The 72089-nt window shown below is 30.4% G+C and overlaps 2 protein-coding genes and 1 long non-coding RNA gene across 7 annotated transcripts; 1 reads left to right on the top strand and 2 right to left on the bottom strand.

The window, feature by feature from the left end:
* Window positions 1-36575: 36575 nt before the first annotated feature.
* Window positions 36576-38889, bottom strand: LOC145318508 (uncharacterized). The gene is made up of 3 exons (XR_013879362.1): window positions 38832-38889; window positions 37613-38303; window positions 36576-37227 (listed from the first exon to the last, which is right to left on the bottom strand). It is a non-coding gene; the product is annotated as an uncharacterized LOC145318508 (long non-coding RNA).
* Window positions 38890-40636: 1747 nt separating this feature from the next.
* On the bottom strand, window positions 40637-43232 carry LOC145318505 (uncharacterized). Its single transcript, XM_080159794.1, has 2 exons — window positions 43176-43232; window positions 40637-42529 (listed from the first exon to the last, which is right to left on the bottom strand). Exon 2 carries the CDS (start codon window positions 42502-42504, stop codon window positions 41635-41637), a length of 870 nt encoding a protein of 289 aa, XP_080015920.1. The 5' UTR covers window positions 42505-42529; window positions 43176-43232; the 3' UTR covers window positions 40637-41634.
* A 1631-nt stretch (window positions 43233-44863) lies between these two features.
* Window positions 44864-67799, top strand: LOC145318482 (uncharacterized). Of its 5 annotated transcripts, none has more exons than XR_013879359.1 (11): window positions 46293-46430; window positions 46536-46668; window positions 57135-57200; window positions 57909-57974; window positions 58390-58958; window positions 59435-59510; window positions 60044-60100; window positions 61610-61686; window positions 62379-62462; window positions 63557-63669; window positions 67744-67799. XR_013879359.1 is itself a non-coding variant. In XM_080159752.1 (11 exons), the coding sequence occupies exons 2-11, from the start codon at window positions 46654-46656 to the stop codon at window positions 67761-67763; spliced, it is 1071 nt and encodes a 356-aa protein (XP_080015878.1). In that variant the 5' UTR covers window positions 46293-46430; window positions 46536-46653; the 3' UTR covers window positions 67764-67799. The 5 variants fall into 5 exon arrangements, 4 of the variants coding, with proteins under 4 accessions (XP_080015898.1, XP_080015907.1, XP_080015878.1 ...); XM_080159752.1 differs by having other exon boundaries at window positions 63629-63669; XM_080159760.1 differs by lacking the exons at window positions 46293-46430; window positions 46536-46668 and adding an exon at window positions 50506-50655 and having other exon boundaries at window positions 63629-63669.
* Window positions 67800-72089: the final 4290 nt, after the last annotated feature.

The raw sequence follows: 72089 nt of genomic DNA, 5'->3' as shown, positions 1-72089 counted from the left end.
CCAGAGATATGAAAATGAAAAAAAAATAATTCTTCCGCCCACAAAAAAAATACATTTTTTTAATTGGAGGTTTATATTATTTTTTTCTCCCGTAACCTGTCACTGTATTGAGGGTTATTAGAAAATGGGAAATAGAATTAGGGATAATTCTTTTCTTTTTACTGAAGCTTTAGAATAATTGACCTTCTTTTTAGATTTTTAAGATTTTCCTCATTTACTTTTCCACATTATTTACGAGTTTGAAAAAAGATTTTCAGATAAAAAAATCTATCTCAAAATACAGGATAACAAAATCTTGATCATAGAGATGCTACGCCATTTCAAAAATAAAGTAATTCGGATGATTTCATTATTATTGAATTGCTGCACTTCTCAAGTTGTACTTAACTGATACAATAATCTTCATTCCAAGCAATAGAAATAGAAGAATAGAAGCATATTCTGAACCCCTTTTTCGTCAAATCTAAGAAGGAACATTTCTAGCAGACAAAAGTATTGTTTACTTTCGACTCAAGCTGATGTGGATTCTTAAAAAATTATAGACTCGCTACTCGATAGTGAGGCAAAATTATTTTTGTGAAAAATCAACCAAAAGCACATTAAAAATCTACAAAAATTAAACAAAATCATATGTTAATAACCCTTTAATATTTTATTTAATTTTTGTAAATTTTTTTATTCGATTTTGGAGGATTTTTCACAAAAATAATTTTGCCTCACCAGCGAGTAGCCAGCCTAACTTGTTTTTTAAGAATCCACCTCGTTTCGAAGCTTTCAAATTTAAACGAAATTTTTAGGCAATTAATCCTGATTCCGCAAAGCTTTCTACTAAGAAAATATACTGTTTACAGCTGACTTTTAACTCTGTATGAAATGAAAAAAAACATGCATTCGTATCAAGATGTGTACAAAATTTCAACCAATGAAATTAAATGTATGTACCGATGCGATTCTCCTATTGGCTCAATCAGACATTCCCTCTCTTTCTTAGTACCTTTATTTTCCAAGCTCATAATCGATAGGACAATTCTAAACTGCGTAAAATATCCCTACAGTTGTGACGGACCAACCATAATTATACAAAAGCTCCAAATATAAAAATGCTAGCTTTAATTGCAATATTCATATTTGGTTCTATATTAAACCAGAAAGACATGGATAAGTTAATTAAGAATAATAAATATCAAAGATTGTTTTTAGATACTCATCATCTCTGTAAGTATCCTCTTCCTTCACTGAGTGACTGTAAGATTTTTTCAATAAAGTAGTTGTATTTATGTTTTTACATTGGTTCTACATCATAGGTGATTCCTTTTCTGTTCTAATTTACTTCTAAATATTTTATTTATCTTTTTGTTTATTTGCAGAGCCCCCCGAAATATATTTTTTTAAATAAAAATATATTGAGGGGGAAGGGGAAGGGACTGGTTAATGTTGAAGAAATGGTGTGACCGGGAAAAAAGACCAAAACACTTTCATGAAATTTTAATTTTATTAATTTCAACAACCCTTCTTCTTTCATCCCAAAATTACATTTTACCAAAGATAATTCTACATGTAAGTTTTCAGTAGGGAGATAAATTTATCTTCCATTAACCTATCCCTGTATTCTATGGTTTTATATCAGAGTATATTTAGTTTCATACAAGTGGGTGGATAGATATGTGTTCTATTCTTCAGGGTAAAGAAAAAAGTAAATTGTTTTAAGATGGATGAATGGGGTGGATTTGCATTGCCCCAAACTGTTAGATCACTCTTGGAAATTCTTTATAGGTCCAGAGAACAGCTACTGACATTGGATTATCTACGAATACCAACGTTTGTTTGCACGCCCTTCGTCTATAAGTCTTAAATATATTTTGTATACCTATGTAATGTCATGTGCCTATTATGAGTAAGGTAGTCATAAGTCTGATATAGTAGCAGCAGGTTTTAATTCAAATGTTTGAAAATTAACCAGGTTCAGCAGGACTCGAACACAATAAACTACCCTAAATTTTATATTCTAGACTAAACTAGCAGACCAAATAATTATTTTTATTGTGTATCCATTTATCTATGGATATTAACAAAGGGTGGACTTTATTTCATTGCAAACTAGACTAAGAACAGGAAATTTATGACAGACAATGATAGATTAATTGATTTTTATAAAAAAAAATTGCATATTTCATGTACCTCATGAAATATCTTTGTTAAAGTTTACCCTTTTTTCTAACACCTATCCCTTCATCCCTGACTAGAATGGGTCAGAATGACTTTCAGTTCAATATTTAATGAGTTGTCAAACAAAGCAGTAAAGATTTCAAATATGTAAATGCCCAAATCCAAATTATTCACGTTAAATTCGATTGTGCTGTTATGGCATCAAAATATTGGTCTTCTTAGTAAAGTATGATTGTGTCAAAAATATGCCAGCTTTGAACACTTTTATATAAGGAAATAAGGTTTTCACTGATTAAGTTATTGGTTCTTTTAATCAATACATTATCATAACATGTATAAACAAATAAAGTAACTTGTCATTTCTAAGGCCCAACCATGGGTTATAAGGGTTAATCACGTCTTGTTCCATCATAAAAAAGCTATAGCTTAATTTGATTTTATGTTTATATCAAAGTATTATTAATTTTGCTTTCATTTAAGTTAGTCTTTATTGGACAAACATATCTATAGTAAACTCATTAATGGTCAAAAGTATTTATTACAGAGTAGGTCATAAATACATTCTAAATAAATGCACATTAGGGAACCTCAGAATTAGGAAGTGTTCGATTTATTGATATCAAGGGTGCACGATTTCAAAAAGGAAAATTCAGTATTATGCTGCATTTTTACATTGAACAATTTCCCTACTTAAAATTTCTTAAAATGTCTTGTATAAATTTAAAATTGTATATATCGATGAAATGTCTTAATTTGTTTTAGGTTTGAATAATCCTTTTAAGAATAAGTTAAAAGCTCTGCAATTGCATTTCAAATTCTGCCTTTTTCAAATATCTTATAGTTGATTTTTGATTTAAAGTTCTAAGTAAAGAGGGAGTCATAGATCTGAATGATTTTTGGACTTCAAAGTTTGGTCAATTTTTGCTTTATCAATCAAGTTTTATGCTCTGGTTTCTGTACTCTAGCATGGCCTAATTCTCTGCTGCACATGCATTTCATTAATTGCTAATCAGAGGACTATTTGATATTAACTTTATGTAGAAATAAACTTGTAATGCCATACCAGGTATTAACTTTAATATTGTTTGAAATTTTGCTCATATGTTTTTAGTTGATACAGACAAAATGAACTTAATAATAAATGTCCATTAAAACCTTATATCTAAACAAATGTATCTGAAATATGCGAATCTGCACACACAAATTTTTATTATTTTAAAAACAAACTTTGAGCTAGACATACTAAATCAGAACAACCCCTAAAAAATCTGCATCTTGAAACATTAATTATTATTCTGAAAAACAAATTGATGAACAAAGTCCCAAAATAGTTTTTTATTTATTATAAATAAGTCAAATAAGATATGATAATGTAAGTATAACAAATAGCACATTCCTCGTTGTTTGGCAGGTAATATATTCAAATCTCGGCCCAACACAGCGTTATAACGAAAGACGACTCAAATGGTCCAACTGCTGCGATGTCAGACAAATAGGGAACTTATATTAGGTAGCGTCACTATTACTAAATACAATAAAAGTTTAATCAGTTACAAAATGTTAGTTTATTTTGTATTTTTATATAATTACATATATAATCTACCTCGTCTTGTTTGTTGATATATCTGTCCATGTCCCTGCAAGATTATTATCTATATTATATTTGTGTCTGGTTATTTTTTATTGCTTACGCATTTATAGTATGCACATCTGTGCGTCATTTACATTTGAAGCGTAACTACTCCATCTATAGTTTTATTTCGCTTTTGCATACAGGTCAAAACTAGAGACTTTAACGGAACATAAAACATTGCAGTTAATTTTAAATATTAACTCTAGATATATACATATGTCCGTCTTTCTTGCACTTTGATTGTATGAACTTTGTCTGCAAGTACTTTTTTTCTCTCTATTGTTTGTCGTTTTAATTAATTGAATTGTAAAAATATGTTTTGTTTGTTACGCTACAATTGTCCTTGTCATTCTTGTAGATCTTTGAATACGCATAAATTAATTGTAAAACAGCTACTTTAGCAGTTGTAAAAAATACATAGAAAACAAGAATAATAAAGATAATAGTAAATAACACAAACAATAACATTACCATTCACCCCTAGCCTCAAGAGGCTTGCTTTAAAAGAGGTAATAAGGTAAGTTTCAATAGAGGCTAGGGGCGAAAACTATATGTGTCCCTCCGTGTTTTTGTATTGGTCTGATCAGGGCTTAGGCTATTATTTGAAATAAAATGGATTAGAACAAATAAGAAATATCCCCCCTCCCCCCTAAAAAAATCATTTTACTTCTTACTCGCAAAGTCGTGGAAAATTTATTAAGTCCTGAATTTAGAAATATATATCAGAAAAGAATTAATTTGATTTTAATGTTCAGATAAGCCATCAAATATCAAATCAGTTCAATTTAAAGACATTTAAGGAGAAAACTAGATTTTTGGGTGCTTTCGCACTTAGTATCCTGTTGAGCACTGATAACTTACCACCCCCCCCCCTCTCCTAATTTTGAAATAAGTTAAAAATAAGGTGAGGGGATTTTTCGTTTGTTTGTTTATTACTTTAGGCCAGGTTGTACTGCCTGGTTCCTTGTTTATTACTTTGTAAAGTTAGGTCAGGTTTTATTGGGTACTTGGTAGCCCCACATGGTTATGGCACTGCAAATAGCGCTTCTCCTCCCCCCTAATTATTTTAAATTCATTTAACCACCCCTTCCTCTATTCAAAAATTGAGGGGGGTTTTCAGTGCACAACCGTCTCTTTATGCGAAATCCCCGATTTTTGTTTACAACTTATATACACTATATAATATATACATATATATGTATATAACCAGTTGAAATAAGCTCAACGGTTTTCCTTTGCTTCAATAAATTTGTTTTTTTATACTTTATGGCTATATACTTGGGCCGGTATATCCGAAACGAATAATTCTGGCCGTAATTTAGGCATGTTATAATTGTTCAATCGATTTAAAACCTTGCAGTACCAGTAAGGTATCATCTGTACAATATAAGAATCTATCATACAATATAATCATTACCAATAACATATATATAGCATTGCAATCTATTTAATTGTGGCTTTAAATTTTGGGTATATCCATATTCAATTCCCACATAGCCTAAACATTTACTAACAATGCTTTAAAAATAAAGTGAAATTTTATTTAACTGGTATAATTTTATAAAAGTTTGATTTTCATATGTTTAGAAAAAGATGGATCTTGTGTTATTTACGTAGCAGATACTCTAGACTTTATTAGCTTTTTCTTAGATATCAAAAGCGAAGATTTCTATAATTAGGGTCGGTCCGTACGTCCGTCCGTACGTCCGTCACAAACGGATAGCTTTTTTCGTTAATTTAAGCAGGTTAGAATTGTCCTATCGATTCCAAATTTTGCATGATGATTCCTGTAGTAGTTAGGTACAATTTAGAAAGCGTAGCAACTCTATAATCATTACAAGAATGTCCGTACGTCCATTTTAAACATGTTGATTTTTTTACTTTTTTAACAACAAATTTTTATGTGATCTAATCATCCGATTGATCTGATTTTTGATACGTTGATTTCTGGAACAACAAAATATAATGTTATAAGCGAAGCAACTCTATAATCAAGTCCTAAAAATGTAAGTATGTCCATAAACATCATCCTGTATCAAGCAGTTTTTCAACAAATTTTCTCACAATTTTGCTTCGACTCTTATACATTTATATTCTAATTATTCAGTTCTAACACTATATAAGTGTTAATGTCCGTTTGTCCTACCGTTTCAGTGCTTCGCTTTTATGGATGTTGTCATCCTTGTTTTTTTATATTTATTGAGGGGGAGGGGGGTATCTTTGCAACAAACTACTTTATAATTTAGAGAATAACAAGCCTATAATTTGCATTAAAATGTTTTTTTTTTGGAAGAAAAAATATACTTTTTTTGATACCTTTTTAATATCTCCAGCCAAGAAAAAAATATTTTCACGCCTAATAATTTTACATTTGAAAGTTAAATATATAAAAATTAATCTGCGAGGGATGTTTTCGACAAGAAAAATTATATTCATAGAAAACTTTAAACAATATGAAAATAAATCTCAGAAAATGGAAGATTGTCACTTAATACAGGAAATTATATTTCATTATTGAATTAAGGGCTCGGCATCTGTGCTTAAACTTGGTGTTCTCGTCTGCCAAGCTTCATTTATAAAGAAATTTAAAGGTGTCTGTAAGATTGTTATTGATGACAGAATAATTGATCCATCCATACATACAGCAGTCTCACTAAAATTACCCTAAGAGGTTGGTAAAAATCGTATCCAAAGGCCATCCTACTACAAATCTGTTCCTTTAAATGTAAATATAAGATAAGAAAACCACGCACAAACATAAATTAAATAAATGCTACACGCTTACAATAAAAACTAGGCTTGGCATGGCAGAGGTAAAATTATCAACAGATGAGCAAACTAGGAATCAACAAAGTTTTAATCGGGGATAGAAATAATTATTCTGAAATGTTGATTGTATATCTTATTCCTGTATTTATATAGCATGATAGCATGATATAGAATAGGTAAATAACTTGGATTAGCGTGTTTACGGGAGGGGGTGGGGGAATACACGATTTTGATGATTAGTTCCTAGATTTGAATCGACTAAAATATCTGGTGATTTCCCTGAAAGTGCACAGTGGAGCATTTTAAAAATTTATTAAGATAAGAAGGGGGGGGGGAAGTTCATCGTTTATTTTTTTTACTTATTTTAATGCTATGTTAAATTAGTACAAGGCTGCCCCTCAGGGTTAGGGCACTGTATGTATAACCCCACAAGGTACCGATCGTCATCAATACTTTTTTCTTGTATTATGTATCCCTTTCTTTCATTTGCCTATGATTCATATAGCATGACAGAGGTAAGTGAATCAGGATGTTTTTATATAATTTTTTTAGGTGCGTAACCTTTAAGGGGGTAGGGGGGAATATAAACCCAATATTTAGAATATTAAATGTGATAAGTTTACCTGATTTTTAAACACTTTAATCCATAAAGCGATCTGCAAAAGAAACTCTTTGGTTGGGCTATAGAGTTTTTTTGGGTGGCCAGGGAGGGGGTAAAAAATAACCCAAAACTTAAGTGATCTAAGGTTTTTCAATTGTTTTCTTTAGATAAAAAAAACAGAAAGCAAATAGTTTTAAAGAGAAATTATCAGAAATTATTTATCCCTCCTTATATCCAATATAATGAAGATTTCTAATTTAATTTTGGGATTGTCCCAATTTAAAATGACTATTAATTTTAATTTATTTAATGAATGTTATTATCTACACCCAAAAGCATAATACAAGGACGACAAATTTACGAGATTGTAACTTATAAACAATATTGCACTATTTTTTTTATTTATTATGGAGTTGCGACAATTGCAGTATTAGAGTAAAACACTGGAGTGGAATGGAGTTAAATAACTGTATTTCCCCTTCCCGAGGACCCTGTGCTGAATTCAATTGGGTTGAAAATCAACTAATATCGTCGGGAATATTAACACAGCTAAGTCGCTACAAGAGAACAGAAAGCAATTTGCTAGCAGACAAAAAAGGTCCTTAACAGGGCTGGGGGGATCCACATAATTGTCTGGTTATACATCTATATTCTTTCTATACAATACATTTATTATTGCTATATCAAATGTAGTAATAAAATACGGAGCTAATCTATAGTTCCAAATATCCGTATTTCTTCTTGTAGGTTGTCCTTCAGAAACGCATAGTAGGAAACATGTTGGATATTAAATGATTTCCCTGATTAATAAATATCTACTATGTAGCTCACTATATCCGTTGTACTGTTTTATTTCTTAAATTTGTTTTTGTTTCTGTTCCTCTATATTTTTGGATGTCAATACTCAATATTGTCTTTACATTAGTCTACCGTTTATCTGGTTGTTTAACAAAAAGACGTTTCAGCATTTATTTTGTGGAGATAGGTGAGGGTGGTTAAAAACCAACATTTTGGTGTGAAATGTTAAAAATTTATTTCATTTTTGAAAACCAAGAGCTCTGAATCAGGGGGCGAAGGTCAAAACTGTTTTTTGAGGGGTTACTGAGATTTTTTAGAGGAGGGTAATACTCTCCCCCTCCTCCCTTAGATGTTCTTTCTTTAACCATTAGGTTTTATCAACAAAGGCAATTTTCAACTGTTTCTTCTAGTTAGGCCCGAGACATAACAGTAGGTGTTATTTTTAAAGTCTTCATAATTATGCGTTGGGAGACATATTCAAACTGGAACTCAATGGCAATATGAGAATGTGCCACATTGCGTTAGTTATTAACCTTACTGGTCTATTTTCTCAAATTTCGAATTTCTGTAGGACATTTTATCCAGAACATGGAAAGAAAACGAAGTAGCAGGTTTCGTCTTATTTTCACAGTAGCTTTTCTCCTATTTCTAGCCACTGCTGGGAATTCTAACCCTGCAGGGCAACCAATTTATTTATCTTACCTAAAATAACCTTAAATGCTACTGTGAAAATACTTTTGAGCTAATATAAGAGAAGCACGGAAGCTTTACAGGGGTCTGAGTAGCGTGGGTGAAATAGCATGTGTGATGTCAACAAAGATACAATATTTTCTTATTTTCAAAGGGTGCTTCAAATTATATTAGATGCTTTCAATTAATATATCATTTTTCTTTAAAGTATTGGGAAATCTTTCTATTAACAGCTTTTGTCCCTACATCAAAATTTGATAAACTGTCAGAAAATGAGCTAAGTTTTTAAAAGTACAATTCGATTCAATTCAAATATAAAAGTTACTGAATAGAAACTTTATAGAAAATCATGTTCCTTTTATGACAATTTTTCATTCAAATGACATCATGTAATATAGTAAATTAATTTTGTACCTTTATTGACCTATCCTTGGTTAATAGTAACCCCTAGACACGTGACTCATACATAAACTTCCATAGACTTACTGATAATACATTAAAGCTCATAAACACATGACCATCAACTTTTAAACGGAGTATTTTTGATGCTAATTATAATATCTTCCATTGACCTATTCATGGTTGCTATACATACAACCTTAAAACACGTGACTCTGCATCTTACATAAAATTGCACATATGCTGCTGCCTAGATTTTAGAATCCACACCCTTTTACCTTAACAGTGGTCTTACAAAATAACATTAAAAAATCTAAACAGCAAAGTTCATCCAAATGCATATGATAAACCTGTGCTTCAAATATTTTGGGACACAATGGTATACCCTATGATGGATTGATAATATGGATTTTGCTCATTCACAAGACTTTACGGTCGGTAATGCACGTAATATGTTATGTAGAACGTTGCCTTAATTTACCTCTCTGATTTTTCCATAGTTCCTTTTATTAGTACCGCGCCGTAGTCAATCTGTCCTAACTATGTAAGTCCGTCACTAACCCTAAACAATAATTGCAATTAACATTTTTATTAATTTTACCACCGTTGCTACTTTTTGGACATACTTATCCACGTTATACTATTAAAATGCTTTCTTTTTTTGCTGTTTTGTATTGTTACTACTTTTTACCCCCACACATTCATGTTGGAGACAATACTATAAATCTTACAACTTTTACCTAGGTTAACGTGTTTCAAAAACAATTTCTTCTTTGGAAAACCCAAAAATGATTAACTTCTGCTGATATGTCAGATGTTTGAAATTGATTATAAGAGCAGAGCAAATAAATTGGCTTATGTCAATAATATGCAGTTAAGACTTCTAGAAAAAGACTATGCCATTAAAGGGCTTGTGGCCCCCCCTAACAAGATTTATTGTATTTTCCACACAAACTTACAACAAATATAGATATTTGAATACCTTCGCTTCAAACCAATGATGTGTCTACTACATATTTAAAATATTAAGTATTCCAAACCCTAAACGTATCGTATTTCGAGAAAAATCAAAAGGGAATTTAGAGACATGATAATATTGAAATTGGGGAATATTAATTAACGTCGCCAAGAATTCTATTTCAAAAATATGATATATATTCCCCTCTCCGTTCGTTCACAAATAGCTCCCTATTTATATTTTTCTAAATATTCAAATTTCTTAATATTTATTTACGAAGTGCTTCGTAAATAAATACTAGATTTTGAAAAATAATAAATTTTTACGTTGTATATTTCTATTTCTGAAATAAATCACGCAATCTATATTTGACTTTCAAAAGTTAAGTTCGTTAAATATTAAAATTTAAAACAATTCCGATATAAAATTTACCAAATATTAGACTTTTAGGTTTTTTAACACTTCAAATTATGAAATTTGTTTTATTAAGATTATATATGATAGATGCCTATTGAGTATAGGACCTGTCAAAACATAAATACAAGGATATTTCAATTGGTTGGTTAAAACTAGCAGTGTCTTAACTTTTCAACCAAGTGATGATTTTAAATATTATCATTGGGTATATCTAACATTGTCTCAAATAAAGGTAAAAGTTAATTTTTGTTTCTATAAATGCTCATATTTAAACTTCCTATTGTAAAGGATTATAGGGGGTGCGGTGTTCACAGGGATTTTACCCCCCCCCCCCATATTCGATTGAATATGATTTACTTTACAGTTTACTACCATTCTCTGACAAAATAATAAAAAAGGTGAAACAAGGCCAATAAAATCTAAAATATTACATTTATATAGTTCATAGAAGCGAAGCTCCTCTATAATTAGGTTTAGCCAGTTAATCATTAAACAGCTTCCTTAAAATTAAGTTATCCATCTTAGGTAAGCTTCATATAGGTCCCCGTATAGTTTAAGGGAAACCATAAGGGATAAGACAATGAGCGATAAATTTATTTACATCCCCAAAGATTGATGCTCAACTTAATGAACAAACCATTAAAGTCCCCAAAGTTGTTAAGCCAATGAATAAGTAAACGTTATCATAAAACTTTGAATTGACAAAATTGTCCTATAGGAAGAATTATTAGGGGGGGGGGATGTATGAAGTGAGAGAGAGTGAGTGTTTATTTAACTCCTCCCCCCCCCCCCCCCAAGAAATGCTAAGATTGCATTCCTAAGATACAGGGATAGAGCAATAATTCAGACCAGAAAATTGTAGACTGATCATTAATGATATTGTCTTCCTATTGAAAACTTCGGATCATGTAACTTGTAGATGCAGCGCTGCACTTACAAGTAACATGTTGTTAAGCCATCAAATAAGAAAATATTATAAAACTTTTGGGATTAGTGTAATAAACATCCCATTGTCCCCTATCTCTTTGAACTTTGAAAAGTATATTTGATGAAAATCTTCGTAAAAAAATCCGACATAAATCTTTAATAGTAACCTTTTTATAGACGAATGTTAGGAGTTATACATTATAGAATTGTAGAATAGCTTTGCTATTAAAAAGTTAAGTAGTATGTAGTTGAAATATTGAGAAGATAAATAATATCAATGGTCAGGTTTTAAGCTAGTTTCTCTATAAAATATAAGATATCCCTAGGAACATGGGACGAAGCTACTAGTAAGTTAGAAAGTTTCCCCTCCTTCCCCTAACAAATTTTAGTTACAAGAAACAAAATCCTTTTAAGTTTTGCTCACTAATTGTTTTCCCCTTTTTTAGTGGCACAGCTGCTCTATAACTAGGTTAGGTCAGTCTAAAAGTCAAAATATCTTGCAATCAATATTAAGAAAAATCAGGGTTCTTAAGAGATAAGACAATGGCCAATAAATTGATGTACATCCTCAACAATGATACACAAAATTACCTTCTATGAATATGTCACTCTCTAGATTAAATAACTTAAACTACAATACACAAATAATCTTGTTGTATGTATTTCTATCAATGATTTTGGATCTAGTCAACCTTGTTTTTATTATTGCATGAAAGGATGGGGGAGGGGAGGGGAGGTCATGTTATAATTATCAAATTACAATATGACGTCTATTTGGGGGGGGGGGGAATGACATGTATACACGGGTCATTTAATGTGATTTAGATGTACACTTGTACATTTAAATTATGCTTATTTTGATATTCCGACCATAAACACCAAAAATAGAAAGACAGAAGGACATTTCAAAATATAGGGTAGCTTCGAAAGTTTGGAAAGTCAACTCCTAAGTCTAACCCAGAAGAATGAAGGGATAATAAATAAAAGTAAAAGTTTTCCTCCCCCACAATCTACAATACAAAGTAGAATGATGTCTGTCTGTCTGTCCCTTAAGATCTTTGTAACTGCTGGATTCTACTCTTCAGGGAATATACCTACTGGTCCTGTGGTGGTTATAGGCTATTTGTATTGTGTGGGGGGGGGACACCATCAACAACCCCCAAAACCTATGTGATATTTTGTTAGCAGAACTAATCAGGGCAAGTTCCAACCTTCTCCCAATCACACCTAACACATGTTTTTGTAGTTTTACAATATACATATACTAGCGGTTACGCCCCTAGAAGCCTCTAGGGGTACTTAAGGTAGAAGGGGAAAAAGTCGACCTCATCCCATTTTAATATTAAGTTTTGAAAGAGTAAAAAAATAATATTTTGGGGGGGAAGTTTAAAACCTTCCCAGGACCTGTAAGAAGCTTTACTGTAAAAGAGAACAATACCGGTTCAGCGGTTAGCGAGATCCTTCGGGACAGACAAAAACGCTTACTACTTTATATAATAGGATAATTAAAAATACTGCTCCCCCCCCTCCAATTATTTATCATTACTTTTTACACTATCTACTTTGAGAAAATTACAAGGATAACAACATCCATAAAAGCGAAGCTCTAAAATGGAATGACTGATATTAACTTTTGTAGAGTGTCAGAACAAATTAAGCATAATATTTTTGGATTATTTTTGACAAAATTATACGTTATTTTTTTTGTAAAACTGTTAAATACAGAATAATGTTAAAAGGACAGACCTACCGACCCTAAGTATAGAAAAGCCCTGCTTTATAAAAAGTAAGGTTGGACCCCTTGCTCATATCAAAACCTCAACTTCCTGTTGTTGTATTAGTAAAGAAATATGGGAGGGATATTAAATTAATCTAATGATTTTATAAGTTTAAATTTTTAAAAGCGAAGCTTTTCTATAATTAGGGTTGAACCGTACGTCCGTCCGTCCGTACGTCTGAGATGGATAGCTTTTTTCATTAATCAAAATCAGAAATCAAAATACCAAAAATCAGATCAATCAGATGATTAGATCACATAAAAATTTGTTGTTAAAAAAGTAAAAAAATCAACATGGTTAAAATGGACGTACGGACATTTTGGTAATGATTATAGAGTTGCTACGCTTTCTAAATCGTACCTAACTACTAAAGTTATCACCATGATTATTTTTCCATGCTTCTTAGTTAGTTTAATATAATTTCTTGTATTCATTCGAATCCGGTGGATAGGAACCGGTTCTCATCCATACGAAAAAACTATGTCTAGCATCGTATTATATCCAGTTTTCTACGAATATAGAAATGTACAATCATAAGATTAAAACTAGCCCCGAGTTTTAATCTTATAATTGTACATTCTATAACCGCGGAAAGCCGTTTATAATACGATACGAGAAATAACTATTATTGTTCATTTTCTTTAAAGACAAAATTATTTTCATATAATTTAATATAATGTTAAACATCAGTTGATTTTTAAAAGCGAAGCTTTTCTATAATTAGAATCGGTCCATTTGTCCGAGACAGATAGCTTTTTCCGTTAATTTAGGCATGTTAGAATTGTCCTATATATTTCTTGCATGGTGATTTCTGTAGTAGTTAGTTAAGATTGAGAAACTCTATAATCATTACCAGAATGTAAGTACGTCCATTTCAAACATGTTAATTCTTCTACTTTTTAACAACAAATGTGATTTAATTATACGATTGATCTGATTTTTGGTATAATGATTCCTGGGACAACAAAGTACAATATTATAAGAGAAACAACACTATAATGAGGTCCTCCTAAAAATCTGAGTATGTCTATAAACATTATCCTGTATCAAACAGTTTTTCAACAAATTTAATTACAATTTTGCTTTTACTCTTATTCATTTATACTCTGATTATTCAGTTCTGACACTATATCAGTGTTAATGTCCGTTTGTCCTACACTTTCAGTGCTTCGCTTTTGTGGATGTTGTCATCCTTGTTTCTATATATAATTTTGTTTGTCCATAAAGCCCATAACAGATTAATTTTTAGGGTGATAGACACGTCCTTCTTGTTTCAAGCCTTTTATAATGACTCATATAACATTTCAGCTTTTTAATTTGAATTTAGGTTGCAATTACGCAGCAGTCTAAGTAATGATTTCTCCCTTCCCCTTCCCTTCCCTACCCCATCCCCTCCCCTCCTAATGAATTATCGAACTAACCACCAAGGGAGTTCACTGTTAGCAATCTAAATAGACCACTATTTCTCCCTTGTCATAATATCCACGTATATATCCTTTTCTACAATAGGCAAATGTATGTGTGATTGTCCAATAAGATCTCATAATTGTCTAGACCCTGCAATAAATTTGTCAGTACTATGTCAACATAAGTACCTATGTAGTTATATTATAAACAAGGATGACAACATCCATAAGTAGCGAAGCATAAAAATATGTATAAGAATTTAAAGATTAGTTGTCAAAAGCATGTATTGTATATTAGGAAATAAATCACGAAACCTTTTCAAACTTTGTTTTAATTTCATAATATTTATATTTCAGTAATACAACTAACAGACTGACGGTCAAAGTAAATTACATACTGGATGCTCAAAACAACAGGAAATTTAATTTTGATATTTTTAACTACAAAAATTTTAAAAATCGGACCATAAACACCAAAGATATGAGGAAAAATGTGAAGAATATAAAAATAGCCAAAAACCTGCAAAAAGGCAGTCTGACCACCATTGATGTTTTCTTGAAACGACAGGAAATTTAATTTTGATATCTATAAATGAAAAAAATTTTGGAAATCGGACCATAAACACCGAAGATATGGAGAAAAATGTGAAAAATACAAAAATAGCATAAAACCTGCTAAAAAGCGGTCCTATCGCTATTGATGTTTTATAGTTAATTGTGCTCCTTAATAATGGGAATGTTGTCAAAAAAATTCAGCCTTTTATCTTTTATAGGAGCCGAGAAAATCACGTTTCCCCCAAACTAAGACATACGGACATACACACAGACGGACAGACGGACATTTCAAATTATAGAGTAGCTTCGCTACTAAAAAGTTAATATGTCAATATTATCTTTATATTCTTTTAAAACAGCCTAAATCAAAAGTGCGACCAACCGAAATCAGTTGGTTTAAGAGAACACCAACAAAGTTCAAGAAAAAGGATAAAAATCTAGAATCCAAATGGATAAGTCAATGGCCGAACAATTGATTTACATCCCCAATCATGATATACAAAATTTTCCCTTCTGTAGATTACAATTGGTGTTTAAAACATTTTGACACTAAATTAAATGAATCAACCAATCAAAATTCAATTTATTGTTTAGGTCTTGGGATGTTTTGAAGCAATTTTCTGATTTCCCTAGCTTCAAAATACAAATGAGAAAGATTTCTAGTTTCTACAATAAGAAGAGGCGCTAACATTTAGAAAAATTAGAACTAATACAAGAATGACAACATATATCAAAGCGAACCTCTGTAATGGTAGGACAAATAAACTTTATAATTACTTGTAAGTTGTAGAGTGTTAGAACTGAGGGCAGAATATAAATAGATATAAGGACATATAAGATTTTTAGGACTTGATTAGGGAGATGCTTCGCTTATAACATTACTAATATTATGCATGGTTAAAAACTTAAACATTTTAATAGATATTGAAAACAGAAATATACTTTTAATTTTTCATGACTCTATACATGTTTTTTTTATTATCTTTGTCTTAAGATGTATTATGTGTTAAACTTATAATTATTAAACTTTAAAAATTGTAATTTACAGAAGGGGTTGTGTATGATCATTGGGGATGTGAATCAATTTATCTGCCATTGTCTTATCCCTTTAGATCTCATATAAAGAATACAGGACTACAGCCCCTCCACCCCCCCCCCCCATCTAAGGTAATATGATATGAGTTGTCCATCTGAAGTCTATTATTAGGTTTGTTTGTTTTTTTTTGGGGGGGGGGGAGGGGGGAGGCTTATGTTCATCATAGCTTAGACATTTTAAAGGCGAGGCTTTTCTATAATTAGGGTTGGTCCTTCCATCCGTCACAAATGGATAGCTTTTTTTGTTAATTTAGGCATGTTTGAGATATCAAGCAGTTTTTTAACAAATTGACTTACAATTTTGCTTCGACTCTTCTGACACTATACAAGTGTTAATATCCGTTTGTCCTACTGTATCAGTGCTTCGCTTTTATGGATCTTGTAATCCTTTCTAAAATTTTCCATGACTGAGTATATACATGTCATACATTTCCCCCCCCCCCCATAAAATGGGATTATCATCATCATAAATAATTAATGGGGGGTGGGGGGAAAGAAAGGAAGGGGTTGAACATAGGAATAGTGTGATCAACAGCTCATTGTCCCCTCCCTCCCTGGATATTAATTTTTCCGCCTCTCTTTATGGCTTATAGCCTTATCCTTTTGCAAAATGAGGGTTTTATGGATGTTGTAATCCTTGTTATAATTTTTCCTGACTTTCCCTTTTTATGTTTTAGGTTATGTCAGTCTAAAAGTCAAAATATCTTGCAATAAAAATTAAAAGTAAGAAAAATCAGGGATCTTAAGAGATAAGACAATAGCCAATAAATTGATGTACATCCCCAACAATGATACAAAATATGGTTCTGATATCACAAAAACCAATCAACCAATATTATTTTTTTTTATAATTCATTCTATAAAAATAAAAAACTCATCAATATTTAATTTTTAAAAAAAATTTGTATAAAAAGTAAAAAAAAACACTGAGAAAATATTAGGTGTAGAGGTTTCGTGTTCTTTCTAGACAGCTATATTGGCTATTTTTCCAAATTTTGACGGAACAAAAAAATTTATTGGAAAATATCAGTAAATATTAACTTTCAGGATCGTAAAAATTTAGAAAAGATTTTAATATTTCTGTTTCATGTCCATTTTCAACCCTTTCCCTAATTATTATCAACGACTTTGGACCGTTCGTAGATAGGGGGAATATCTGAGAAATATTGACCCGTGGGTTTCAAATTTCCATCGTCAAAGATATATTGGATTTATTTCAAGTAGACATATGTCTGCTTCAAACTGAAATTGAATTCTTGTTTTAAAACATCCTAAATATGTAAAAGCAAAAGAAACAAATTGAATACCCAATTCGATATTTATGTATATTTGTTTCGACAAGATTTCTAAATTTGGCAAACTTGGATGATTGTAAGAAGTTAAGAAGTAAGTTTTATATAAATTTTACTAAAAACATACATAAATTAATTAATATCGATTCGTAATTTCTTTTAATAACTATTCTATAATTATAGTCCGCCCGTACAACTGTCTGTCTATTACGATATTATATGATCGTTAATTTAGGCATGTTAGAATAGTGCAATCTAATTAAAACTTCGCTTAAAGATTCCTGAAACAGTACAATCTATAATTTGGAAATCGTAGCATCTCTATAACCATTAGTAGAGGTACAGAACTCCAGTAACCTTTTTTGTGGCTTTTTTTTGGAAAACAATCGCGTTTTTTCTTTAGTAGACATAACTATCTTTTTTCCATTCATAATAGCCTTAAAAGTGACTGATATTCATTCTTATTGAATATTTGTAGTAGGCGGTTGATAAATTATACATAATATATTATGACTAGTCATGTTGTGTTAATTTAAAAGTTTATTTCTAGATATTTGTCAAGATTTGGGAAATAATAATTGATTTAATATTACTTTTATTTTGCACCAGATTTTTATGTATTCGCAGCTGGCTAAAATAACGATATCCCTGTCCTCCCCCTTTACTCCATCCCCTCTCCTAATGGATGAAGGAACTGATCAATAAATAAGGTCAATATTAGCAAGCTAAATTGACTTTAAAAAGTAACACATTTTAAGACCAAACCATAACACTATTGGTTAAAATTGTAACACATTTGGTACAAAAGGGAGGTATTTTTTATTTCATCTACAAATGCAAATTATGGATTTTCGACTGCCAATGATTTTGGAGTTGCTTTCTAAATTATTATTATAATATAATTGGTACACGAATCATTATATAAGTTTTAAATCGATACTATGATTTTAACAACTCTAAATAAACATTCAAAACTATTCGTCTCAGAAAGACAGATCTTAATTGAAACCTAACAAAATCAGACACTTCCATTCCCTGTTTTTTCACTCAAAAAGCAAGAGAGAAATCTTAGTCGGTTTTTGTTCGTGTAAAATCTTGGTGAAATGTTTGAAAGAATGTGCTTTAAAAGAAGAAATGTATAGAAATAATTTGAAAAAAAGAGTGTTTTTTTAAGCCATAATCATTTGATTATCAGCATCCTGTGAAAAATTATGACTACTAAATATTATATTTTTACCCCTACTTCCAATATTATTCTACATAAAATTAATCTTTGAGCAAAAAAAACAAGAAGAAACGTGTAGCACTGCTTTGATGCTCATGTTTTGTAAATATTAAAATTATACACACAATTTAGTATGTGGTATATGCATGTTGATACACATGGCATGGTATTTATCATTTTTTAAAGTTAGATTTTTATTTAGCATTTCATTTTATTTAGACCGCTGCACCTTAAACATGTTTAGGACATAATTCTTTTAAACCATAAAAAAAACAGCCTATATTGTACAAACCTGCAAGTAATAGGCAGTTTCTCTTATAATGCTTAGTCAAACACAGAAGCTCCACCACTTATTGTGAATTTAAATTAAAAATTTTTTTCATGTTCCTCAAAAATAACTGTAAGTTCAAGTACAAAGTAAAAAGAAAATATCAATTTATTATCTAGGCTATTCTTTAAACTATTAGAGATAAAAAATATAAAAGTTCTCTTAAGATAGTTTAGAAGTTTTTAAAAATTTCTAACTTAGAAATAGGAAAGAAACTGTGTGGGGTGGGTAGATGAAAAATAACCTGTGCTTTTGAATAACCAAGATAACCTAAACATTTTTGCTCCCAAATTGCTTTTTCAGAAATAGTGCAAGTGGGTAAAAAATCAACGGGCTGAAAGTTATAATAATTGTTTTAAAAATAAACCAAAAATAGTCTTATTCCTTTTTGATTTTATTTTTATTTTTTTTTCTCTCATTATTATTTTCTCCATTGTATCATGTTTGGGCTTATGTCAGGGAATATTTCATGTGAATAAACCCATAAAATAAACAAAAATATAAACAGCAAACTTTTAGAAATGGAAATCTTACTTTATATAAGTTAATGGGGTGAATTATGCAATTTCATGTCTAAATGGTGAGAGTGCCCCCAGAGTAATTAAAAATGTTTAACTTATTCTTGACCTACATAGTAATTCAAGAAATTATCCTGTTTTGTAGTTTGATCAATTAATATATGCAAAATATTCTTATTGTTTTATTTTGAGTCTTACTTAGGAACAACAGTAGGTACATTTTATATTATTTATGAAAAAGATTACGCCGTACCTCACTCAAACCAAATAGCTGTATTGTAAGAACAGTTTTCATGTCAGTGTCAATTTCTCTCTAGAAGTCAGGGCTAAGGGAGGTACAGTATAACCCTTTTTTTTATAAAATACCCTGTTGACATAAAACCACTAAATACACAAACTTTTTTACACATGGGGTATATCTGTCCGTTTTTAACGTATAGCTCAAATCTTGCATGATGAATATGATCCTTAAATTAACAAGAAATGTAGAAAGCTAGACAACTTAAACAATTTTACTTAGACTTTTCCTTCAGACATTTAAATCATTTCTTCAATTTTAAGCGCACTTTTTATTAATTTGTTGATTCAAATTTTTATTGTTGTTGTTATTATCCTTGTAAATTAGATTTTTTTCGACTAAAATCTGAAGTTGAACTCTCCCTATCCCTGGTAGTAAGCTTGTATGATATGAATATTTAAATAACAAGTATGACAACTTCTACAGAAGCAAAGCTCAATAAATCATAAAAACGAACATTGCATAACTAAATAAGCGGGATGCTTATTCATAATTATAAAGGTTCTAGAAATCAACAATCTAAACAAATAAAAAAATATGGCATGACATGGTAACTTTCAAATAATTATAGTAAGTTTTAATACTATATTGGGTTATAGTCCCTTTCGTGGCAATTAAGGGCTATTTTTCGAATTTTTAAAATGGCTTTTGATAGGCTATTTTAGGTTAGGTTATATTGGGTTAGGTGATTGCCCCACAAAGTTAGGCAATTGGCCCCGCAGGGGCTAGAAATAGGAGAAAATCTACTGTGAAAAAAAACGAAGAATCGCCCCTTAAGAAGCGTTGCCACGAAAGGGACTATAACCCTATATTTCTATAAGAATCATTATGCATAGTTTAAAATCGAAATGAAGATTCGAATGCACAAGGTTAAACAATTACATCTTTTAGACTAAACCACCTAACTGTAGATAAACTTTGCTTATTATAATGTATATTTTATACACTCTCATAATAATTCTAAACATTTGTTTATTACATAAACAAGGATATTTATTTAGTTTTATTTATTAGTGACTCGGAAAGTATACAAAATGTTTGATTTTTAAAATCAAATAAACCAAATAATGATTTTATTGGGGGTAGGGGTTATTTATCTAGAGAAATAGAATTGGTTTGAAATTTAATTTTATTTCTATTTAATGCTATAAATATGAAATAAAGTCGACATAAACTATTCAAATTGTAGGTCGACAAATTGCTCATAGGTTGAACGGTTTTAGGCTATATTTGGCCCTATTCTTCTCCACTAGAAATAGATAGCCGTAAAAAAGTATTTGATCTTAATACAGCAAAACATCAATTCAGTAAAATTAGCAGTAAGGTGTTGTCAATTATCTATTGGCTTAGGTGCAGATTGGTTGCGGCTGCCGAGTCCTAATCATAATTCTATTATCTAATTGGTATGTACTCAGGGATCTTAAGGGATAGACAATTCTTGATAATTGGATGTTATTGTTCATCCTAATATTTTTAAACTAAACTTCCCTTTCTGTTCATTTAAATTATTTGTGGGGAAAGTTAGGGCTGCCAGTTTGTACAAACCAATACTGACCTAATAGAAGTGCCAAAAGTTTAATGGAGAAATTATTTATAAATCATAAACTGCATAATTTACAGTCGAATGTCCCTTCCCTGCCAGTATGTACAAGATCTTGTAACAAGGAGATTTGGCACCTCGCATTTATCTTTCTGGATTATTAAAACCTTCACTGCAAAATACTCATAATTGAGATAGAAAAAAATTCTAAAATATACGAACAATTTTAGAATACCCTTTCAGAAGCAAGGCTTCTTTGTAATTTTCAACAGTGTTAGTTTCCGTAATACCCATAAGATAACCAACACTTTGATTTAGTTACGGTGCTAAGTGGTCCTATGTTAAAGCGTAAGCTTGTTAGAAAGCAAACATTTCTTAAGACAAAATTTTATCCATTTCTTTTTATAATTCCTTGAAGAACAACATCCATAAAAGCGAAGCAGTAAAACGGTAGGACAAACGGACATCAACACTCATATAGTGTCAGAACGGAATAATCAGAATATATAAATGTATAAGAGTCGAAGCAAAATTGTAAGTAAATTTGTTAAAAAAAACTGCTTGATACAGGATAATATTTATGGACATACTTACATTTTTAGGACTTGATTATAGAGTTGCTTAGCATATAACATTATACTTTGTTGTCCCAGGAATCACGATACCAAAAATCAGATCAATCGGATGATTAGATCACATACAAATTTGTTGTTAAAAAAGTAAAAAAATCAACATGTTTAAAATGGACGTACGGACATTCTTGTAATGATTATAGAGTTGTTACGCTTTCTAAATCGTACCTACTAAAGGAATCACCATGCAAAGTTTGAAATGGATAGGACAATTCTAAAACGCCTAAATTAATGAAAAAGGCTATCCTTCTGTGACGGACGGACCGACCCTAATTATAGAAAAGTTTCGCTTTTGAAAAGGGTGTAGAATTAGTTAGTCGGTGTATACATCTATACTTATAAATTTAGTATACAAAGCATTTTGTTTCTGTAAATAATTTTGTTCTGCGAAAGCGTGCTCAGTATTTCTCTATTTGATATTTCTTGTGTCACTTATATATGATGTCTTTCAAGGATAAATTTGAAACACAATCAGTGCACGCAAAATAAGTACAAATTTACAAGAGTGCAAGTGCAACATCCATAAATCTTATAAATCCGAATCCTGAATGCTGGAAATTTAGAGTAGCATTGCTTTCAATGATCCCATATTATAAAAAAGAATCTTCATGTATGGTTAAACTCAGACGGTAACATATCTTTGTAATTTAATAGACGGACACCTACTAAACATACATATATAGGCATTAAGACAAATCCTATAAGGATTCTTGGCTAGCCTAGGAGTTAGAGTTGTCTTAGCCTTACATAAATACAAAATTAATACATAAAAACACTAACTTATAGGCTAGTCAAGAAACTTTATAGTATTTGGCCCGTTGTTCCAATAAAAAAAATTCCAAAATTCGGTAGGATACAAAGTTAAGACTCTACGTTTTATCAAAAGTTTTATTCTAAAACTTAATAATATACAATTAAAATATATTAGGTGTAATTGTTTCAATGAGAAATTATGGATCGACAGCAAGCCACACAGTTTTAGAGTGGTAGGGATTATCAAAATAAAGAGTGTCTTGGCAATGTAAATTCTATATAATTAGGCGGTCAGCCGCAACTTGTTGAAAAAATTGCGGCTGCAAAGCCCTCTTTAGCACGCAAATATGAGAGGCAAATAATAAAAGCAAAAAAAATTCTAATAACACATGAGTTAATAAAAAATTCTTCTTTTGATAGAAGGATAATAAGAATGAATTAAAAGTAAGCTATCAAAAATACTGCAAGCACTGAGACCCAACCATAAGCCTAGAGCAGAACCCAGATCAACAATCAGACTAAACATATCATAAGCATACACATCTTCATATACAGTGACCTTCTCCAGAATATCTAAAGTTACCTGTACACATAGGGAAAAAGAATAAGAGGCTCATATAAACTTTCGATTTTAGTTGTATGGCTCCAAATTTGTCAAAGTAAATTATGCAACCAGACAAAAAAGTATAAAAAACAGTTTAAGATCTTATTGTTGTTCAAACACTAGCGGCTCTTAGAGGCGTCACTGTAAAGGAGAACCATGTCAGTCAGTCCAGATGTAAGTGAGATCATCAAATAAAGACATAGATACAGACGGACACGGACACCCTGTTACTTTTATAAAAGGATAATAATACTTTTAGAATTGCTCAAATTGTGTTTGAAAAATTCATGCATTTATTTTGATTTTGTGATTTTCTTTTTAGGGGCGATAAAAGTTTTAAATTAATTTGGCATTTTAACTATGCTTACTGTCGTCAACACAATAACAAATACATATTTTTTCTCTATGCCTTTGCATTTCCAAGTCTTGTGGACGTCTGGCTCAACTCTTTATAGTTGAGTGACATAGAGATGCAGGGAGGTAGGCAGGATCTGTACATCATCATGTTCATGGGCATACCGTTGATAAAGTGGACAAACTCATTGTAGATTTCTGTCATTACTGACATTCCAGTGATCTTGACATCTTTATCTATTTCACAAGTGGATTCTGAATTGGATTCAGAAATATTTAAACTAAATGTGAAACTTATTTTTGTGAATATATATGCTTTCCCTCAAAGTGCATATCGATCACTGAAATCCTTACCCTTTAAAATATAATGGAAATGGGGGGGGGGGGTCTCCTTTGCCTTATTCCTTCAGGGGGCCTAATCCTGAAGGGCTACCTAGTATCCAACCTTACCTAACCTCAATAACAAACAAACAAACAAAAGCTAACCCTTAATATTCTAAAGAAGTTGTATCAACTTTTTTGCTTTTTATTTAAGATAGCTAGCCGGTTCTTTCAGTAAGTAGTAGATGTAAAATTTTTCATAGAATTCAGATATGCAATCGGTTTTTTTTGTAGACCTCTTATTTTTTAAGTAATTTAAGTTTTTAAAAAAAATAATTAAGTCGGTTTTAAGGTACTAAAACGCAACAAAATAAAAGAAGAAAATAGCCAGTATGAACAAAAATAGTAAGATCTTTAATTTGACACCTTACTTTTAAAATTCTGTTGAGTAATTGTTGAAAAAATCTATTTTTTTAACCTCGGTTTAATCAAAACATTAAACCTAAATATTTTCTCATACAGACATAAAAAATATGGGTTCATATATACCATTAGAATGAGAAAAATAATATGAATCCATTCTAAGCGAAATTGAAAAAGTTTTAAAAAATTGTAATAAAAAATAGAAAAAATAAAAAGTTTATTTTAAGAATTGTAACTACTAAACTAGCCAATCACAAATCGCAAAAATTGACGAATCGGGAAGCTTAATCTATAAAATTAACCTATAGAATTGCCAGAAAAAAAGGAGAACGTTCATACAATATATACAATAGATACTACAATAAATATAGTGATATTAAAGAACATGTAAAGAATGAAAAATTATGAACAAATATGCATCAGTCTGTTTATAAACTTCAAAACAATGCAGTTAAAAATACATTAAAGTTTCTTGTGTTTAAAAAATATCTGCTACATTGCATTGTCTTTTGTTTAGGTTTAGTTCAGGTTTGGTTCAAGCTAACCCTTTAAAGCCGAAAATTATGATTCTTAAAATAAACTTATTTTTTTGTAATAGTTTTATAAACTTTTTCAATTTTGCTTAGAATAGATTCGTAATATTTTTCTGATTCTAAAGGTATATATGAACCCATGTTTTTTATGTCTGTTTGAGAAAATATTTAGGTCTAAAGTTTTCATTAAACCGAGGTTAAAAAAATAGATTTTTTCAATAATTACTCAACAGAATTTTAAAAGTAAGGTGTCAAATTAAAGATCTTACTATTTTTGTTCATACTGGCCATTTTCTTCTTTTATTTTGTTGCGTTTTAATACCTTAAAACCGACTTAATTATTTTTTTAAAAAACTTAAATTACTTAAAAAATAAGAGGTCCACAAAAAAACCGATTGCATATCTGAATTCTATGAAAAATTTTACATCTACTAGTTACTGAAAGAACCGGCTAGCTATCTTAAATAAAAAGCAAAAAAGTTGATACAACTTCTTTATTAATTAAATCAAATAATTTAATTTTATGTAAAATAAAGTTATATTAAGTAAAACTTTATGTCATATAAATAATTATGAATGTAGTGAAATATTTATGAACCAATCCTGCAGTTGAGTATGGGAACCATGGAGGTAGGCAGCTGTACCAGGCGAGAAAACTTTTCTTCATTCCGTTTGCAAGGCAATCCTCATAATTTTCTTCAGTATTGGAGTAATAATAACAAGTTTTACCATGATGCATATGAGCATCATGTAAACTAACCTCAAGCTCATAAACAAACTCATTAAACAATTCTTTCCCAATAGGTCCCACAGAAAATTTTCCATTATTGATCCTTGGTATCATAAGCTTAGATTCCATTGATGGGTCAGTTACTAGCACTGTAGATTGCTTTGTGGTGTAGAATTTAATCTTACTTGCAGATCCTAGTAGCTTCATACAAAACCCATTCGGAGTGAAATACACCCTGCCAATCCCTGCAGGATTCCAGTCATCTTGATCTCCAGAAACTGAGGTCCAAGCTGTTAGATTACTGTAGTCAACATTAAAAAGTTTCTCTTGGAGCTCATCAAATGATGTATTCCCGTCTTTTCCTGTCCAAGTGATGTTATCCGAGTGAGCAAGTTTGCCTATGTTGAAGTCAGTTAGGAAATTATAGCCATAACCTCTAGCCTTAGTGTAGTTAAACTGAGCATCCTGGCAGATATAAATGACAGGTCTTTTAATTTTTTCAAGACTTGTTGTAGAACTTTGTTTGATAACAGGCATGGAGACATAGTTCCGAATTGAGTTTTGCATTTGAAATATAAATACTCCAAAAACAACTATTTTAAATAATCTTTTTACATTCATATTGTTAATATAACTAAGTACATTAAATATTAATTCGTGGAAGGCCCATAAACATTTTCCATTGTGAATAAGCAAACAAGTAAAGGTACATTTGGGTGGTTCCAAAAAACACGTAAAAATTAATTAGATTAATTTTTTGAATTTCTCCATTCTGGTGGGCACTTGATGCCAGCAAACCTGGGTCATCCAGGTAAGAAGCAAAAATATTTTTTGACTGAAACAGAGCATTGTCTTATCCCTGTATACCATGAGGGTTTACTCACAATCATACTCCCAAAAAATCAACATTTTACTATTATAATATTGTGTGGTCTATTGAATTTTCAAATTAATTCGTTTTTCATAATATATTTTTTTAAGACGGACAAGGCAGCCGCTGCTTTAGTTTTATTAAATCTATTACGCATCTGTAGCAATGCCACTATCAGTCTGAGCCGCAGCCGTTAATAACATGACTGATTTTGGCTAATGAACAAATAAATTGCCCTTAGCTGTGCAATTTTTAGAGAAACCGCGGCCTAGAAACCTTTTCTTTATATTTTTAATATACTGTCGACCTTAAGTTTTAAAAAGAATAAAAATACTTGCGGCTACCGAGCCTATTATTAAATTTTGTTTTAATTTTGGAACATTTATATACAGTACATTATTTGTTTTAGCTTAATCATGAAGAATTAATGAAAATAGGGGTTTAAATAGGAGTTATGATATATATTATAGAAAGCAAAGCTTGCAATTAAAAAATAACATTGTATGATGAATTAGGTTTATCAAGGGAAAAAACGTATATCAAATTTAAACAATGTCTTTGTAAATCAATTATGGAGTAGCTAAGCTCCAAATATGGTAACAAAAAAATTATAATAGCCCTTAAAATATAACAAAATCTGATTTTGCGAAAAAATATGCTAATGGCTTAAAACGGACATACATGCCTTTTGCTTGTATTTTTTTTATAGGATTTTTAATATATGAATTGAAGAAAAAATTAACAAGTTTCGGGAATAGTCCCTTTCGTGGCAACGCCCTTTAAGGGGCGATGCGCCGTATTTTTAAGATGGCTTTTTATAGGTTATTTTAGGTTAGGTTAGGTTATATTGGATTAGGTGATTGCCCCACAGGGTTAGGCAATTGGCCCCGCAGGGTTAGAGCCCCCCCCGCAGGGTCTAGAAATAGAAGAAAAGCTACTGTGAAAAACATGAAGAATCGCCCCTGAAGGTGCGTTGCCACGAAAGGGACTATACCCCAAGTTTCTTTTGTATACGTACCTGTAATTTTAAAAAGATAACTGTGCTAATATCGCACTGTCGTCGTAATATAGAGAACAAAACCTAAGGTATATAAAAACAGGGAGGGAGGGGACATTGGGCTGTTTTTTGCACTAGTCCTCAAAGTTTACTTATAACATGCGTCAAGAACTTTGGGGACTTTCATGAATTTTAGTTGGATGTTCCATAAAGTTGAGTGTTTAAACATCTCAGCCACTAATTTTCAACTACAGAAGGGGTAGTTTTGTTTATAATCATTGGGGATGTGCATAAACTTATCGGCTATTGTCGTATCCCTGGTAAAAATAGCCTTGCTGTACCAACAACACATTTCCTTTATTAATCTATATTTGATTTGTAACCCATAATTCAAAACATAAAATTTCCTATTATCCAGGGTGGGGCCTCATAAACCTTATCAGGGAGGAAGGATAAATCTACAACCTTTCTTTCTCCTAAAACTTATTATTGCAAGTGAAATTATTGACACATAAACTTGGGGGGGGGGGGGGGTGGTATTAATGATTTACCGCGCCGTCCACTATCCCATCCATGATCTTTATGAATCTAAACTTTTTTTAGAGCACAATAAAAATTTTATTGTTTATAATGGGCGCAGTGTAACAAAAAAAGGTAACATTAGGTCGTATCAAGGAGTGGAATGGACTGTTAATTATACTGGTACCAAAAGTTTTATAAACACGTTCTCTTATTCGTTGTCATTGAACCTTTAGTGACTCTTATTAAATCTTGATTGGTTAGCGGCAAGTAAACTTTTCAACCAACAATTCTAATTTACATGAGATTTTATTCATAAAATTAGGGGTTTACTTCAATTGTCTTATCCCTTAAGATCCCTGGTCAATTACAAAATAATATACTGATGTTCCCACGGCTAATTAGCATCTATATAATATTTTTCCAAAGCACTCTAGGGAGGAAAGTGGGAAATATTTTTGAGAGATGGAATTTACTTGTCTGCTTTATTTGACCTGCATACGAATTTTCTTGTGATTATTCCCCTTGAATATAAGACCATCTACTCTATAACATAATTTGTCACTTTCCCATATAAAGTAAATCAAAAGTAAAAGTAAAGAGAACATGGATTGAATAATAAATATAGAAAGTCTTGATGATTAATTATTTTATTTTACTAATAGGAAAACAATATAGGAGCATTATTGGCTAAATTGTACTATTGTATATGAATGAAAGTGCATTCTTAAATTTTATTTCATCTATATAATATGTCATCTATAAATACAGCAAAGTATGAAATAAATCTGTGCTTGGTGAGCTTATACCTTGCATTAATTTCATTACTCGTATCATAGGAATTAAGCAAATGGCCTAAATATAAAGAAAAATCTTCATCTCTTTTAAAGATTCCTTCTTTAGTTGGACGGATTGATGTGTCTAATTGACCATTTATAGTATTACATCTCGATCTTTATTGAATAAACAAACATCTGGGTGCAATTCTTAAATAACAGAAATTACAAGACTAAATGTATAATTCGCAGGAATCTTAATGGATAAGACAGTTGATATTAATTGAAAAAAACTTCGATGATAAATAAAATTACCCCTTCCTTAGATTAAAACTACTGGAAAAGGACTGCTATATTGAACCAATTTTGACGAAAGTATCCAAAGTTTTTTAGCCAACCAATGAGAAACTTGTTTATAAAACTTTGGGTGCAAGTACAATTTACGGTCCATTTTTTAGTTTAAGAACTGCAAATTATTTACGCGGCATTATCCTCTCTCTCCCTCTCTGTGTATACTTGAAACTTGTTATTTTCTGCTCTGAAACAAAACCATATTTGAATCAAAGGATTTGATTCATGTCAAGACAATAGATATTACCCTTAAAATAGAGGAATACTGATATGAAATAGTTTAGACCATTAGCTGAGCAAGGACAATTGTGGATATAAGAAGTGCACCTTAGAATTAATGTATTAAAAGAAAATGTTACACAATTAAGAAAAGAATGCTTTAATCTAATATCATTTTTCTGTTCTTAGCAAGAGAATATAAACATAAGAGGTATTTGATAAATAGTTGGTAAGGAGGAGATGTGCGTAGCGTTTCTGAGATTTCTAAGAAAAGACATAAAAAAGAGTAAAGGTAGTATATAGGGGTATAAACAAACACAACTCATTGCCATTATATATTAGGTCTGACAAACAAAGGTCGTACAATCAAATGGTAGGTTTTTTGTTAAATTGACAAATACCCATAGGTTGGACGATAACGTTACACTGCAATCTAAGGGCACGGAGTATGTTCAAGGTTACGAGGGGAGGACCAGCTCTCGAAGAGTCACCTAACTCCATGAGGTAATGTAACTGCAGACGGTTATAATTATAAAATACCTACGCTAATAAAAAAAGTAGAAACTAGGAATGGAGAAAACAATTTGTTTATTTCCTCTTATTTTCAAGTTTAAGAATTGAAGAGAGGTAAATTGATATCCTATTGCCCTACCCCTTTCTTGAGGAATACTAATATTTTAAGTAAACCTGGTAGATGACAATTTATGATTGTTAGTATTTCTCAAAATATTTTTTTTACTTTAATTGTCTAAGTTTATCTGTATTATAATTCTTATGTGCATTTTTTTTCAGCTACGCAAATTGCATTTTGAATAAAAATGATATAATGATATACAGAACATAAATGACAATAAGATTTAGTGGAGGGGACAATTCTTCTGAAGAGAAAAATATTACGAGTAAAACAAATTAAATATTCTTAGTTAGAAATAGAATACTATGCTAGACAGATAAATTCTTAAAGTGTCGTGCAATTATGGGTTGCTGTGTAAACGGTTCCATTTGGCCTAATACTAAGGGCTAGTCTTTAAATCTTTGAACAATATATTGCATATTTGGTAGCAAAATTACTCTATAACTAATGGTCTTTCCGGTCAACCAAAAGGGATTTACTTGGCTGCTATCAAATATAGTCTGTCTATAAATCCAAGATTTTATCTAATTTTTTAGTTTTCAACACACTTTTTTTTAAATGTTCAACTTTTCCTTGAAAGATAAAGTTAATGGCATGCGATGCAAATTTTATATTTTTACTTTTTAGGACAATTAAAGATTTGAAGCTTAATTTGAAAGATAGATAGATAGAAAGGTGCTTTGAAAAAGAAATATTAAAGTTTTAATTCTAAAGACATTGGTTAGGAGAGATATCAAAAGTAATAACGAAATTAAGAAAAGAGACACTCTACCAAGGTCACTTATAGAGTAACTCCGTTATTAAAATATATCTTTGATATATGTAGGTACTATAAAACAGTTTTAGAAATATTTTTTGTTTGCTGAAAAGCCTATCATCTTCTATTCTTTTTTTAATTTGACAAAACAAAAAGTACTCTTATATTATATCCATTACAGATAAAAAACCTTTTACTGATAGTATTAATTTAAAGAGCCCAAAATATGGCTTTAAACAAAAATATTTTTAAGTAAATTTTAGTTTTTGTGCCTACAAATAAAAAAGTGTCTAAGTTTATGATGAAAACTATTACCCAGCTAAAAAAGGTTACAGAAGACAGTAAGTGATCTAATTCACATAAAAATTTAAGTAAAATTAAAGTTAAAAATGATTGTGATTTTACAGCCCTGCAAATCTATAGAAATGGCCGTCAAGTTAGAGTCAAGTCATATAAACAAAAAGTAAATTTCAAATAATGATGTCCATACGTAGCGCAGTAAAAACTAACCATTTTTTTAGCGCTGCGGCTAGAGATATAGATTTTCAAATTTGAAAAAAAAATCATAAGAAGATAATATAAATTAACGTAAATGCAATAATAAAATAGAAACTTTCAAATTGGACTATTCCGTCAAACAAAATCAATGTTTTGTGAACAAATAACTACCACGTAATTTGAAGAATCATGCTTTTTAAAATACTGAAATATTTTTAAAAGTTTTCATTGTGATCTTTTTGCGATGAGCTGCTTTACGAACCCTAATTCTAGAGGAACCTCGCTGCTAAAAAGTAAATTGCAAAAATGATAAAATTATACGGTGAGTGTCTACCAATTACACTCCCACGCAACTGAGTGATCTTGGTTAACTTACAAGAGTGTAAAATTAACAACCCAGAATTTTTGTCAGAGAAAAATAGCGAAAATACTCTTTAAAGTGAATGTGTAAGGACATACTTTTTTAAGTCGATCAGATTAGCACATAATAAAGACCAACATTTTATCCGACCAATGTAACTATTATTTGACTATGCGACCTTTGTTTCAATGTTCTTCCTGTGCAAAGCAATGAGTTGTGGACACCCCGTTTTAAATCTTTTCAATTATGGCTTGAAGAAAAGAATAATATCATCACAAAACACTTGCATATACAAATAGCTATTTAGTAGACAACAAAATTTACTATTTTGTAGGATCATGATTATCAAAACTCAAGGGCGTAAACATGCCCATTAAACAGGGGGTTTAAAACAGGGTGGGTAGATATTTAAAGCAAAGAACACGATCCTTTTATTTACAGAGATTATTCAACTATATATTCTTTAATAAGTTTAGCTACTTATTTTTTTAAAACCCTAATATTATTTTAAGCTCAGTTAAGAAGTTATAGAAATATAATATTACTAGTTTTAGCGCCCCTAGTCTCTTAGAGAAAAACGGATATGTCAGAAAAATAGCCTAAATCCACAACACATATGATATATAAACCTACCCATTGGGACCAGCAATTTTCCAGATGTTCAGATACAGTGAAAAAAATACCTTTCTACTTTATTTTATAGGATAGAATATCAAGAAAATATAAACTGCATCCCTACTGCACAAGAGTTTCTTCCAAATTTAAAAAATCTGTTCGATATAATAGAGGTTGGTTTGAAAAGAAACTTTACCCTAATTCAATGAAATGCATTAAAAGCTTACTATTAAATATTACAACAATGCATGTAGAAGGTTTTGTGCTTTTTAAAAATAACATAAAAAACATCGAAAATCTAAAAACATTTGTTTTCTTAGTGAAAAAAAAAATAGTAATGAATTAAATATTTGATTGAGGTATAATGACTATAGAATTGACTTTTTCTAACGTTTTACCTTACTCCTACTTTGCTGTTAGTTGAATAAATAAAATGCTTTTCAATTTAATTTTCAAATGCTCTGGTTTAAATCATTTCAATTGTTAAAAATCCTTGATAAAAATCCAAAATCTGAAGAAAAAAAGAATATTGAGCCAAAACCGCATGTTATCTTATCTTGAGTGCATTGAGGAATGGGGCATGTTTGACAGTATTCATCTAAATACGCAAAATATAGATTACCAATGCAATGGAATAATTTATCAAAATGCTTCAGACAAAATTGTTTTGTATTCAAGATTGTTGAAGAAGTAGGACATCTAACCATGAAAGATGTAATGCGGATTGCTTAAACGTTTATATATGTACATTATACATTCACTCTTTATGATAAAAGAATGCTAATGTTTTATTTAGACATAAATCTAGCTATCCTAAAAACTGCTAATCTAATTGAACACTGTATGTATTTGACTGCCTGCCTACTCTATCTCTTATATTTGCATCTTTTTTTGATGCACATTAGTCAGATTAGTAAAGAGATTTCATCTAGAGCTATAAAAATGCTCGAAACCTAGCACATCCGCTCGACATCGAAAAGGTGATGGTTTCATATATCTGCCAAAGCTGCGCCATAACTAAAACCGTTAAAACTTGTACTTTCTGCTGCAATTTAAAATGCGTTACAGCAATGTAATTATCTTATCTTGAAAGGTCTAAATTATAAAACGAAGTTGAAAAAAGTAGTATATTTTTACATCAACAAAACTGCCTAAATGTAAATATCACAATTTTAAAATCTTTGACCAATTGATGATTTATAAAAATAACCACTCTATAAGATTTCTCTTGTAATTAGTCATAAGATAACCAAGGATCTTAAAGGATAAGACAATGCTAGTTTTTAATTAACCAATCAAGATTTTATAAAAGTACCCAAGGATTTTTAAACAAAGAATAATATTTATATTTATTTAAATATCTATTAAGCTTTGGGTACCAGTGTAATTTACAGTCCAATAACCCCTCCCTCTATTCTTTCAAGTTGACTCATACACTCCATTTTCTGCATTTTAATAACCAGCTGTAAAAAGGAATAAAAATCAAGAGAAACAAAGATTATTTTTCAGAGAACTCTTAATGAAGTGAAATACTTTACCGCTTAAAGGTAACGATCAAATTTAATAACTCAATAATAACATCATTTCTAGTAAGGCTTCGAAACCGATTAATATCTACTTGATTAGAACCGGTAGAGCATCGTATTACAGACAATTTTCTACAAATATTAAAAAAAAACTCATAAATTAATACCAGTTTGGTTAGCTCTGGCCTTTGTACCCTCGGGGCTAACAAAACGGGTTTTGATCTTAAAATTTTTCAATTTAATATTCATGGAAAGCTGTTTATAATACGATGCGATTAATGACTAACTATTATAAATCTTTAAAATTATAGATAGAAGGCTGTAGTATTCTGCCAATTGTTTTCAAATATTGTAAGCTTTTTCCAGTGAGAAGTGATTGTGCATGTGTGGTCTTGTTAAACCTAAATGAATAAAGTGCACTGATTTTAAATCATAGACATTCGTTTGCAGCATAGGAATAGTCCCATTACAATAGGTAATGAATTGTTCTAAGAAAATCGAATCGTAAATCGAAAGGTTCTTTTAAGGGTTAATATCTAATATTTCTTACATTCAAATTACAACCCTGATATCGCTAAATTGTGCATAATTTTATCTGACTTTATCAATACTCTTATTCTTTTATTTTAGTGTGCAGATAAACATTGATTTGAATCTTCTATCCTTATACTAAAGTAACAGGATGTTTGTCTGTCTGTCTGTGTGTCTGTACCGAAGGATCTCGCTAACCGCTGAACCGATCGGGTTCTCCTTAACAGGGTAGATTCTCATATGTCCTGGGAAGGTTTTTAACTATTTTGGGGGAGGGTACTACCACCCTCCCAAAAGAAATGACAAAAAATTGAAAATTTTCTTTAAATCTGGGAGACTTCAACGTAACATATGGTAGGTATCGTAACATAAATAATTAACATAGACTTTAACAAACAAAAAAATTTAAAGTGCCACTAGAGGCCTCTAGGGGCGTAGCCGCTAGTAATAACATAATTCATACCCTATATGAATATTTCAAAATTGGTTTTCTAAATAAGAAAGAAGGGTAGCTTGTGGGAAATGGTTTTAAATAAGGAATACTTTGAAAAATTAACTTAGATTTGAATGAATTAAGTTAAAATAAATTTTATTTGATTAAATTTGAGATAAAACTAATAAAAATCTATTCTTGGTGAAATTGTTTTGAGATGGTATTTCAGTTTTACCCAAACCCACCTAAATTCTAATCTCTTAAATTGAAAGACACAAACTGTGTGTGAGTGTGTGTGTGGGGGGGGGGGTGTACACTGCACGTGTATTTTTTAGTGCGTAGCTTCTCTGTAAGTAAATATTTTCTTGCTTAATGAATTTATGTAATGTTGCATCATACAGTTTGGTCAATTTAAAAACCAAACTATGTTAATATCATTTTGGTTCAATTAAGAGGGAGGTCATTTTCTAGTAAATCCCGTAAAGGTGTGTGTTATAAGGCCTAAAAATAGTAGTAGAACGATAAGGTGCTCTATATATTTGTATTCCCTATTGAATAGAACAATAGGGAAATTTTTTTTTTTTTTTATAACCGTACCTGGAATATCTTTAAAAAATACGAAATTTCTATCAAACGCTTTGTTTGGCTCAAACTGACAAAAATTTAAAAAAAATATAACTATAATAATAATGTTTTCTATAGGTACAATGTAAAGGTTAAGAACAATCTATACCATTAAACAAAGTAAGAAGCCATTCTTTACAGGTTGATTTATTATAATTATATTTTTTTTTAATTTTTGTCAGTTTGAGCCAAACAAAGCGTTTGATAGAAATTTCTTATTTTTCAAGATATTCCAGGAACAGTTATCAACAAAAAAAAAAAAAATTTCTTCCCTATTGCTCTATTCAATAGGGAATACAAATATATAGAGCACCTTATCGTTCTACTACTATTTTTAGGCCTTATAACACACACCTTTACGGGATTTACTAGAAAATGACCTCCCTCTTTATAGAAACTTTATATAGAGCGTGGTGTAGAAACTAAACATAGTTCTACTTGAATATCACAGAACTAATGTTTAGAGATCTTTAGGAACACACAGGCTGAAAAACATCTAATAACTTTTTTAGAGTAACAATTGTTCAATGCTTTACATATCCTAACATCTAATTTTAATCTATGATTACTTCGCTATATTTTGTTTCTTGTTATGTGTTTATGATACATATTTTGAACATCTGGTGGATTATTAAAATTAGCATCGTCTTCACTCATTAGCCATTCATTTTTTTAGACTTTGGCACCAAAGCCAATTTCAAAAACAAATATCTTCATACCTCCTTCAAGCAGCGTAGCTACTATATAAATAATTCACTATGTCTGTTCGTATTTGCTTAGAGGAAAATATAATTAATTGGCTGCTGTATGTAAGTGATAAGACGGTTAATTTTTTATCCATTCTCTTAGGAAGTATCTACTCTACATCGTCTTACTCTACTGTTTGTTCTGCATTTTCTGCTTCGCTACCAATATATGTTGTCATTTTTGTTTCATACACTAGTCTAGTGGTTTCGCAAGTAACATAACTTATTCTCTTAAATATAAACTGAGAGGGTTGACTCCAACCCTTCCCCCCCCCCCCCTAACTCATCAGTCCAGAGTTTACTAAAATTTTACTGGACACACAAATAGAAATCCATCTACAAAAAATAATAGGTATAGAAAATATGCAAGAAAATTATAATATTATATATATTTCAAATGTAAAAATGAATTATTAGATATCATTTTATTTACTATCTTGAATATATTAATTTTTCTACTTATTTCCTGCAAAGGTATGTGTAAAATTTCTCCTCCTTTTAAATATTAAATTTAGCATAATCAACAATGTTAATAAAATCAGAATGTGAATGTGGAAAAGATTCCAACATCTTAAGATGAATTGTTGTTTTGTTGTGCTGTGATAATTCTAATCTGGAGTAAAAAATTTCTGGCATAAATCACAAGATTGGGGTTTATCTCCTAAATGAATTCTTGTATTTCGAGTCAACTCACTCTTTTGATAGAAAGTCTTTGGACTTAAATCACATGAGAACGAGAAGGGTTTCTTATCTGTGCGAATCCTTCTATGAGCGGTCATATTGACAATTTGGACAAATGACTTATAACATATGATATGTCACAAGAAAAAGGTTTATCGCCCGTGAGTATTCTTTTATGGCGTACCAATTCACTGTAACGCAAAAACATTTTATTACAAATATCACATGCGAATTGTTTTTCGCCTGAATGCGCCTTCATGTGAAAGATCATGCTTGATTTGGATAATTCCTTAATTCTGACATACTTCACAATTTATCATACCCATTCTCAGGATGGTTTTGTACCTGAAAAAATTATTAAGTACCTATATATTTTTAATTCCAGAAAATAGTGCAAGTCTACATCTTGAATTGAATTCACCCTAAACTTAACTGTTAGCCTCAGATAGCCTTGAGGACGGATCACGAGATCTGAACCCAACCTTACTTATTGCTGTGCATGATTATATAATTTTAAGAAATTGTGCATTTTACAGCTTAAAAATACCTGAAAAAAGTTTTGGAGACAAGATGAAATAAAACAAATCTAATGAAAAAATCCCTCTCATGACTAAAGGCAGAATTTTCTATAATAAAAGATGAGGGGAAGGTTAATTTATGGCAATCTCCTTTCCCTCCCTTATGTAAGTACAGAAAAAATCTACAGCAAAATTAAGCTCTACCCACCCACCATTTTTCTTCTTTTTTTTATCGTTTCATCCAACATTGTCAGCTTCCATTTTAATGGAAAGAAAATCATCTGCAGTAACTTCATGTTCTTGTATCTCTAATTTAACATCAACTAAACCAGGAGGTGGTAATGTTTCATTTATAGATTCCAATTTCTTCAAATGTTGTCCCGATTTGTTGTGTTTTGTTAAAGATGAAGTTGTGTAAAAACCTTTCTGGCATAGATCACAAGAAAAGGGTTTTTCTCCTGTATGATATCTTTTGTGTACAGTCAAATGACTGCTAACAGAAAATGCCTTCCCACATGTATCACAAGGATATGGCTTCTCACCAGTATGTGATCTCTTGTGTTTTATCAAACCACTACTGTCCAAAAATGCCTTGTCGCAAAAATCACATTCAAATGGCCTCTCATCAGTGTGAAGCCTATAATGGACAGTTAACTCACCACTTGTCCGAAATGTCTTTTCACATGCTTCACATTTGTATGGTTTTTCGCCTGTATGCATCCGTTTATGTGCTGTTAAATTACTATTTGTTATGAACGTCTTTTCACAAAGATCACATGAGAATGGTTTCTCCCCTGTATGCGTCATCATGTGGACTTTAAGTTTACTCTTGGATGGATGTTCCTTGTTACAGAAATCACAAGCATTCATGATGGCTTCAAAGTTGTTGAATTAATTTCGAACCTAAAACATAAGAACGATAGTTTAAAGATTTATTCCGACTTTATTTTTTGGTAGATACCCTATAATTCATTTTGTTTGTGCGTCAGTCAGTCATTTATTGCGTAACGCTATTGGGTAATAAATTTCTCGGCTGTAAGATTTTCAATGAATATTTCTATGACATATGCGCATATATTATACACATATTATATTATTTCGGTACAGAAAAACATAGATCCTGTTACTTTTATGTAAGGATACATTAAGCGTGAATTATGTATTACCTTAATTTGGTAACCTAATTTTTATTTTTAGGATTTGATTACAGAGATGCCTCGCTTATAAAAATATTACTTAAGAGATACAAAGATAATAGATTAAGGAAAGAAAATAAAGTTTTCTTAAGTAAGCTTTTTATGCCCCCTCCCCTCCCCCGCAAGGAAAAAAATACCCCAGTTTCTACCCCTTGCACCTCCCTCCCCCCCCCCCCCATAAAAAAAATTAGGAAACCTTGAAAAATCCAACATCTTAATCTAAAAAATAATTTACCCATGAGTCAAGTTTCCGTAATCACAAGATAAATTTTTCATTACATTCTTATTTCTGAAAATAAATAATATGACTAACATTAGCTACTTACAAGTCATATACTAATGTAAAATTAAAACTTAAAAAAATTATCCAGTTATCTCTTAGAAGTTTAGCATGGTGAATTTTAATTCGGTTTTCAGTGATAAATTAAAAATAAGACAAGTAGGTATATTCATAAAACAAAAATATTTTTTATCTTTTACAGGAGAATTATAAACGGTAACAGAACTTTCTCAAATAATTCTTTAAACTATAAAATAAAAAAAATTACAACTGTATTGTATTAAATAGGAATTGTTTTGTATTACAGTTAAAATAAAAAACAAAGCAAAAATTCAATAGGGAGTACAATATCTCTTTATGAAAAAAAAAATAAATACAATCTTTGTACATCAAAATTCAATGTAGTATGATCAGTTCAGTGATTCCTTTCCTATCTTGCCAAAAAAGACATTTCCTTCGAAAATTGACTTTTTTCAGGTTTTCATTTGTATTTTTTTACATCATGTAGGATCTAATGTTGTTTTTTTTAAGAAAATATTTCAAAATTAAAAATTTTAACATCTATAATATTAACAAAAATATCTCACAAATATTTGATGGGTAGAGTTTTTTTTTGCGAAGATCCCATAAGAAACTTTTGAAAATATGTTGCCTTTAAATGCTAACTACCATTGAATAAAAACCACAATATTGTTATGCAAAGGGCAGTAGTTGCAAGGAATTATCTTAATCTCAGTTCAGACAAAAAGCATCTATGAAAAGTCTAAAGTACCCAAAGTAAACATGTCTTTAAAAATCAATTACAAGATTTCAGCAAAAAAAATTCGTTTGCCCCTCTTTCATTTTACTTATGAGCTTCATCTTTAACAGGGATAAAATCATCATCAAGAGTTTCTTCATTTTCTATTAATTCTCTAAAACTATCTTCACCATTATTAGTAGAATTAGTAGGAGAAGATTGAATTTTAATTTTGCTAGCATTTTCCTTCCTTTTCATGTGTAGGCGAGTTCTTTTATGCTCATTCAATTTAGCAACACGTGCAAAAGATTTGTTACATGTGTTACATGAGAAAGGCTTTTCCCCCGTATGTATTCTCTTATGCTGAGTTAAAGCATAATTTGTTTCACATGAAATGTCACACAAATTACATGAATAGGGTTTTTCTGTTTGATTGTGATACAGCTTTTTGTGGGTATAAAATTCACTACTTCGTGAAAATGCAGTGTTACATATATCACAAGAGTAATTTTTCTCCCCTCTTAACACATGAACCCCCTTGTGTGCATTTAATCCTTTGGGATTCATGAAACCCTTTTCACAAATATCACAAGTATACATTGTGATTCTACTTTCTCAATTACCAGATGATACTATCTCATAATCTGAAAAAAAGAATTGGTCTATTAAAAGAAGTATTGCAAGTTTTGTGTTCAGCATAAATCTAATTATATTAATTTAGACCCTACATATCAAATATTTTCAATTTCATCTAAGGCATTAAAGAATAATGAACAAAAGAAGTATATACTAGTCTACTAGATGATTATTTGTAACACATATATCAAGAAACAAAATTTACAAGTCCATTTCACATTAAATCATAAGGATTCATTAAAAATAAAAATGTAATTTCAAAGAAATCATTGATATTTATCTTATTGTTTTTTTCAATGCAGACAAATATCAACGCTTTACAAGTATCTTTTTTTCCTTCATTATTATCTGAAAATGTATAGGTATTGTTCATCTAAATGAAAAATAAACTCGACAAAATATAATTAATGAACTTTACAACATAGTACAATAAAATATAATAGTAGCTACACCTCAACATGTGTTAGAGGGGGAAGTCTTCCAAATATAATTTTTTGGGTCAAGTGCAGTTCACGGTAGAATCTTAGCTGTTTTAGATTATCTGTAGGACTTCTTATGCCCATTAAAACAGTGTGCAGGCATGATATGTACGTTCAGCAGTTCGGCAGCTAGCAGCTTTTAAAATTCATCGATTTTTGGAGATAATCGTAGCCAGGAACATTTTACCGTGAACTGCACTAGATCCAAATTTTGAATTTGAAAATTTTAATTATCTCAGCATGGGTAGCAGCCATTTACATAAGACAATATAAAAACATAAAATCTTCTAATATTATTTTTTTCTAATTAAAAATATGTTTAAGTGATAATCTAATCATATCCAATGGACTCATTGAGACATATAGTTATTTACAAAGATTATTTCTTTATTATTAATGCATTAAAATGAATATGTACCTAATCTATTCAAATAGTGAGAAAATCATAGAAGCAAAATATATTACAAAATACAAATAATGAAGTAAAAGAACAAAAAGCAAATTACAAACAAATCTAAATAAGTATATGAGCTACAATTTTTTCTACTTATTTTTCAATTAAATTCGTTTTCTATGTTTTTATCATGTTTATAAATATTTTATCTATCGTATTATAAAACTAAAAACAATCCAATTGAACATAGATAATTGCCGCCACTTTAACCCTTCAGTGAAAAACTAACCAAAACTAAGAAAGCTAAACACAAAAGCTTCTAAGATTGTAATTGAAGAAGCAAAGTTTAATGAAATTTTTAAAATCTTTAAGATCTTCGGGGCAGGTAATTTTTTGAAATATACATCTATACATCCACATTTATTTTACAAATAAAAATTACATTTCAATTAAAACTTAAAGTTATTTGTCTTTTCTTTAAATAGATATAATCTCAAACAAATTATGAATTCAATCTTCTTCTTTTATTTCCTGTTTAATGTTTTCTTCTACATTTTCAGCCGTTATCTCGATAGAGAGAAAATCCTCTGCCACAAAATCTTCGTTAACATCTTGTTTAACATCAACTTCATCACCATCAATATAACTGTTACTGACTTCCTCACTAGACCCAGAAGGATGTTCCATACCCTTGCATAGTTCTAACATCTTAAGATGTTGGAGTGATTTGAAGTGTTTTGAAAAGCCAGAGCTTTCATGATAAGATTTCTGGCATAAATCACAGGTATATGGTTTCTCCCCAGTATGAAGTCTCCTGTGCTTTATTAAAGCAGCATTTTGAGAGAACTTTTTATCACACACTTCACAGGAGTATGGCTTCTCACCAGTGTGAATCCTCTTGTGAGCAGTCAGATGACTGTTGCATGAGAACATTCTTGGACATTCATCGCATTTAAATGGAGTTTCTTCTTCGTGAGTCCACTTGTGTTTGGTCAAATTACATTTTTGAGAAAACGTCTTGTCGCAAATTTCACATGTGAAGGGCCTGTAACCTGTATGAGTGTTCTTGTGTTGTACTAATTGGGCTTTCTGGGCGAATTTCTTTTCGCACATATCACAAGAATATGGCATAAAACCTGCATGAGATATCTGATGTTTTCTTAAGCCACTACTATCACCAAATGCTTTTTCGCATAATTCACATTTGTATGGCTTTTCACCTGTGTGTGTCCTTTTATGCGTATTCATGTGACTACTACTTGCAAAAGCCTTTCCACAGTAGTCACATTTAAAAGGTTTCTCGCCTGTATGATATCTCATGTGAAGTTTAAGTTCACTAGTTGTTTTAAAAGTCTTACTGCATAACTCACAAGCATTCATCGTGGATTTTTAATTTGTTCTTCGGCTGAAAAAAATAAAGAATTTACAATTCTATCAAAAAAGTTTAAAGACGCTACTTTATACCTTACTTTGTCTATCCGTCTGTAACGTTATGTAAGAATCTTAATGTGAAGATTCATTTTACCCTTAAGCATCTATTAACTTAAACCATAAATTTTTTGCCAGGAAAATGGAATTTACTTAGCTTTTATTTTAAAGCAAATGGATAGTTGCACGAAGTGAATTTAAAGAGTTAAGGAACTTAGAGTAGTGAACTTTTATATGTCTTAGTAAAATATATTGGGCAATGGATAGACATGATTATGAGTAAAAGAATTTTTAACATTGACCTGACCAAATTTTTTTTATTTGGCAATATCTAAATATCTTAATGAAGAGATACTTTGCTGCTTTTACGTATAGAAGATTGTTGTAAACAACAACTTTATATATCCTATTTTAAGTAACTATCAATCCAAAATGCAATAACGATAAATTCGATTTCAATGGAAAAAATGTGATTCACTCAGCTACGATATGAGAAAGAATCATAGATTTTTTTGAAATATATCTCTGAGTAGGTAGGTAACTAATATGTATCTTAATAATATAATATTTTTGATCTCTTAATAAGTGCTGTCATCCTTATTGCATAAATTAGAAAAAAATACCTTTCTGTTTCTAGATATCTTGTATTTCCTTTCAATACATTATTTAGTTAATATCTGAAAAAAAAAGGAAAAATAATGGTAGGAAAATCTGCAGAGTAAACTAAAATAATTTTGCTTTGTTGTTACCATTTTCCGGATTTATTGTTGTTCTTAATTAACTATTGACTATTTATCTTTAAAACAACATATAATTTGAGCCTAATGATAAAAAAGTGCTTTCAGCACTGTGGCCCTGCAGCGTAGTGTAGTGTATCTTTTGTAAACAACTTTAGTCAACGTGATATTTTGCCCAAATCCCGACAAAATTAATCCTTTTAGTAGGTGTTAAAAACATCATATCTTTGGTCTTATTTAAGATAAATTAATAATTTTTTTGCATAAATAATTTAATTATGGCCTCATTTATTATTTTTTTTATAAAAAAATTAATATTTAATTTTATTTAGGGCAATTGGAAGTCCTTAAATATAAGGTATTGGAGGCTTGGAGGTGGGCAATATTTTCAAAATTTAAACAAAATGTTTTAGGCATTTTTAAGACCTTTCCAAAACTTATTTTAGATTTCATGTAACTTAAGTATTACTTGCACTTCAAATTTATTAGCATGTGTCATATCTGAATTTCTCCCTCCCTGCGTTGAGTAAAAAAAACGATTTTTTTTATCAAAAATTTGCATATCTTGGTAAAACAACAGTAGAATTGATGAAATAAATTTTCCTCTTAAAATACATGTAATCCCATTTCGAAAAAGGAAAAAATTAAGTCATAACTCCTAAAAATAAAAAAGTTATGACAGTTTCAACTGTTTAGGTCAAGATTTACAAGCAAAAGATACGCTAGGGCCATAGTGTCAGATAATTATTGGGTACAAAATAAACAGCATAATACTTTCTGAAAAACAAACAAAATATGAATAAGTAACAACACATTAACAATAGAATAGTTTGAGCCTTACACGTAATGGAAAAGCGTTAATGTTTTCCCTTAAATGTATTCTAACCACTACCTTCATGTACCTAATTATAACAACCTAATCTAAGGTAAAACTAAATGACTAATTCTATTACTTTTATGAAAACTAACCCCTCCCTCTTTTTTCTAATTTATCTTAAAAATTATGTGAGAGGAAGGCTTTTTGTGGTTGCATGTTAAGTATTAAAAAAATCTCAAATTTAAACAATCCATTTGTAAAAATATAATCGCAGAAAGTATTTTTTTAATCAAACGGTTCTTCTCTTTATTCCTTATTAATTGTAAAGTAAACAAATAGAAATATTAAATTAAACTTGATTTTGCGATGTTTCTTTCAGCAAAATGTTGTTTTTATTTTTTCAAAACAGGATTTTTAACCTTATTTGTTTATTTTGCTCAAATGCCGCACTAAAAAATTAAAATAAGAATGTCGTCGTTAAAAAATTTTTTCAACTTTTTTCATTTTATATGGATTATCAAGTTTCAATTAAGTTTTAACATTTAATCTTTATTTTTATCTCATTATTGAATGACTTGAAAAGTGTATTGATGATACCCTCAAATACTTATTTTTTTTTATTTTTTAGGAAATGTAAAAAAAAATTTTTTTTTAAAGACGACAAATAAGATTTTAAAAGTTACGCGGCTATTGCAAAATGTAAACAAAGTTGACTTTTGGTTTTGAATTTAATTTGAATTATAAATAAAATTGGAACTTTTAGCTGCCTTTTAATTAAGAAAACTGTTAAAAACTTAAAATTATAATACGATTCCATACATAATTTCTCAGCATTACTCAGAACCGGTTCAAATCTTGATTTCTTGATTTTAATTTACTTGTTTTTCAAATTTAATTTAGGAAGAATGGGAATAAGTGTTTAAATCAATACCTACATAAAAAAAATGATTTTTTTTGTCACCGCTACAGAATTATTAAAGGTTTGACTTAATTTATTAACAGTTGCGGTTATATACTTTAAAACCATAATATGCATGATTGGGTATAAATGTGCTGGCAATTTTAATTTTATCGATATATCCTTGACTCTTGATAAGTTTTAGAAGGATGGGGGGAGATTTAGGAGCATATATTAGACTGTGGATATCATGACGGCTGTAAAAATTCACCGGTAATCCTATTTTTCAACATAAAGTAGTCAGATTTTTTTTGCCTGAAGCTAAGAATCAAGAAAATAGCAGGTCAAGGCTGTATTTTCAAGGAAGCTTTATTATTGTCTTGTTGTTTTAGACTATTTTCATAATTTCTCCCGCCATCCCCTTGAGGCTAAGACCGAGGCAACCAGTAATAGAGTTATATATAAAGTAGTAAGAATTTCTTGTCTGTAGCTTAAGATTTTGATAAATACTTTACCTGATTGAGTTCTTCATTGTAAGCTCAGGCTGCTTCAGATTTGTAACCAATTCAATTAAAAATAGATTAATAGATTAATGAAAGGCTATTTCTTGTTAAGATTTAAAACTTAAGTGATGGATTTAGGTTATTTTTCTACCTCTTAGAATACAGAGCCTCTAGATCCTAGGGCGCAGCCGCTATTTAGCTAAATTTTTTATTGTTTTTTCGTTGGTTAGTGAGATCTACAGGTCCGTCGCCTGTTTAACGGAATTAGGAGAATTTTTGAATTCATAAATTAGTTATTAGCAACAATATTTTTTATAATTCTTAATTCAAGCGCTCTTACAGCTAGTTTTCCCAATAAGAATGATTTAGAATGAAATCTGTAGCCTGTAAATCTTTCTTAATTTAGGAATTTTGCCGGCTCTGAGAACTGAATATTGATTATGGCGGATACTTCTGAACGTTTTCCAAAAATTAATCTTGATGATCCTAATGACCCCATCAATCATGATACTTACCATGCTACAAGAGAAGGTGACAAGAGCTGTTATAATTTGACCCGCGACCGTGGCTCAACACGTAGCGCATCTGCTCGTCATCGGGGAGGTGATAGGTTCGAATCTCAGTCCGACACCGGGACCGCCCTCCCAATTTTTGACACGTAAACAAAACAGAAAGAAATGAGGACAATTTAAAAAAATTAATCTATTTGTCCTTAAATTACTTAAAACTAAGTGTAACATCTTACCTAATAATTATGCTTTTTTTCAGGTGTGCTCCCGCATGGTTGGACCAAAAATATGAGGGTGCCTGGTGGTCATACGACATATATTTCTCCTGAGGGAATAACATACAGAAATAGTTTTAAGAAATCCTTGCAGTTGAATGCATTGAAAAATAATCTGGAGTATTATGGATGCAAACAGGTTCAACATATTTGTAATATTTTTGCACACCTATTTTAATGAACAGTAAATATACTAAAGGAACAAAACATTTCAGTATTCCAAAATAAAATTGCTTGATTTCAGGTCCAAAAAACAGCAAAGAAAACTGGATCAATATATACTTGCTTTGTTGAGATCAATACTGGAAGAGAATTTTTTAGTATGAATTCTTTATTTTCATACCTACTGGGTATTGGTAAATATGACATGCAGCAAGGCAAAGTAAATGTTTCTCAAGCTAAAAGAACTTTTGGAAATAAGGAGAAAGAATTAGTGAATGATTGTAAAAATCCTTACATTAGTGACAAGAAAAATCAAAAATCAAAAAAGAAGCCCTCTAAATCAAATGATAAAAACAATTCTCAAACTGTCAAGTCGAAAAAGAAAGCATGGGAGATAAATTTTGATGATGGGGCTAATTCAATAAAAAAAATTGCTAATTCTGATGAAATATATGATATTAGTATGGAAACCATGGAAATATCATACACCTGTGATATTTGTTATAAAGAATTACAAAGTTTAGATGATTTAGATATTCACATATATATGCACTCCGAAAAAACTCACTCCTGCAATGTATGTAATAGAGATTTCATTAGTTTAGATGTTTTAACTATTCATAATTTTAATCATTCTGGAGAAATATATTCATGTGTTATATGTAATGAAGATTTCCAAAATGTAGAGGATTTTAATACTCACACAAATTTGCATTTTACGAAGAATAGTTTTTCAACTCTTAACGACGAGGATCCTGCCTTTATACAGATTAATACAGAGAATGCTGATGAATTTATAAAACAGGAAATAGAATAACTTCAGAATAGTAATTCGTTAAAATCTAAAATTAATCTTACGAAGATAGTACAGAAAACTATGTCCTTATGTACCTATCTAATCCTATATTTTAATTTGGATATTCAATGTTCTGAATTTTGAAGCAATTTAACTTTTTAAAATTTTAAATTCGTTTAAATCAAGAAAGTTAATTTTCTCTGACAAATTTATAGCTTATTATAGATTAGCTACGCTACTACAGAAGGAAACTTTTGTTAATGCTAAAAATATACCTTTTGTCCTTTTTTTTAGTTAAGTTGTTATTTGTTTATTGTACAAAGTTTTAAACATACTATTATGCATATTTTTTACTTTACGTTATCTGCTTTTTTTTATTTTAATTAAAAAGATATTTGTTGTTTTTAAATTATTTGATCAACTCTAGTTCTGGTCAAGTGTAAAAAGTAATAAAGTAGTAAAGTAGCAACGCTACTCTAAATCTGTAAATATTCATTTAAACATTTGTATAAGGGTTTAAGTGTAAAGGTGTATTTGATATTATTAACGTGTGATTAAAAATAAAAGAGTTTTTACTTTCATGTTGAACAATTTATATCAACGTTTTAAGTAGAGAAGCTAATCTATGATTGTTCGTGTGGATCGGTCCGTCTGTAATGGCAGCAGGGTCAAATGTTTAATAGAAAAGTGGAATTTTTACTTTTCATCACTTCACTTCTCGTAACTTCTCCTGACCGGATGTTCTGAATACTACTAATTACTTCTTTTTTGGTTACCTGTAAAATACCTCGTAAGGGCGAGGCTGATGTCCAGAACCATACGCGTCCATGTCCACCAGTTCAGGATAACTAAGGAGAACTGTGATGTCCTTTTCTCTGTCCATTCATTCTTTTTTGGTTAATGAGTTTTACACCAGATAATGCTGCCTAAAGCCGCTTTTTGAAATGCTGTGGCAATAAGTTAGTGATGCTGTGAGGGATGGCGCGGCTGAGTGGGGCTTATGGAGGCAGTGGGTGGCTAATATTAAATTTTGGTGGCATAGTTTGCGGAATACTGGGTGGGTATAACCTCTCTATTTTAATTGAGATGCGACAAATACAAAAAATTTAAACCCTATCTGTTATTTAAAAGGAGACAAACAAAGTTTGTGTGTTTAATTGTGTGTGGTCGTGTCCATATGTGTGTGTAGTTCTGTGTGGGGATAGGTTTAGTTGTTTGAGCAACATTAGAGTATTTGGGAATATAGAGACACACATATATCTAAATAGCGAAAATTGTTTAGGGTTTAGTGAAAATATCCTTGAATATAAGTAGTACTATAATAGGTATAAAGATAAGTTTTTTTTGTCTGAATCTTAAGATCTCGGCTATTGTTGGTCTGAAATGGTTGTTTTTTTTAATTAAGCATTGTGAATATCTAGGAGCAGTTTTAAACTATTCTTCTGACCTACCACGTCTCCCCCTATAGGCTAGTGCTAAGTAACAACAAGTATAACATAAATTAGAATGATGGGTGTCTTATAAGTTCGTCTGTAATTTAAGAGCTGCTAACTTGTAAACCGATTAGGTTTGCTTTTCAGTGACATACAGGTTCTGTGATGGGTTTAAGCTATTTCCCTGAAAGGTTAGAAACCCATATCCATATAAAAACCCCTTTTCAAATAATTTTTGAATTTGAAGATCTATATTTTGATCTATACTATTTGAACATCTGTTTGTATATTATTAGCATCATTCTAAATCTCATTAATTATTCATTTTCTTCAGAGAAGAGTCAAGGCAACAACATAGCTATTTTGATAATAAAGATGTGGAATATTTTCATTTTTTAAAAGTATATTCGCTGTCTGGGTTATATGTTAGGGTTAGACAGCATATTTTTTTGGTAAAATACACTGACGCCCATGCTTTTTACTTCGGGGAGGGGGGGGGGATAAGAGGTTTCAAAAGTGGGGTTGGGGGGTAATTTAATACTTTTCTGAAAATTTTGGACAGCATCCCTAACCCCTCTTGAACGTCCCCGGTGTAATATGCCCCTTAAAAAAAGTTGTTTAAGTGCTTAACCCCTTAACGTTGAAAACTTAATTTCTTCTAAAGCAACTCAATATCAATATCATGATGCTTTAAGATTTCCAGACAAAGGTCGTGCGATGAAAGGGATGGTTGTCTGTAGAATTTTGGACGTAATAAGACATTGTCATGTAAAAACGTTGCTAAAGGTTTATTTAGTTTAGAAGTAATTCTGTCATTGCCAAAACTTTGAAATCTCAGATTCTGTTTTATATTTTTACCAGCTAAATGCTTTTATCAAATCAAAACTGTATACAAAATTAGAATGGAAAGTTAAGACAAGTTTTGTGAAATTTTTTGTTTATGTTTGCACTAAGATGAAAAATAATTTAAATATTTAATATTACTTTTATTTGAAAATATTAACACAATATCAAAGTGAACCATCATAAGTGGTTTTTATTTGACAACACATGACAAAAATCTGCAATAAGATTGTTCCTTTCTTGTTATTGTTGTGCTACTTAAAAATTGTCTCCTTTTCAATAAAAGATTGACATTATTGTCCTTGCTTTCATTTCTCTAAACAGAAATAGTTTGGAAATTTCCATGTTTTAATTATGTTGTTTTAGTTTATAGTCTTAATGGGTAGGACTTCAAAATCCAAACAAAGTTTGTGCAATCAAAGAGAGGGTTGTCTGAAGGTATTATTATCATTTAGATAAGTTCGATTTCATAAAAAATGATGGGAGGAAGTTTAAAAAGTTGGCTAAATTATTCTACTGCCCTTTCTTTCCACAATTTAAAATATGCGAGGGAAGATAAAATTGTAGTCAAATGTACCATCCCTCCAAAACATAATTTTCTTTCACCCCCGCTACATATATGTGATTAAATATTTATGTCATCTATGTTAGTTGTATAAGATTGAAAAACAAAATTCATCCAATTTCCAAAGATTTGTCAAGGGATTGTTCATTAAGTTTTAATCTATAAATAGATCCTGTACAGCTTATTATTCTGACTGAGAATTAATCGGAAAAACTTTTTGATAAACCCTCAACCAAATTTGAAAGGAATTGATAATTAATTCAGAATTTAAACATATGTAAGTACCAAGTACAATATGTTTATTATTTTAATCATATATTATACAAAAGTTCTCTCATTTCATTTTTTACCAAATCCACTCTTTAACTTTCACCCTTTTGTTTTTTTTCTGTAAAAAGATGATCCGATATTCTTGAATGGTTTCCATACGTGTCTCGGGCACAACTCTCTCAGACCTCCGTTGGAGGTGTGTGCAGGAATAACGGAGAATTAAGAGACTAATTATTGTTGCACCTTGATACACTCAGTTTAGTTTCTCAGAGTCCATGCTTTGATATGGGACAAGGTATGTGTAATTCTAAAGCATTTATTTTAGAGGGTTAGTTCGAAGAAAAGTATCTGATGCTTAGTTTTGTACAGAAAAATTTTATTACTTCTTAATGGTTACTTCCATTTAGGGAGTTTAAGTAGATTATTTAATTATTGTATAAAGTTGCCTCAAAAGTTTCTATAATCCTAGTATAGTTCAGATTTTCAAAATTCAAAGAAAAATAATATTTTAAATAGGTAGGTATACTAAAAAGTTTCATTTATGATTGTCAGGCTGCTATTTCTTTAACTACAGTTGCTTTAATTCTAGTTCTCTAGTTCAGATTTGAAAAAAAAATCTAGAGAAAAATAATTCTTTACTTATTTTGCATTTTTAAACATACAAAAAGATAAGCTACTATTTCAGTAATATAAGTAGCATGAATTATAAAACTGATTTCGTTATATGAGAATGGTTATTATTAGAGAGGAATAAATTGATAACACTAATTTTTATTAAAAACCCCTTAAGCAAATGAAACACTTTGTCAATTTATTTCATTGTTAACTTCTATAAAAGTTATCTTTGTGGAAAAATGGCAATCAGCTTAAATTACCAATGCATATATTTCTTAAATCATTGTATTGGATTGGTTGAATATTCACATTTTTATGAGAATAGTTTTCAAGTACAATAATTATAAAACCAGAGATTAAAAATATTTTAAATAGATAGAATAAATTGAGGTCACATATTCCACTTTTAATCTTTTTTAAAAGTTTCTTATAATTTTTTATATAAAGGTTCTTTATTGAACAATCTATGTAGTTAGTGTAGTGTGGTTTCTTATAACAAAGTGTAGATTCTAATTGTGATGGTTTTAATTTCACCAAGAAAAAGAAAGTTTAACTTTACATTAAAGCCTAGTTTTGAGTTATGAGAGTTATAGAAGAATTAGTTTTCAAATTGACGAATTATTAATGATATACCTGAAATTAATTTATGTTTTACAATATTGACATCTGCGCTATTAAAACTTTACATCTACCATGCAATGTCATTCAATATGACTACATTATCACTATCTTTATTAATTTAATCATTTTTGTAAATTGTAAATAGTTTGTTGTTTGTTTTCATTGTTAGTCCTGTAAAAAATATGCATTATCCTTTGTTTACCTTTTGTTTAGAAAAATCTTTTCATCTTAGTGAAATATGTCATAAACAACTATTCTGTTTCATCTTAGTTTCAAAATTATATTCGGTTTCAAAGTAAGAAAAAATTCATTTAATATTATTTTATTATTACCACAGTACAGTAATGCCACTAAATTTGCTGTTTTATTAAAATCTCTTGGCTTTAAATTACTAAAGACCTACTAATGGCCCACTAAAGACTTTTTCTGCTTCAAATTTGTGTGGCTAAATAATCAAAAGTTTTTTTTTAAATGTTTAAATTATATGTTGATAAATTTTCATACTACCTATTGATATATTAGGTTTAGCTTTTACATTATACATTGAGTCATGAGAATGGAAACATACCATGCTAAATTCTCATCACCTTCATGCATTCCACTAAGCAACTTTGGAGCGTGAAAGCTGTGCTGTGTATTCTTTTTATGTTTCTGAGATGGTATTTATATTTATAAAGACTCTCGTTTCGTCATAGGTTAATTACGGACAAACTGACCAAAACTTTAAAAAGTACTAACACTTACTATTTTTTTCTAGGGTCCTCAATCAAGGTCTAATTAATTTGAGTATGCATTGTTATTTTCTTTTTGTTCAATAAAAGAATGAAAAGTGACCATCTAGACCAAAAATCAAACAATTTTGTTGTGCTTACAAAATAACATGTATTTAATAACTTTCAGGATGGAGACTGGGGAAAGGGGGGGCATTTCTTACATGGCCAAATTGGACTTTAATGAATTAATGACTTTTTATATGTATTTACGATCTAAAAGAAGCAAACCACGAAAGACCATAAGACGCAAATTTGTTTGTTTCTTTTGTGAGGCCATTATTAATAAAACTTGTAAATGGTAAAGGGGGGGGGGGGAAAGTTCTTACACATTTGCGTAAACAGTGAGTATAGGCTTTGTCTTTGGACTGAGAGGATAGGTTATTAGGGATAAAATCATTCTTATATGATGAATTTCCCCCAGATTTAAGATTTTTTGGATAGGCCTCCAGGTTCCGGAGCTCCAGGCCTCCAGGTGGTCTCTGTACAGGTAAAAATTAAAAATAAGATTTTTTTTGAAGAGTTAGAGATTAACTTATAAAACAAAATATGCTTCTTTTTGATTGTTATTCACATATTTGAAGAAAAAACATACATATTTTGTCTCATAAGCTGACATCTCACTCTTTAAAAAAATTTTTTTTTAATTTTTACCTGTACAGAGACCACCTGGAGGCCTGGAGCTCCGGAACCTGGAGGCCTATCAAAAAAATCTTAAATCTGGGGGAAATTCATCATATAAGAATGATTTTATCCCTAATAACCTATCCTCTCAGTCCAAAGATAAAGCCTATACTCACTGTTTACGCAAATGTGTCAGAACTTCCCCCCCCCCCCCTTGTTCTTCGTGAGAAATCAAGGATAGATTTGTTTAATATTAGGACAGTCACATTAACCTGTTAGAGTTTTAAAGAATGGTGTCTTTAATACAGGTTTTAAAAATATTTATATAAACTAAAATCTAAGTAAACTAGCGGATGCGCCCTTATCCATTGGGGGAAGCCTAAAACCATCCTACAATATGTGTGAAGCTTTCTAAAATTAAATGGGAAACATAATCAGTGCAGTGTATGGTGAGATCTTATGGGACAAAAATAAAAGTAACTGTTGTTTGTGTTTCTTTTGTAGTAAAACCAGATGTATGTTCTTTATATAAATTGTTCGAAACAGAGACCAATTTTAACAAGGAATACTTAAATTCAATTGACTGGCATAACCATGGACCCCAACTCTAGAGCAGCTAGGCTCCTAACAAAGTAATTATCTATTATTTGGAAATCACTTTATTGTATATAAAAGCTGACACAAGATAATGACCCTGGACAGTTTTCTCAGAAGAATATAATAAAAAAAACATTGTTTCACTCTTATTGTAATTTTTAGTAGCGTAAGGTACTCTATAACTATCTGTCCTTTTGTTCATCCGTATGTTTTCTCAGAGGCTATGTTAAATAAAAGTCTGATTTTTCCATTGTAGATTTCCCTCGACATAAGGCATGTTTGACTGTATAAAAACATTGATAAAAACAACTATATAATGAATGTATCCTATAATATAAAGTACTAAGGTTTTTTTGTTTGAAGCTAAAGATTTCGAAAAATACTAATGCAAATTGATTATACTTGTCAGGGAAGTTTTACAAATATCTGTGTTAGGTTTTAGAATAATTTTTTTGACATTCCCCTTTAAGCTAGGGGTGAAGCAACTAGTGAATGTCAAAGAAGAAAATTATAAATATATTCCCTGCAATTTCAATACTAAGGACTTTCCGACTAAAATCAGTATAATCATATTATTTTCATTGGGATCGGATGATTAGTAAAAAATGTAGGTTGGTTGATTGATTGTCAAGTCACTCTGAATAATAGCCTAAACCTTGACCAGGGACAATAAATCCAAATGTGTACAAATGCTTGATATTCATACATAAAAAGAAGGCATACGTGATTTACATAAACACGTTTTTCCTGCATTTTTTGTTAATCTAATTTGACTTGTGTTTGGTCTATACATCAATTTCTACATTGATATTCAAAGTACGTGCTTTTATTTTATTTATTCATTTTAGTTTTATTAGCGCAGCTTTTCTTTAAGTAGTGTCGGTTGGTACATAAGCATGCGGAATGGGCCTGAGGTTGTCAACATCCTCCGTTGAATTAAAATTTAGAAGGCCTGCTTGACCTTTTTTTCATCCACTCAAGAAATACAACCCCTTGGCGAATTCCTGTGCACGACACTCAAGATTTTTCTTTCAGTTTATAAATGTACTGTACAAGTTTTCAGCTGATTTAATTTTAATTTAAATGGGTGAGGCCTTTTGCTAGCATTGTCAAATAGTCTTATCGGAAAGGTATTTAAAATGTTAATGTTTTGAGCATTGAAAAAATCCCCCTTTAAACGTCTCTTTCTTAAGCTACACAACTAGCTAGTAAATGTATAAAACCACTAATTGCTTATTCCAGTACATATACGTTAGATTATAGTTTCAATATTTCTCTTCCTACCTATCAAATTTTCTAACTTATTTATTTTTAAAGCCTAAGTCAAGCCACTGGAGGTTTTTGTCCTTGTTTTACGTGATTAAAAGTAACAGTTGTCACCTGTAACATCTGTCAACTTCAGCCCACATTTCAACAGGGACAGAGATATATATAGTATTATAGCAATAATATCTTCACGCAATCATGAAATAACAATATATTATACTAGCGAGTATGCATTTGGGAGCCTTGAATTCTAAGAGGAAGGGAAGAGAAAATAGTCTAAAACCATCCCAAGACATTAATTTAAGAATAAAATAGCTTGATACCATCCTGTGACTTATGTAAATCTTACCTAAAATGGAGAACTCCAATTGTTAAGTGGTTGGCGACAAACAAAAAAAATCTTTGTTTCTGTACATAAGAGGATTATATTGCAGTCAACCTGCAATTCAGTTGATCTACACTAAGTAAAATTACAATAGCTAACATGTATTGACATGCTGTTATTATAAATCTTATTATCACTGTTAGGACTATATGACATTTTAAAAGTGTCCATTTATAACTGACACATCTTCAAGTATTCTAGTGCCATAATAACGACGAAACATGGAGATAAAATAGTTTTTCTTAAAAAAACTTTATTCCTATCCTAATATTTTCTAGAAAAGTAAAAATCATTGTTATGTCAAAAGCTTGTCAGAAATATACCTCTTATTGATAATATTGTATAGGTATTATATTATGTTTTTTTTATAACTATGATGTCATAGATGGATGCTAAGCTAAATTTTGGATTGTGTAAATCAAGCAAAAACAACTACGTTTTCTTCTGCATTAAAAATATGTTTACAAAAAATAAAGTACTTGGCGGCTATTGGGATAAGCAACGACTGAAATATTCAAAATTTGCAGCTTCAGCCAGAATTGATAAGTGTACATCTGCGGCTGCTTTAAAAATGTGCAGCTGAGTGTGTGGTTGTGGCTGCGGTAATTATAAGGGATGATAAAATCGTCCTATGAATTTTAGATTTTAAAATCTGTCAGCAATTTTCATAAATTAAATTAATTTTAATACTTTTCTAGGCTTGACGATATCGGGTTATTTGTTAATTATTTTTGATTTGTTCAACGAAATATCTGAAAAAATTCAATTATTTTCAAGCATTAAAAAATCTACCTATAGAACATAGGTATTTATAATTATTTGGTAATGTATGACATCATCCTTGTTAGATTATTTTAAATTTTGCTTTTCTGGTTGCATGTATAACTTGAATAGGTTAAACTTGTAGAATCATTTGTTAGGATTAACTTCATCCTGATGTTCTATAAAAGATTGAAGGGCAAAATCCTTTTTGAATTTAGTGGACACCCCCCTCCCCACTTCATTCCTCTATAGTTGATAATAACGTAGAACCAAACGCTGTAATAGATCAATATTCACAACATCCCAACTATTGAAGAAAAACAATCAGTTGATCGACGGAATTTGTGTCAAATTCCGAACTTTGCATGGCCATACTAATAGCCGTCCTTAACTCTATTGTCATGCGTCTGACATAGCAGCAGTAGTCGTAACTTTTAACATCTTTAGCTATATATGTATAAGCCAAGATTCGAACCAATCACTCACATCCAATGACAAGCAGATGCGCTACTGATTACGCTACAGAACCCCCATAGTTAATACTTTTATTTTTTACAGGATAGGTATGAATAAAAAGTGAGCCCAGTGGGGGTCAGAAACAACTATTTAGAAAATTTATATGGGGAATGTTTGTTGGGGCCTACTTTCGAAGTTTTTATTTATAGGGATTATAGAAGTATAAAAACCAGACTCTTCTAATATAGGATTAACCAAAGTTAATTTAGTTTTATTAAATATTTCACCCAACACATTATGTTTTTATTTCAAAATATTTCCTTCATGCCAAATATATAATTGAATAGTTCTTTAATTTTTTTTTCTTGGTTGGGTAGATTTAATTTTTTCCGAGGCCATATCTTTAAAAGATTTAAACCAACAACAACAAAAAAGCAACTTATGTGCAACTTAACTTTCTTTCGGAAACCTATTATAACAAACTACAGATAAAAAATAATTTCATATAAACTGTTTGTCGAGTTTTTCAGTTCCTATATGCATTATAATGTTTTAAACCTGGCGTAGCAGCAGTAAGCATTACTTTTATTATCTAATGTAACTGGACTAGAAACTATAACTTAGTCGACAGCTAGTAGAATTATTTCTATTCCTTTCTAATATGTTATATTACTTTAGAATTTTGTGTGTTTGTATCTCGTGATAATGCCAACTCATGATGCCAACTGTTCAAGTGATCTAAAGGTAATTGTAGAGTAGATGCGTTATAATGTTAGTTTTAAATATATGGGATATATGGCATATCAATAAAACTTCAAAATGATTATTATCCTTAATAAAATACATTTTATTGTACAATTTAAAAGGAAAGATAAACACTAATTCTTCTCAAATATATATTGTCTATTTTTATCTGAGACTAAAGACATATTGAATTACTAATAAATAAGAATCCCAACAAGGGCTGGGTATATCAAATATCCAATAAACAAAGATTTCATATGTATTTGAGACAATTTTGGTAGTTCTCTCAAGTGCCTTTTTGAGCACAGAAACCCTCATCCTTATTTTGAAATAAAATGTAATTAAGGCCAGGGGGTTAGTGTTTCGTTTATTTGTTTAAATCTTTAGGTTTGGTTAGGTTATATTGGGTTCTTGGTAAGGGGACCCTTCACCCTTATTTTTTTCAATCGATAGGCACCGACAATTTTAATGATTTTTCATGATATGTAAATTAAATGATAAATAAAAAATTATTTATTTAGATAGTAGTAAGTAAATTGGGGTTTAAGTAAAAGTAAACTGTTGGCTAAGATGTTTCCTTTTATTATTCGAAGATTTATTTAGCATTAACATACAAAAAAATATATTAGATAAATTCGTTCACTTATTTTTTGTCTTATTAGTTCAAAATGCTTTGCTACAAGAGAACATGATATTTTTTTTGTTTAGAAGAAGAGATTAGAAAGACTAATAAGAAACCATAGTTATCATAGTTGTCCGGAATCTATCTATCAGGTTACATTTATTATTTAAACGAGGCCTGTAAAAGGAATCTTTTAACCTATTCAAATCGCTAAAACTATGTCCCTTGATCTAATTTAGTTTAGTGTTTTTAGAAAGGCAGCTAATCTATAACATAGTACTTCTTAATTCTGTATTTTCGTAAGAAAATTACGTATATTTAAATGCACATTTTAAAAAGCACATATAAAAAATAATGAAGACAATTAATAGTTTATGTCATTATTGTTTGCTAAGTTTGATTTTTAAAATTATTTGATGGTAAGTAATTTCCCATTCCCATATGGTTCTGAATCCGATTCATTTCCGCTGGACTAAAACCAGTTCTCAGCCATAGGGAAAATCGTGTATCGCGAAGTTTTCAAGTTAATCTTCCACGAAATTGTTGACATAAATTATTTCTATTTAGATAAACCATTGTCTTCCTAGCGGACATTACAAATACCAAGATCAAGTTAATCACCACCAAGAACATCTAAATCACAAGTTAACTCATAAACATAATCATTCGCAAGAACAAGGTTCTCCTCAACATATTCAAATAGGTTATCGAGAGCAGCAATTCCATTCTGCTTCAGAAACCCCACGCATTATTCAACATAAACAAATAGGTCATAAACATCAATACATTACCCACCAACATTTGTCAAAAAAGTATCAAAGTCAAGAACAACTTTCACAACAGCTGAATCAACAGCAGCTGTCAAGGAAGTATCAGAGCCAAGAGCAGCTATCACAAAAGCAACAGTCAAGTCAAGAACAGCTATCAAAGCAGCACCAAAGTCAAGAGCAGCTTTCAAAGCAGCACCAAAGCCAAGAGCATCTATCAAAGCAGCACCAAAGTCAAGAGCAGCTATCAAAGCAGCACCAGAGTCAAGAACAGCTTGCAAAGCAGCATACAAGCCAACAGCAGCTTTCTAAAGAACAAGTTAGATATCTTTCACATGACGAGCTAAACTATGCTGATCAAACACAGGAAAAATACAGAAATCGCGCTAAAAATAAAATTTACAAAAATATTTTAACAAATGAAGGAGGACTATTCTATAAAATTGTATCTATAAAAACAATAGATTAAGTTTTGACAAATAGTTGTCTCAAAAGTTTATGTAGGTCAATACCAGTATCTACTGGTATTTTATAAAATAAAGCTTTTATACATTATTTGTGATTCGTCAATACTAAGATCCTTCATTAAGACAGGTTTAGATCTTATTTCAACCTTGTTTTATAATTCTCGACACTCAATCATTAACAGAAATGTCAATTTTCCTTAAAGTCCTTTTCGAGCACTTAAGAAATCTTCCTCTCCCTATATTGAAATAAATTGAAAGGACGGGGGGGGGGGGGGGGGGTAGTAATCGATAGGCACTTTAAGGGAAATCACCGAATGGTTTATTCAACTAGAACTTAAACCTTGTTGTCTTTAATTACTGAATTCTGTAATACCAGGATCAGATAAATCAATTATCTCATGAGCAGAAGGAGAAGCTTCAAGTTATTGTCTCTGCCTTAGACTCAGCTGCTGAGGTAAGCATTTCAATCATTATGACTGACTTTAACCTAACCTAACACAAATTTATTATGGAGCATACCAGGGATGGGACATAGGATCTAAAATTCATATTCTTGGACTTTGGGTACTTTTATTAATTTGTTACGTTCCTAGTAGAACAAACCTAATGAAAATAATCAACACCTTTTCTAGCAGACAACAAAACTCATATTAAATAAAATTATTTTGGTGGTTCTGACAATTATTTTTTTCGAAAAAAACCTTATTTTATAGATAGAAACTCTACTATAATTTTTGTTGAATAAACAATCTTTAAACCCCCATTTTAAATTCCTGTTTTCTTTACATTTTCTGTGATATCTGTTTTTCATGGTTTTTTAGCGATAACACTTCAATTGCCCATTGTCCCATCCCTACATTCGTGGGCACAAACAAAATATTTGACGATATTAAACACTTTGTTTTAGTCAAGACTACACAAAATAAAACTTATTAAGTTACTGAAACTAAAACCGCTGATTGTCATCTAATATTTGCTAATTTTCAGGACCAACACAGGAAAAAGTTCCAAGCACGTTGTAAGCTAGCTGTTTACTTTCCTAAGGTAAACTTTTTTATAGTCGGGAAGGTAATAAGTTCGAATCTCAGCCCGACACTGCGTCCTAACTAAAGACGTTAAAAATGGTTCATACTACTGCTATTTCAGTTGCGCAACATAAATAGTTATATTATGTTGAATGCCTTGGCCCAAAAGCAGGCAAAACTCATTACCATGCACAGTTAGTACTTGTCAGACAAAGGTCGTGCTATGATAGATGTTATTTAACCTAATATTCAACAATTGCAATGGGCGCAACAGTATTACATCTCATTATAAGCACAGGATGCCCTTGGATTCTCTAGATGATTATTTGAAATCAAAGATGAATACCGCAACAATTAGGTATTAGGTAATATTAATATTTCCTGACTAGAAATACATTTGCACAAGAACATAACGTATTACTAACAGTTGTAACACAGACCTTACTTACAGAATATATTCCCTTTTACAATAATAATGAAACATATGAAGAAATTTTGTCTCTCCGGAAATGAAGAAATGAAATCCTCTTAGTTTAAAAGGATAGTTTCATAGAAGACAAAAGTATTTATAATCCGTCTGCAAACTTTAAGCGGACACTCCTATACATATTTATTTTTGTTGTAAAAATATTACTTTATAAAGTAAACATGAAATCATACAATAAAAACTTATAAAGTATTTTTGAAAGTCCTTTTATTACATTCTATTTTTAGTATTGTCAAGTTTCGATGTTTACTATTCACTTTTTTGTTAGTAACAATTATCTATTCAATACGTGTAATTTTAATTGATTTAAATTTCGCAATCATAACGTTTGGGTTCGAAAAACTTAAGTTCAATAAAATTAATAAAAATGAGTTTTCTAATGCTTTTGGTTAGGATCAAGAACCTTTTAGAAAGTCCCGCTGAGTAAAATCCCCCGAACCCTCCCACAGGAGCTGCAAATGTGTTTTTTGACAATTTAAAAAAGTGGAAGTATTTTGTACCCAAAAACGGTAAAAAAAATCCACCTACTGCCACTAAAACAGGTGCATCACCTTCTTATGCAAAGTTAGAACATCTATACAAAAATCTTACAATCAACGCGGTCTTTACGTCTTAAGTTTTAAAGAGTAGTATCCAAGGCCTTCTTTAAAAGGTCAACTAATCATCGTTTAATTATTCAGATATTAATCTATAAACAACTGAAAATTAAATATCAAAAATGTAATGAGAATAATTTGATTTAATTACATTTTTAATTCGACCTTTAAGAGTACTTAATTCTAAATCATAACAAAAGTTAAGGTAGAAAACCTCACGTACGATACAGACTGTCAAATCTATTATAAGAAATCAATGTCAAACAGTCAACTCCTAATCATAATTTTGCTTTGCTTTTATTAAGTTAGGTTCAGATTTAAAGTCGATACAAAATAATATTATTCTTGTCATCCTGCTCAAATTTTGAATTTTTCAAATTGTATATGTCCTACATGAAAGATTATTTTATCTCCTATCAACTTATCTCTGTATTATATATTACAGGAAGAGGACGCCAGAAAAGAATTTGATAAGCAGCGAATGTTTTGCTACTTCCCGGAATTAGAAGACAGACAAATAAGGTAAAAACCATCTAAACTAAAGAATAATAATTTTTAGGGAAGCTGTGTATTGTTTCGGGCAGGTCTTAAGATTATCACATTAAACACCCCATTCTCAAAAAGTCAACTATTGTCAATTTTCATTAAAATCAAATAGAACATGTTATTTAAGTAGCTAGATGAATGATTGTATGTTTGTTTTTCCGATAAGAACGTTATCCCTTTTTCTTGACCATTCCAGGCTTCAGGCAACAGCTTGGTAAAGCCTTAACCGTTTTATATTTATCTTATACCTACTCAACTCAAGATATTTCAATGGGTAGGTTCTTAATCTTTATTTTATTTCAAAATGTCCATTTTTACGCAACATTCTTGGAAAAAGACTTGCGTAACTATAATTATGTATGAAGTTAGTTTTATGAAGCTAAATAGTAAATGGTCTAGTCAATATTACTAATAATATTTGTCTGACAAGCGTAATAAGACTGTAAACTTTAATCAAACAGATGGCTAGGACAAATAAATAATCATTCTTTTAGTACCTGGCAAAATTATGCCAAAATTCTTATTAGCAGTCTGCTCGTTTGCCTGTCTGACAGGAGCTTTTTAAGTTCAAAATTTTTATAATTTATAATTGTTGTTTAGTTCAATGTACATTTATTTTAGAAACTTGATTTGAAGCGACGGTTGTCTATAACTATGTATTTTTTTAGGAGAACATTTCGACGTAATTCACTTTTGTACTGCTACTTCCCAGAGCTAAACTACAATCATCCTCAGATACCTAAATCTAACAAGTAAGATAAAAATATGATTTTAGACGTAGCTAAGCTTCTTCTTAACTGATGTTTGTTGGAATGTATTTGCATATTTTGGTTGAAGTGGTGATGCAAAATATTATGTCTAATTTAGATTAGAACACAAGTATCTCATACCAAATGATAATTCTTAGTGAGTGAGACAAAAAACAACGCAGTATGAACAAGAACTATTATTCAGAAAAATATGAAGCTAATATGGAATTCTTTAAAAGTGCCTGCCTTTTTGAGATTTAGAGATCAATTTTTAAAAAATGTCTCTATATTTTCACTTAAAACTTCTTTGTATTTTTTTTATAAACATGTCACTATTAGACAACAAAATCACACTTATTAAGTGCAAATAGGGGTATTTTGTGAGAAAACAAATTTTTGTCTTAAATAATTCAAAAATGTTTAATTATGTTTTTTTTGCGATAGCTGCGAGTTTCCTGCTGTTTCTTATTGGTCACACTTTGTATCTCAATATAACAACCACAATGCCAAAATTCAATGTTGCAACATTTTTTGCTTTAGTTCCCTTGTTTTTAAGGTTTGGTTACAAAAAAAGGCATTCGCCTGCCCCCCCCCCCTTCACCTCTTTAAACAAAAATGTCATATCTTTAAAAAGTTTTGAAATCAGCATAATTTTTTTGTAGATTTTTTTTCATTTTTATTTCTTAATTTATTTTTAAAAAGGCTTGCACTTTAAATGAACAATTAACTTTTATGGTTGCTTTTTTAAAAAGGTTTTTTTTATATAAAAAAAACACAATTACTTTTTCGTTTTTTTTCTAAAAATGCGTCTCAAGGGAAAAGTTAAATTGCACTTAATTAAGAAGATAAGTAGATCCCTAATTAACATTTATCAAGGTACATTAATCTGGCACAATTAGAGGTACAAAAAGATCACAATGTGTATTAGCTTTAGAATAATAGAAAGTAAAACTTTCACTGATTTTTTTTATATTTATTTAAATTTGTCGACCGACTTCTAACCTTTTACCTTTCATTGACCTTTCCTTACATATTTACTATTACGTTTTCTTTTTAAAAATGTTAATTTTGCCAAATTAACTGGTCATGTTTTAAAGATCTTCTTGGTAGCGTAATATCCTTATAGCCCACCTAAACCACCTGTGCTGATCTTATTACCTGCTTACAAGGAGAACTAGTAGGAGCCGAGATAGCTCTGTTTCTAAAAGAGGTAAGTCAAAATAACATGATGGAATTGTATGTATATGGTGGTAAAGATAATGGATTTACAAGAAGCAGAATACTGTTAAACATATTTAAAATGGAGATTTTCATGAGTTGTGTATGCTCCAATTTTTTTGTTTGTGCTAAAAGACTGTTAATATTTTTTTCTTTTTGTGTTAACTGCAAAATCTACATTGTATTTGTTTCCTTAACTGAAAAAAATATACTAAAATTAAATTAAAAAAATACGAGTAATCATTATTATAATATTAAATCTTTTAATGAAAATGCTATATGGAGCTTACCAATTCCCCCTTTTTGGTAATTCTTAGCATACCTTACTCTAAGAAGTGAATTCTTAACTTTACTACTATATATATACACATTCCATCCATATAAAATTTAGCTAAAGTATATTTTCTCCCGAAAAAAATCACTGTAATAAGTACAACTGGAGGCAATCGGTGAAAAAATGTATCGTTATCTAAATATTATTGGTAGTCAATGAGTTGTTTAAATTGTACTTTAGCATAATATCCAGTTAACGTACCAGTACACCAGTTTTATTAAAAAGTATTGCGTAATTCTATCAATTGTACTTAAATTTTATAACTGAGTTCAAAGGTTTTTTTAGCAAATTTGATTAGAACATATTTCAAAGAATCTAAAATTAAAGATAAACTAAAACTTCCAATTAAAAATTAGATTATAAAATTGTCTTTTTAGCTTGAGATCAATTTAGAAAATGATGTTTTTTCGTGTTTTAGTTTACTATGAAATGTTATAAAAATGTTCCTGGCCCCCATAATATCTATTGGATCAATATTTTAACCAACCCTAGAGTTTTAAGTTTTCAAAAATGCATTTGTGATTCTTCTTTTGGGATATATAGTTATATCTCCTTGTAGATTAGGGGCTAATAAGCAGTTTTGATTTATGAAGAGAGGGTATGGAGGGGAGGGAGGGGTATGAGATATCCACTAGCCAAATAAATTACTCTACCAAATGTTTAACTAAGATTTTAACAAGTTCTTATTTATTACAATTATTTTCTTTATTGACATTCTAGTTTAAGATTATTCAGAATTTATTTTTCCCTTAAAATCTAAATATTGTCTAGCTAGATTTAAGTAAAATTAGATCTACCTATTTACTGAACATGTCATATAACTAACCTTTTTATGGTTCTAATTTCTAGCTTATAAAGTTGCATTGCTGTGCTACTAAGAAAATAATTTGATCTTGTTTATTGAAAAAAAGTACTTAATTTCTCATTCCTTGGTTTTATAATTTGACAATTTCTATACCTTGGAATTTGAAATATGTGTAATTTTGAACATAATAATAATACAAACTTCAGTTATATAAGTAAATTTTTCATGAACTTTATTATTATTATTATAGGGCTTCCTTCGGTAATATTAGAAACGTGATTAAAAAATTGAATGTCTTGTATAATACCTACATAATAGTAGTTTTAGTCGTAGCCGTCGCTACTGTACAATTACATGATACTTTGGATTTGTCATTTTTTAGGAATAGGATGTCTTTTTGTTTGTGCGTGTGTAGCGAAGGATCTCGCTTACCGCTGAACTTATATGGTTCTCGTTTACAGGGGTACTTCCAATAGATCCAGGGAAAGTTTATAACTATTTTGGGGAAGGGCACCTCCACCCTCCCAAGAGAAATCTCCCGTAGAAAAAATAACCCCATCCCCATAAGTTTAATTTACTTTTGCATTATCAAACTAAAACAAAAAATTGATGTTCGACCCCCCCCCCCCTCCTTCCTTAAAGTATACCTAAATGCCTTTAGGGCGAAGCCGCCTTAAAGACTTGAGTAATTACAGTACGAAGCCTTTTTTATATACTTATGTGGCCCGTTTCTTTAAGGATCAAATTCGTTCTTATGACTATGACTCGATGTTATTTCCCTTGGATATATTTTTATTCTGATACTTAAAAGCTGAATATTATTGAGACGCAAGATGAACCCACTTTTATTAGATTAATACTAATCATATTAGTCTGTATTGTATTGTAAGTAATTAGAAGCGTACCCGCGACCGTGGCTCAACACGTAGCGCATCCGCTCGTCGTCGGGAAGGTGATAGGTTCAAATCTCGGTCCGACACCGCGTCATAACTAAAGACGTTAAAAATGGTTCCCACTGCTACTATGTCAGATGCGCGACGTAAATATTTAGAGTGGGGGGAATGCCTTGGCCCAAAACAGGCGCAACTCGCTACCATGCACAGCACAGTTGGAACTTCTCAGACAAAGGTCGTGCATCTCAGAAAGTTGGTTGTCTGATGGGTGTATGGACCCTTTACAACGCAATCATAAGTATTGCATGTATGTTTTAAGGTGCGTGGAGGTCTAGTACCCTAAGCGACACCTAGCCCCTAGAGTCTTAATTAGAAGCGCAGCTGATTTTGAAGTAGGGTTTGCCTTCCAGTTGTCACTGTTTTGTTTATTGATTATTTTTTAACATAAACAAGGCTGACAACATCCATAAAAGCGAAGTCTCGGTATGACAATCGAATATTAACACTTGTATAGAGTGTAAAAAACTAATAAGCAGAATATTGTTTTGGCAAAATTGCTGAAGACAAAATTTGTTGTAAAAAAATTTTAAACTCTGGTATGCAGTTTTCTAAATCGTACTTAAATGTAACAGAAATCATTATTCAAAAATTGAAAGCTACAGACCTATTTATTGTGCCTAAATTAACGTTGATGACGAAGAGACGGACGGACTGACCCTAAATAAAGAGAAGCTTTGCTTTATAAAATGTATGCCTTTGTACACACGTGGTCATAATATCATTGGAAAATCAGCATTTTGATACCTTTACAATAAATGACCACTTTTGTTTAATGCTATATTGTCGACATATTAACTGGTAAAATTGAATGTCTACCTATCTCTATTCTTACTTTATAACAATTTACTGTCCTTTATTATCATAATACAACTCTTATTTTACTATTGCTGCACTACTTATAACTGATTTTTAAATTAACTAACATGTTTTGCAAAAAAAAATTTATAGTTTCGTAAAAAATTTATTTCATAACATGGAGAAATAATTTTAAGGTCACTAACATCTAAGACGTATTTAAAATTCATTTTTATCGCACCTAGAAGTAGAAAAATCACTTAATATTTATTAATGTTACAATAAAAAAAAACATTTAAACAAGTATCTAAGTAAATGTCACAGAATTATCTTGATCACACAACAATAGTTTATTTAGAATATATGAACTTAATACCAATGAATATCTAAGTTATGTTAAATGTATTATGAAAATTGCCAAATTTATATTTTGAGTTAGTTTGACTTTGTCAAAGTATTTGACAAATGAATTCAAATATTACATTTGAAACATTGTAACTTTAAATAATTGTAAAGAAGCTATTAATAAGTATATATTGTTGTACTGAAAATATATTTTAGACGTAAACTTAAACCCAAATAATTAGATTATGTACTTTTTTAAATTGCGTATTTAGAGTAAAATATTTAAGGATGTTTTTATTGTTTATATTTGTTAGTTTTTTACGTATTTGGTTGAATGTTTTCTTATGTACTCCATAGTTTGTATACTTTTTCAAAAACATATTACTTTTAATTAATTTGATGTTTTATCTTGAAAGTCATTTGTTCTATGTGCCACAACTTGTTATTTAAATCTCCTGTTACTTGCTATTTATTTATGTCCATTGTCTAATGTCACGATACAAACCTAAATAATTTTAATAATAGGGTTGGTCTAGATATCCGGTTTGGCCGGTTATCCGGCCAAAAAAGTATCCGGCCCAACCCAATTTAATACACCAGTTTTAAATTAATATTTTGTGTTCAATATCTGGTTCATGGATAGGAAACTAAGTAGCGGGTTTCTTCGTATTTTCACAGTAGCTTTTCTCCGATTTCTAGCCCCTGCGGATGGATCTAACCATGCGAGGCAATCATGAACATTTACTTAACTTAACCTATCAAAAGCTAATGTGAAAAATACTGCTACTTCGTTTTCTTTCCATGATCCCAAAATCCTTACATGATGATTATTAGGACCAAATGACCGCGCCTAATCAATGGAGCCTCACCTACAAATCAGATTATTCCAGGTATGGTTTCCATATTTTATCAGAACGCAGGATAATGCACCTTCTAAAGTCATGTCCTACGTATTAGCTGATAATTTACACTCCAAATTGCCCAACCCATTATCACATTGCAGCAACCCTTTAATTCCATGGGCAGTTTTTGTTGAAAATAACAAAAATTCATAAAAAATTTATTTATACTTTAAACTCATTTTAATCTGGCAAACTTATAAACACAGCGTCACAAATTGTTTTTAAGATAAATCTTATTTTAATAAACTAACAAGGCTGACCACCTCCATAAGTATCGAGACAAAGCAATAATCAAAACACTTTGTAAAAAATACTAGAAAAATTATACTTTACCCTAAAAAAAATTGATATTTCTAATAGCATAACTGACGAACCAGGTGTATTATATAAAAGATTTAAATCGACCAAGAGTTACTTAATTTAAAGATTTGGCTTATATGTAATAACAGGCAACAGCCAAATAATTGTATTTTCCAATTATGGATTAACGCACATACCAGGAGAGCTCTATGCTTGAGAGGTATGGGAATAGTTCACAAAAATTCTGCTCTTTATCTTTGATGAAAAGACCACGTTTCCCTAAAAACGTTTCCGACAGGCTGACATACGGACGTTCTTAATTATAGATTTGTTTGCGAAAAAGATTTTTTAGTAATACAAATTAATCTAAAAATATATTTTATAACTATTGACATAGACCGGATTTTAAGCCATTGTTCGTAAATCTATTCAAAACATTTTAATAAAAAAATTCTTAAGGATTAAAAAATTAAAATTTATTCATTTTGGTTATTGAAACAATTATATACATGAAACTAATAGAATATTCTATAATAATAATCATGCATAATATTAATTTTAACAGTTTAGTCAATGAAAATCAATTTTATATATATGAGAGTTTAGTTTTGTAGAAATATGATTTGTATATTATTCTTTTAAAATAGGATTAATATAAATTAATATGTATAAACTCTTTTCTTAAAATAAGGGCAAACTATCTGTAAGTAGGGTAGCAACATCAATTGAATAATGTTAATAAAGACCTGTAATTGACTGATTTTACTAAAATTTTAAGTCATAGAACAATTTTAGCTACAATTTTTATTGAAGCCTTTATTCAGGGACACCTTTATTGATCTTAGGATGGGTTTGGTTATATTCCTTAGGCTAGGGAGGGAGCGAGAACAAAATGATATGCAGTATACCTATTCTATTGTAACGAGTTTCATTAAATATACTTATATAGATAATAAATACATGGAAACCTGCATTATTAATTTTAGAAGCCTTAGCAGTTAAGTCATAATCAGGGAGTTATGGATTGGAATTATCAACAGAAAACATTCCAAACAAATAACGTATAATGCTACTTGCCTTTTTTTAGAAAAATATCGGTAATATCATAATTTTCTCGGCTGCTAATGAAGATAGATGCCTATACTTTATTGAAAAATCCCCTGATCAATAAGCAATTACTCTATATCTCACTTACTTTGCCTTTAACGCAATAGAGGAGATAAGATTCCTTTAAGAAAATTGTAATTTTCTAGATTTCTTGAATATAATCCTAATCTTTTGACGTTTCATGTGAAGATTCCCATGTCTAATGATCAAACACTGACCATCTTAGTCTGATCTTTCCTCTGTGTTTAATTTTTGTGTATCATATCAAATATGCTTCTTATATTCCTGTAATTTGCTTTGTGAGTCCGTTACGCAGACTGATTACATTTGCCTTTATCCTTGACCAAACGTGAGCCTTTGGGACAAATTTCTTTAGTAGATTTTTCTCTTTTGTTACATAAGGTGATTTACTTTGGAGAAAGAGTTATAAACATTCATGTAGTCATTTTTAATCCTGTTTTTTTTTATTGCATTAATTACTAATTAAGTTATTTAGTTACATAAAAACAAAGGTGATTTTGTCCACAACACTGAAGCTATATCAGACTAATTTAAGTAGTGCTAATTTTAGAGAAAATTGGCTGAGGATTTGGAACGACAAGAAGGAAAGAGAAGAAGCCAAAAACTTCAGCTTAAAATGCAAAAGCCAAGCATATTTTGAGGAGGTAAGAATTTGGATTTTTCTAATATATGTAGTTTATATTCACTAGTATTAGCTAAGCTTTTTCTTTTTATTCATCAAATACCATTTAGAATTCTATGGTATCATAAATTTCTATACTTACTTCATGTTAAGACTTATTATTCGTTTTTAAATTTGTTGTTTGTCTTTCTTATGTAAAACGATATCACATATTTCTAAACTTTTAATATTCTTACATTTCAAGGGACCACCAAAAGGAAAGCAAGTAAAGTCAGAAAGTAAGGATGACAATAGTGAACTGAAAAAATTCAGAGACAATTGTAAGATTGTCTTTCTTTTCCCAGATTTAGATTCTAAAAAGGTAAGTCATGAAACTTATAAAAGTAACTTGGTATCTGTGTGTATGTCTGTAGCTTAAGATCTCGCTAACCTGTTGACCGATATGGATCTTATTAACAGCGAAGATTCCTATCGATTCAGAGAAAGTTTATAATCAGTTTGGGGAATAGTACCTCTACCCTCTCAAAATAAATCGTACTCTAAAAAATACTTTTTCAAATTAAAAACAACTCACTCACCCCCCCCCCCCCTCCCCCCACTCTTTTCTCTTAAGTTCCCCTAGAGGCCTCCATAAAAGTTACCATATTAAACCTCATAATCAAGAAATATATGAAAGATTAGTTTACAGTTTATTTAACTATCCTTAAAATATTATTTTAGAATTTAAATTAATTTATTTTTAGTTGAGTACCGGTCATGGAACTAAAAAAGATAAACTGGACCAAAAAACTGGAATGAGTGAAAAATTGGTGAGTTTTTTTTCTTTTTTTTTTGGTGGGTGGGGGGGTCACATATTGAAGTAAGGAGTACCTATTTGGGAACTTAATACTTATATGTATAGTTGAGATAGGAACAATTTTTAGCTAATAATAGTAATTTTTTTAGGATCTAACAGTTGTTCAGAAACCATCTAACACAAGTACAGACATTTATTAAATTAAAAGTAAGTTTGAAACCATAATAAATATGATACGCAATCAAAGAGAGTTTATGCATCTAAAACTTTACCCCAGTATTACTAAGAACAAGATATTTATAATTTTCTTGAAAATTAAATAAGATTTTTTAATTGTACAAATTTCATTGGATTTTGCTTTACACAAAATGTGTAACTCTTTTTCTTATGGATAATAGTGAGTTCTCTTTTTGTACATAGGTAACTGAAATAAAAAGATATCTTTAAGAATAAACATATACATTCATAAAAGAAGATAGAACATAAGCGCCTATTTAAATATATTATTTTTATGCAAAATTTTGAAACAAATATAACAAAGCATTCGATGTATTGTAACCTAATTTTTCAAGGTGTTATTTTGTTACTTTAAATGGTTGATATTTAGGCTTGGTTAATAAGTTGTCATCTCACTAAAGAAGGATTTAGCTTTTTACAAAATATCACTGTGATATTTATTCATTTGTTTAGAATGATATTCTTGGTGAAACAGTACAGGCACCTGATCAACCCTTTGTTGAAAGAACAACAACAGGACAAGGGTAAAGATGCCAGAGACCATCCTTGGCTTTCTAATTATGAAAGGTAATAAGGAGTTGTGAAACCCAGACCAAAAAAAACTGAACTCCTAAAGCAAGGACGTCCAAGCCTTTTTTTTAGGGGGGGGGGATAAAATGAGGGGTTTTTAAGGTTTGAGTGGGGTAATATAATGTATTTTTTACAATTTTGTGGGGGGAATCAAAGTTTGAACATGGATACCACCCCTTTGCAACCCACCCACCCCCTTCCTTGGACGTCTATGCTCCGAAAAATACCTTTACTTTCAACATACTGTTTGAGAATCGTATTCATCTGCACTCATATTCCTCTCTTTATGATTTAAATTCTAGTTTCTTATTTTCCATTTCAATATTTATATTTTTAATTTTAAAAATCTTTACATTCTTTTGTAGTAAGAATTTGAATCTAGACTTGTTGAAATTTGCTTACATCTAGTGTTCACACTCAGTCCATATTCGGGGATCCAGGGACAATGAGACATTAGACGGTATACAATCTTCTTCCTAACAATCTGTGAAATTATGTTTAAAATTAAATAAACTATTATTGTCTGAAACACTTTCTCCCTGATCCAAATTATAGAATTCATTTTGCATTCAAACTATTCAAACACAAGAAGTTTCAGGGGTAATACTTTTAAAAACATAAATTT

This window comes from Acartia tonsa, chromosome 1 (genome assembly GCF_053477335.1).
Source record: "Acartia tonsa isolate MP-2025a chromosome 1, ASM5347733v1, whole genome shotgun sequence".
Classification (NCBI taxonomy): Eukaryota; Metazoa; Arthropoda; class Copepoda; order Calanoida; family Acartiidae; genus Acartia; species Acartia tonsa.
The sequence above is the reverse complement of the archived record's forward strand: the minus strand, read 5'-3'. Positions and strand labels throughout refer to the sequence as shown.

Coding starts and splice junctions, on each gene's coding strand:
- LOC145318482 (XM_080159752.1), top strand. Junction 58,959..59,434: donor TATGCTGATCAAACACAGGA/AAAATACAGAAA, acceptor GTAATACCAGGA/TCAGATAAATCAATTATCTC. Junction 60,101..61,609: donor TAGCTGTTTACTTTCCTAAG/GTAAACTTTTTT, acceptor TATATATTACAG/GAAGAGGACGCCAGAAAAGA.
- LOC145318505 (XM_080159794.1), bottom strand. CDS start 42,504: ATGAATGCTTGTGAGTTATGCAGTAAGACTTTTAAAACAACTAGTGAA.